Below are 63518 nucleotides of genomic sequence, written 5' to 3'. Positions count from 1 at the left end.
AGGGTGGGGGATAAAGTAATAAAGATTTGACTTCCCAGAGTCCAGTCCTGCTGCTACTCCTGCCAGGCCCTCAGGATGCATGATCGCCAAGACTTGCTCCTCCCATGTTGTTAGTTGTGGGAGAGGAGGTGGGGTCCACTGCCAGTCCTCTGTACAGCTACCTGGTGTCTTGCAACCACGGAACGCATATTCCCCGTAGGTCATTCCACCTCTTCCTGATGTCATCCCTTGTTCTTGGGTGCTGTCCCACAGCATTGACCCTGTCCACGACTCTCTGCCATAGCTCCATCTTCCTTGCAATAGATGTCTGCTGCACCTGTGATCCGAATAGCTGTGGCTCTACCCGGATAATTTCATCCACCATGACCCTTAGCTCCTCCTCAGAGAACCTGGGGTGTCTTTGTGGTGCCATGGGTGTAGTGTGAGTGGTATGTGTGAGTGTGTGTGGGGTGATGTATTGGGATGTGTGCTGTGAGGTGCGTGGATGGTGTATGGGTGATGGTGTTTTGTTGCGCACATTCAGTGGGTCCTCCTGGCTTGACTTTCTCTCACTTGGCAATAGGTTTGGGTCGTAAAGGGTTGTGGGTATTGTGGGTGTGAGTTTTATAGTGTTTTGGGTGTGTGGGTGTGGTGTGTGTATGTGTGTCAGGTGTGTGTAGTTTGAATTGTCCAATGTGGTGCTGTTTTGTTAGTGTGTGTGTATTTTTAGCGCAGCGGTATGTACCGCCAATGGTTTACCGCAGTTGAATGACCGCCACGGTGATTCGTGGGTCATGATGCTGTGGGTGTATTTCTGTTGGCGTAATGGTGTGGGTTTAGGTACCATCAGTTTATCACTGACCCTTGGCCTGGCGGACTTGTGTGGGTGTCTGTATAGTGGCGGATTTCTGTGTGTGGGTCATAATACCCGTAGCAGTATACTGCTGCGGTCACGGTATGTTGGCGGCGTTCAGCATGGCAGGAAGCAGCACTTACCGCCAATGTTGTAATGAGGGCCAATATCTTTAAATTAGTGATTATGCTTCACCTTACCTAATATAACTACTACACGAAGTTGCAATAGTATTTTTGTTGTTTGTTCACTGTCTAACTTTACGTTCGGCATGTTTATTCCTTTTTTTTTGTAATTCTACTATTTAATTTTAACTTCTGCATTCAATTAAAAAAAAACATATCAACATATTTTTACTATACCGTGTTATCAAATGTTTATTTATTGATAGAAACCTTTTTCTACACTTTCTTACAGTTTATGGTATTGTTTTTTTACCTGAGTGTTAAAGGAAGATGACTTCTTAAAATCGGTAATACCCCCTTTAAATTTTAAAATTCTCTGCAAAATATAAGACAATCTTGGTAAATGTATCATTTTAACTTAATAAATACTTGTTTAAGGGATTGCACACTTACAGAAACTAATAAGCGGCAGTGTTTAACTAGTTTTCAAGATTTGTTCCCGGAGTTCTTGGAGTCGCGTGTTCTCACTTCAAATGACTGTGCACCACTGCTGACAAAATGGTGGACGTCACTTTTTTATAGTGTTTCTGGTATGCAGATTATAATTTCAGCAAAAATATGTTGTCAAATCGTTATTTTTTTAAGTGCATTTCCTAACTAAACATATATTTATTTTGATACAGTTCAAATTACTGTTTGACATTCTGGTTAACGTTCAACAGCCATTTTGTTGGGGGAAAACTGCAAAAGTAATTGAAATAGAAAATGGACTGATAATATTATATACTCCACGTAAACACCAAATGAACTCTTTGATCTACCAATATATTTTCTTGTATTTTACTGTATTTCCTTGTATTCACCTGTATTTTACTGTATTTCCTTGTATTTTTGCAATGCGTTTTTGCTGAGTTTCAATTCTTAGGTAAATATTTGTAATCTTTTATGTTTTTTGAAAAATGTTGCAAGTATATACGAATCTATATTAGATTAAACTGTGTCTCTCGTTTCTCAGAAATAAATTCTAATATACTTATAACCTAATACTCAAATGCGTGACAGATGTTTACGTTCTAATGGTGTGCGTGATCACAACATGCATTGTAATGGTTGTTTTAGTTCATGTAAAATCAATGTGTGTTGTTGTTGTATGCGTGGTAGTTACGTCCATGGTAGTGTCTAATACGTGCTTGGGGCTGCGTTAACTCATCTGTGCTAAACGCAGTTGTTGTTCCATCATACAACCAGGGTTGAAAAAGTCTTCCTCGTGGACACCGAACTCCTGTTGATGATACCCACAGTCTTTTCTACCACATTGAAGGAAGCAGAGACTCAAAAACCTCTCTTGCTATCTCCTGCAAAGGTACTTACTACTTCCTGCAGGTATGGTGGCCGGGTAAGATCAGAACATTTGAATGTAGAAAGGCAGGATTTTTTTCAATTATATCAGGGTGCAACTTATTGACTTTCAGTGCTGAGACTTTGAACCCCAATATGTGGAAATGGCACATAGGTCTTGGTTCTGTCCTACTAAACTCTCAACAAAGCATAACCTTTTTTGGTGGGGTGGCTGGCCATCATGGTGAAGAACAGATGAACTAACAGTGGTGAATGAAGGGAATTTACAGTTGTAGTAGCAGAAATTGGCTCGTGTTCACTGCTAACTAGTGATCTTAACCCTGCCACAACGTTGGGCCATTTCTTCCCCTGAAATGGGATCTTCTACTAATACAGGATGGTGCAAGCAAGAGTTGCAGGCACCATGGATATATTACAGTAACAGATGCAGCTATGAAGCAACCCTGTCCCATTCAGCCTAAATCAACTAAAGAAAAGCAATACAAAAAGAAACATCAGGAGCATAATCATATAAAAAACCCCAACACCAAAAGTTTAAATTACAATAAAGAGGATAAGCCATCTAAGATGCAGCAGGACCAATATATTCATCCAGTAAGTAAACCGTGTGTTCAATGAGGATTCAGAAACACTTTATGCTAAAGTTTGCAGCTAAGCTAAAAAATCAATGGGTCCTGATTCACAAAGGCAAACTCAGACCAAAGGCTAGGTTTAGGCCGAAAGCCTTAGTTTAGACCTAAAGTCTAACTTTACTCATAGTAATGTTAACATTTTGGTTCAAGTTTAGACTTTTGGTCTAACTTCAGACCAATATGTAAATTTACACCAACAGCTAACTTTACTCATAGTTAATCTAAGTTTATCTTTGTGAATCGGGTCCAAATTCGGAAAGGAAAGATATGCATGGGTTGAACCTTACAATGCATGAAAGGAGGAAACCTTTTGGCGGGCTGTAAATGTTTGTAATTGACTGCCAACTGGTTGCTCAGTCAACGGATACCCTGCTGTAAGTGGGATAAGGGAGCTGCACGTTTTGAAGGGTGAGTGAACCACCAATTTATAGCACTGAATGCTTTCTATATTGGGTTAACTTACGAATGGCACAGACAGGTCCAGAGTTGCTTAGAATTATGGGAAAGACACATTAACCGCTGGTGATTCCAGCAAAGGCATGACTTTGATGGTATTAGCACTGACCACTCACATATCAGCACCCACTTCTCCTTCCCTAAGTGTCACAGTGCAGAACATACCACACCTGGGGGAATTCCTCACTTGTAAATTACATCTCTGCATAGAAAAACCATCAGATTCTGAATTAGTGAAACAGGAATATGATATGTGAAGCACAGGTTACACACTTTTTGCACAAGTCAGTCTTGTATATGTTTTTAAGAATCTAGAACAACATTTATTAACCAGTTTACATCTTTACCTAACCACATTCATGTATGTTTACACTCCCTAAAATACATGATAAGTATACTAATTGAACACACCTCGTGGGTACGTTTATTTCAATTATTTTGTCTGGCTTAATCTGACAAAATGCATTCCTTTTTTGCGTTGTGTTGTTGTGCTCCCTCATATTTACATTAAATAGCTGCAGAAACAATCAGTCTGTGTGTAGATATGTGCAGTGTGGGCAAATGTAATTATCTACATACAGTAGATAGTTCCTTGTGTGTAGTTGCATAATGACTTTGAAGACTCAGGCAGTTGTTTATTTTAATTAATAGCTGTTTAATATATTAATAGATTCAGAACACAGAAACCTTAGACTGGAACAACAATAGCATGCGGTCGGGAGACACAGTATACAAAGGTTTTGGAACATGCCCAAATTTCATAGCGAAAGCATAATATTTAGAAATTGCTCTGCAAAAAAAGCAGCGAAATCCTTATGAATAACAGGAAATAACAGAGGTTCTAGTGATATTTCGACCCACGATTTAATTCATGGTCCAAAGAGAGTTGACAAATGTAGTTCCCTCTGTTCGACACCCACAAATTCGCAACTTTGCAGTCTCTCTCCAAAATGTTCACCCAACACAGTGAGGATATTCCAGGCATGACAGTTATACAAATGTTTAAACAAGAAGCACTGTTATTATGAAATGAACAATATACTCCATATAGTCTAGCTATTATACTATATATTCAAATTCAGAGCTTTCCCAGCGGCTTCAGTTCAGTATAATAACTTCAGATGCGACTTGTTGGAATTTTTAGTGGACACTGAAAATAAAGCACATGTTCAGTCGTGATGGACCAGCTTGGGCACTCCTAAAACCTTACAGCTTCCATTCCTACTGGACCTAAAATAAAGTAAATGTAAGTCTTAACTTACAATTTGTGCACTAAGTCTGGACAGCTCGTTGAGACATGGTGTACTATAGAGAACCCTTTCTACCCAGCACCAGCCATGTATGTGAGCTTTTAAACTCATTCATAAAAGGTTTTTATCATGTAAGTCCATGTTGGAAATTACATTAATTTCTACGATGAGAGATATGGTAGAGTTGGACTAGAAAGAGAGTTGAGGTCATCATAATATTTAGGTATTTATTTTACAGGGTCTGTCAATCTAATGGGGATGGTAATGGGAGTTACTGGACCCACTTACATGTCCCTTCGGATCAAAGCATATTTTGCATTTCCCCCATACAATTCACCTCTAGAAGCTGGCGAAATGCCTGGTTGAAAACCTACAGGAAAAATGCATAAAAACCTATGGGAATCACCACATTATTTTCTAATCAGCAGTAATCTCCCATCCCGCAGCCTTACAATTGCCATCAGTCAATTTAAAACTTCACATCCAGAATAAAGAGGGACCAGATCAAGAAGTAATTTACCCCCAATCCTACTATTATATCTTTTGAAGATTTCCAAAACAATGTGGCCTTACAAAATGTATAAAACTGCTTCTGGCTTTTAATACACCACTCATATATAGCGGTGTCGTATTTACTCCAATATATAGGTCATTTATTTAAGCATACTGTGCATAGTATAAGTCATAAAATGCCCAGAGTACATTCTAATAAGCAAAACAGGGAGAGGAAGCACTTGGTGTTGTTTATAGCTTCCAGAACGTGAGGGGCTAGTCAAAGGGCAAACCAAACCTTATACCACTAGCATGCTGGGACACTAGAGGTTGATGATGGAGCGCAAGAAACAGAGATATCTGTGATTGGACAGATAAGGGGGATCGATTCTATGCATGAAGTACAGGGTGGCTGAAATTATTTGCTTTTAAAATTCAGTTAAATAGTCCATCCAGGGTTTGATATCACACTACATCTCAAAACATAAACTGACATCAACCGACATACCAACATTCTAGAATGCCTATTGTTGGTGATCGTTAGAGATGAAGAACTGGGGTAAAACCACTGCTTATTCTCTTCTCAGAATAGCCCTTTTAAATGGAATATCTGCCTTACATGGGATTTATGTTTTCTGTAAAGTGTCTTGAAGGTGCATAGTATTAGAGTTAAGCATTTTATTTAGTGTGAGTATAACGTTTTATGTCAAATATAGATTGTCCAAGGTGAACATAAAAAAGTCACTGACTTCAGTAGTGGAATGTTTAGAACTGGTAGCCACATCTATTGGTTTCTGATCCGTTTTTTTTCACGAGTCTCGGGTATCCATTGTAAACATGAAGACATATTTTGCCTTCCTGTCTTTGCCCATGTGCAGAAATCAAAATGTCACCCATAAAACAAATACCTAGAGCGTGTGTCGATGTGTAAGATTATTCGTAAGAGGGTGGGGAAAATGTAGTAAGATAATTGCAAACATATAACTTCCTAATAAAGACTAAGATGAATGAATATATACATGGCTTCTAAATTGTTGGTAAAACTGCTAAAAAGGCGGTCAGAAAAAACATATGGCCTCATTACGAGTTGGCCGGTCATGAGACTGCCAAACTCGTGATGGCGGTCGGCCCATTACGGCTTTGGTGGTCCAACTGCAAAATGACATCTTAGGCGGTAGGACCGCCAGAGGACCTCGTCCCCACTGGGAACATGGTTTCCGACGGCATGACGGCAGTCGGGTTTGCAACCAGCCATAGCAGCGCTGAACTCAGCTCCACCTGGCTGATTACATCCCCTCTTTCCGCCAGGTTTTTCATGGGGAGGGGAGCCCGCCATTATAAGGCTGGAGGAAAGGAAGTACTTGGGGCAACAGGGGGGCCATTGCACTGCCCACAACATTGTCATGGACAGTGCAGGACCCCCTCCCCCCCTGCCCAGCACCTCTTTGCAGACAGTGCGTATTCCAGAGTGGCTGAAGTGTTAGGATATTGGCATCAGCAGAGAGGGAGCCCAGGCCAATATCCTAACGCTGTTCCCCCAGTCAGCCGAGTGGGAACACGTTACAATGTTCCCGCCAGTCAGCCCGGCGGGAACATTGTAATAGGCTTGGGGGGAACGTCAATGCTATGTCGGTGGCGTCCTCCCCATGAGTTTAGTGTTCCTGTGGTGGGACCGCCAAACTCGTAATGAGGCTAATAGTTCTGAATAGTAAGTTAAAAACTGATGCTGGGGAAAAAAGGAAGCAAATAAGCTTTTCTGGCTTTTAATACCCCCTGGTCTTTATTTTTTGTTTGCAGTATGAGATCAAAGCTGGATGATAGCGAATCGAAAACAGCCACCAGGAAAGTGTTGTGCTTATGTAAAAAATATCTTATGGCTGTCGTAAAAGAGTATATATAAATTAACTAGAGAGCCCATTTCCCTTTCTCAAGTTCAACATTGTTTGTATTTTAGGGACGGTCTCAACTACAGTTATTTATTTATTTTTTCAGCAGTTGCTTCTTACTTCCTATGTCATATTTTATATTGTATACATATTGCATAAACTGCATCACAAAATCATCATAAACTTTTAAAATGGTACAGTGTTATACATAGGAACTGAAATTTCTTTCCATGACTACTTTAGGTATCTCGAACATAAAAATACAGTTACAGAGGACAGAAACGTTTACAGTGCATGGGAAGTAACAGCGCAGGCACAGTCGTGCTGACATCATCTTTGCCTAGTTTCATTTTTTCTTGACCTCAAATTCTTCAACCTCGCTGGATTCGTCAATAACCTTCCCATCAACAAGGGTTTGTGTAACAACTTTTACAATCTTCTTGGTTTTGGATTCGGGTTCTGAAATGGTAGGAAACAACAAGATAGATATAAATCGATCTTACTAGGGTGCATCATCTTAATTTAATTTGCGATTTTAAACACTTTATCAAATATTTACATACAACCTCTTATATAGCATGTCATACTACACGGTTGATATTCAGGAGTGGCTCTTCCGCTATGGTGGAGGAGTGTTGCACCCCCGCCAGCAGCAGGAGCTGCAAACCTTTGAAAATAAAACGATAATAAACAATGCTTATTTTTAAAGGGGCAGGGCCATAGAGGTGACGAGCATCAAGGGGACTGCACAGAGCACTCTCCTCAGTGAGCATGTATGTTTGCCCGACTGTCTCGGGCCGGCGAAACACACATGTGCACAGGGCTCTCTCCAACCTGGCACTGTGTTGACGAGTTGGCGAAAGCAAGCCAAGCCAGGGTAAATCATGAGCAGCGTCATGATTTACTACAGGGCAAGCTCGGAGTCTGTGCCTGGAGTGCGGTGGAGATCGGCAGTGTGGCAACGAGGTTCAGGTAAGTTTTTTTTTCTTTAATTTTAAAAAATAAATTATTATTGCCCCCACCCCGCCACTTTGCCCAGTCGCCAGCTGCAACTGCTGATGTTTCTAAGCACCTGAAGTTCTAGGAGTTACAGTAGTCTGACTTTTTGATATTTATTTATGCCTCATTGTATATACATAGCAACAAGCTTTGTAGTATGCAGCTTACACGTAAACAATTTGATAGATAACATAGAGGATGGTATGATTGTAGATGGTAAGTGAGTGGCAATGCAAACAATATGTATATTTACACAGAGACAGGTTTGACAAGGGTATATATTTGATAATTCTTTGTACTATTAATATTATTGGAATATTTATTTCACCAACCTTGGAAGGATGGAAGCCTCAGTCAACATGTCAGGATTCAAACTCCTGACCTTTAGATCACTGCATTCCTGAGTGGTAAGCAGCCAATTCATGGAGCCATATTGCATACTTAGGTATGTACGTGTTTTTTTTCTCTACTTTTTAGACAAATAAGGTAAAATTTTGAACTTTATCCAAACATCATTTACAGTTACGACAGAGTGTGTGCAGTCAAACCTTTAAGGTTGCGATGGAATGTAAGTGCTTCCAGAGGGAAGGGATCAAGAGTGGCCAATGGGAATGCAGCAAACTCCACAAAGTGGTAACTTTGTAGGAGTTCACCAAAATCCTCAATAGTTTCTCACTCTTAGCGTGAGCACGTACATACAGTGGTAAAAATGCTGCATGAGTGCGTAAATTGGGTGAGACCAAATCAGAACAGGGCTGTAGCAAAAAAATGGTGCCTTTTCACCTTATCCATAAATACTACGTAGTTGAAACCCACCAGTACAGGGTTAGACGTGTGCACAGAAATCGATGATTACTATAGATTTCGGTACGTAGTCTTTATGATTCTTGTGAGTATTCACTTTTTGACTTCTGTAGGCATTAGCTTTGAATCGTAAAGTTACTACCTACTTTGTGTGTATTTTGCATTCTCTCCTCCTGCTCAACACTTCCTCCTAACACAACTGAAGCAAGGCTTAGAGCCAATCCTAAAAACCGTCTTTATTTGCAAAGCCTGACTACATTGTTCTTTTCTGCTCTCCCCTACTGAAAAGCATCGTATTTTGTCAGAAAAATATTGAAAAAAGAAAATCATTGTTTTCTGCCAATTGCTGATGTCAGGCCTTTTCTTTTCCATCAATTGATCTTCAGTCCTCCTTAAGCTGTAATTTAGTTTTATCTGATGACGACTTCAAACCTGTAAAGGGCGACGATGGATGCTAACACATCTGCATTAATCGAATTAAATGCAGACATCTTTTCTGTTTGAGTGATTGAAATTAATAGATCACTCCCTCATTGGTTTCATGACAATTACTAAGAAAAAAAAACATGGAGTCTTCTGATTTGTCCAGAATGGGCGAGAAACTAGAGAAAATGTGAAACTTTGTTTGATGGTCTATTCCACAAAACCCATTGAAAGAGCCATCAATCACCAGTTCAGGAAGTTTAGGGAAGAATCTGCATAGCGCCAGCCTAGTTAGCTAACAACAAAGCATCATAGCTCTAGTAGGGATTTGCCCATTTGTATGTCACAAATTTACAATTGCAGCAGATTTCAAAAATATCACCATTTTTAGACCCAGTTAGATGGATCTATTTGACCAGAGACACACAATGTCCAGCCAAGTGCCTGAGCCGTAATTAGCACACTGGTCTCCCATTTTCGTAGCTTGCCGTCCTGTTGATATTGTGGTGGTAAAGCTGGGTTTGCTATAAAAGGAAGTCCAGGGGCAGTGCAATGTTTTGTGGAGTGCAGTACCAAAAGAAAGCTTGTCATTTGAACCCTCCACCAGAAAGAAGGCTCTATTTGAGACCTTTTGTTGCAATCTGATGTCCTCCTCTGGTCGCTTATGGTAATGTGGTAAGTCAGCTGTCATCAGTGACCTTGCAGTAGCACTTGCGCTGGGGAGGGTGGTCTGGGCAAGGCAAGTGAGAGTATAATTCCATCAATAGATTTAAATACCAGAATTTAGAACCAGTGGAGGAGATGTTGTATGCTGTGTGTCAGCTTGCCTGTTGACTGCTGGTTCTATGAAGGTGACTCATGGGAGCTGAAAGAGGACTAAAATAGCCAGGTTTAGAACCTCTTGAAGTGACTGGAAGCAGTTACGGAGGAGGTTTAAGAGGAGAGGATTTGGGTGGAAGGATCAATTTTTTTATCATAGTCGAATGTTGCAGAATCAGTACAGATTCCAACTCATGGATGGGGTCTGACAAGTTCTCGGTGCTATCTCTTTTCAGCAGTGCTGCCATGAAGTTGGTAGGACGGGACACTCCCCAGAATGAAACAAAGCATGTGAAACAGCGAAGCTACCAGTTGGAAATTTAAAGCACCCTTTCAGTCTGTTACAATACGTGAAGTCACCAGATGGGGAGTAATAAAAAACTTTAATGGTCTCATGCAAAACGGAGTGAGGAAGTCCTGAGATTGCCACCAATCAATCGGATGCTTGGGGTTCCAACTCACTGATAAGATGAAAAATGCACTCTTGAATGGAACCATCACCCGGCAGCATTTGGCTTCAGCGCATCCTATTGGTTTTTGCCGAAATCAGATTGGACCTTCTGCCCTGTGGGATTTATGTTACTAGCCTAACTTCCTGCACTGTTCATAATATATGAAGCGAACGCATGAACAGGTGCTATCCAGTATTGCTCAGTATATGTTGAAATTGTTTGATTTTGTTTTCTGTACGCAGGTATTATAACATGGAGAAATTGTTTGATTTTGTTCTCTGCATACTGGCATTGTAAACAGGTTTTTTCTGCTGCTAAAAGGTATTCATCCGCCAATTAACACGCTGCTGTGTTTTCAATTAAGTTATTCTTGACTTTAAATGGTATTTTACTGTATGATGATAGAGCAGATGCTTAAAGAATGATACACCTCTTGTCTATCTTCATGCAGTGTGTGTGTGTAAATAACTTTATGATTACAAGCATGCTGGAGACACCTACCTTTGGGTGGAGGCTTGATTTCCCTGTAAAAAGAAGTGGGAAAATAAGAGTTAAATACAGGAAAACATATACGATGAGTTGATTATTGTACACTTCACTTTAATAGGAACTATTTATAACAATGTGTAGTTCTCTGGGACCCTGTGCAAAGGAATTTTACTTTTTGTTTTTTAGGTGCCCAAATGGTATTATCTAACAAATATGGGTCACCCACGCCTAATGTCCAGCAGATTTTTATTTGTGACCAAGGGGCTGATTTATATCTTGGCGGTATATATACTCCATCGCAAGGGCGACGCAGAATACATACCATCAAGATAAAAGTCCGCCTGCCTGGTTTTGATGTGGACAGACCTTAAGCTTAGCTATTGAGGTGACTACTCCATCACTACCATAGCCAAACTTTTCCATTGTCCCAAAAGAGTACAGGCCATTGGAGAAACAGCTATATAAATCCGCCTGCCCAATCAGGATGGGCCGACTTGTAGCCATTTTGTACTGTCCATCACCTCCAGGCCAATCTTGGCAGTGAGGGTCAGTTAAATGGTAATAACGCTCCCTTTGCCATGGGAGTTTGTTTTTGAAAATTAAAAAAGGCACCTGTTTGGTGCAGGGCTCCGTTCTGCTGACGAAGCCTTGTACCAAACTGAAAAGCATTAATATACATCAATGTGACAGCAGTTCCCGTCAATGCTTTATAAATGACCACCAGCTTAGCAGTCATTTACAAAACGAGAGGGTGGTTACTCCACCAGGAGGATGTAATAGTCTACTCTGTCCCCCTGGTGGAACAACAGACCATCAGCCAACTTCTAAATCAGGCCCGAAGAACCTACATTTAGACCTTGCTTGGTCTCCCTTCAGCCTGCCAGGTCAGTGGAGACTGTGGACTCCACTCCCCTGGCAGCGGACTCCTGACATATTTACGCATCCTTTTGCTTGTCAGGTATCTCTATTTTCAAAGTACATTTTTATTAGCTTTGGCTATAAATTTAAACAAACTGAGATCTCGTCTACTTACTGTTCAGAAGTACAATACCTGTGAATGAGAGATACAATCTGAACAGTTCATATACCCATCACTGTCAGGATACAGAACTATTTGCATTTGTAAAATCACAGGTACTTTCCATTCCCAATAGAAACCACTGAGAGTTATGTCTATCAACACTGTTCCAATACAGTTGCAAGAAAGGATATACCCAACAGTTTCACCAAGTCAACCCAAATGCATTTGAGTCAATTTTGTAGAAGTATATTCAGCCTTTTCTTACTTTGATCTGTGCACATGTCCCAATCTATCAGATCATATCCTGGGTCACAGAAAGTTTGGTACCCCCTCCCACTCTGTAGTGCATAATCCTTGGACAAATGCAAAATGCGCCATCTGGTCATTACGTTTATAGATTACGTGTTCACATTTAATCAACCTCTCAAGTTTTGTTAGTCATTCTTCATGTGATGGCACAGAGGGGAATCTCCATTGTCATAGAATGCTTGCTTTATAACCAGCTATAGAGATGGCTATCCTACATTTATGATTTGTGTAAAGTGAACTTTTATGCTTATCATGTAGGAAGGCTGAGTGCCAAGATGGTAAAGGAGTGGTGGAGAGTGTGGTCAAGACTTATGACTAGATTTGTTGGAGCACTATGCAGTCCCACAACACATGGATGAGGTTGTGGTCGGCATTGTGCAAACGATAAGGGGTCCAAGACCAATTATGAAATAATTATATATAGGAGAATGCAAGTCTTAATTCTGTTAACAATCTACCATGCATTTTCTAAAAAATATTTTTATTCATCGTCTGGGTGTTTGGATTGGACCGCAGTTTGCCATATGATCTTGGACACCAGCATGGCTAGGGTGGTGTAAACCTGATCTATCAGCATACTGTGTGTTCTCGAGATAACTCCCTTGTAGCCTCCCAATTTGTATTGCCAAATTGGGGATACTGAGATAATGGAGACCTCTGGGAACCCATTTCATCTGGAAATTAGTCAGACAGGCAGGTGCACAATGCACAGTGAGGTGTCTACAAGTCAACAATGTGCTAAGAGTAAACTGGAACACTAGTTCGGACTCTAACTTTAGTCGCTGGGCATCGCTACCCAGCTACCTGACTGTGAGGAGGATCCTGGCCAATTCGAAAGTATGAGCTGTGTGGGAGAAACACATACCAGGAAACTGGGGAGACATTGAGGCCGATCTCTTCCCTGGAGAGTGTTGTTGAAGTCCCAAATTGTATTTAGCGAGAGATAGATGATGGCACAGAACCCAAGAGAGGGAATAGTTCAGAATATATTGATTAAAGATGATTTTATGGATCACTTAACTACTTGGAGTGAGACAGATTTAGCACCCCTTTATTATAAAATAGACAAGTAAACAAGGCAAAACTCAAGGATGCAAGAACACTTTGATCATGTTGATAATCTGTCTGTCAGGGGAGAGAAGGGCTTATACCATTCTGGAAACAATGAGTCCACAAACAGGTTAAGGCTATCCTGGTATGATTGTGAGATCCACAGGATGTGGGAGTTGCTCCCAAGGAAACACATGTTCTGCAGTATGAGTGGCCTGTGTGTTTCAACCTGGAGGGTATCTCTGTGATAAAAGTGAATCCACTGGTGTGCCAAGTGCACTTAGCTAATGCTAAGCGGGCCATCGTGTGTTTTTTGGCTCACTCATTTGTTTTTATTTTTCAGGAATAACCGCCTTCCATCAATGCTTTGGTTTGTTTCTGAAAAAGAAAATTCAATCACCTTGAGTGTCGGGCCATTGATTGGCTCTTTGCCTATGAGCACTGTGCCTTTTGTGTCTGTCCAGGCAAGAGAAATCCAGTGAAGATTGCCCAGACCAAAATAGGCCAAGGTGACACTATGACCAGGTGTTCCAGAGGCAGATGTGCCACTGGAGCAAGAGTTTCTAACAATACAGCCAGCCGAGGCTCTACTGTCTGAAACCTTGCAGGCATCCCACCTCTAAATGAGCAGGGAGTCAGCAAGGTGGCAGATGGGTTATCTATCGTTTCAGGTGACTGCCCAACACCTGTCAACCTCTAAATTGAGCCAATAACGAAAGCTGAATCTCTAAAAGGATCGCCTGCCATTTTCATAATATGTTTCTTATTAAACAAGGTTCGCAGGGAAAATGCATGAATGTCACTACAGAATTGAAGGGACTGGGGAATGTCACGTTTTTCGATTCACAAATTCAAGGCAGAGCTACAAATGAGGCAGTGCAAAAGATGTGCATGCTTTAATTGCCTAATAAGCAAATAAAGCGAAACATGGCTGTGGTTGTAAATAATTTTTTAGAAGTCCCTTTCTTGAGCGGACAATGGTATGTTGTAAGTGCCCCAATACTGTGGTGTTTTTCTGCGTTTCTCTTTTCAGTCTCCAAGCCTATATAATCATCATTTGAGCAGTGCAAAATAGTAATCACAAAGTTTGCCATTATGCCTTGATTGTGGAGTGAAATCTCTTGATAAAGGGCTACATGGCAAGAGATTTATCTGCTCCATCTGATTCCAGAGATGGCTATTTTCTCATTGTTTATCGTCGACATTTCCTTCATGTGAGCTAAGACTGACCTGCATGTGGTAGTCCCCTTTCTGCAAAGACACACAGGTTAAAAACAATAAAATGGAGGAACACCCACCAAGATTTCCACTTAGGAAGACATAGTGGTCCAAGTAGTTCCATCCATCAGTATTTTGTTTTCTCAATGAATGTCCTCAAGTGGGTGGGCTTAAGTTCGCAGCACGCCCCGTGCTGATGAATCACAATGAAGTCTAAACGTCTCAGAGGTTGCTTCTGTTCCTGTGCAGTGTGGATGTGACCTAGTAGTTTTGGCTGAACTGCTGTTGCTGCCAAAATCAAACCTGATTTGCATATGACGAGTTGCGTTCAGTAATGGTTTTGAAGAGATAAAACAGTGGGATAGAATGAAATAGAACATTCCCAATGATTGAATCGGTGGTTCAGGCATGTTCCCCCATTGGTATTTTGCTGACCCAGTGACTTTGCCTTTTTGAAGCTCAGTCACTGTGCCCAAGAACTCAAACTGTGCCTTATCTACAAGATGAAATAAGGTCAACGGGCTGCTTGATTTCCAGTGAAGAGGGGATGTAGCTTAGCAGGTTGTATCGGGCTGGAATTCTCTAATGGGTGTGGTGCAGAGTTATTTGTATATCGGTGGGTGCCCTGCTGTGACCCAGACAAGGTAATTAGCAATAGAATTAAACTTAATCTGAGGAATTCCCAACAATTATGAAACGTCGACTCAAACATTCCTAATAATCACAGTTCAGAAATATCCTTCACTGTTTGATAAGTTCATTTCAAGACTGAAATGTAATGTCAGTGACTCTCGGCCTACCTACATCATCCAAGAGACTTGATTACTTACTCCTCTCCGCCCAGGAGGCGTCTGTAGACGGCAATCTCATTCTCTAGCGTCTCCTTGACCCTCAGCAGAGCTTCGTACTCCAGCTTTTCATTCTGCATGTTCTTCTGAATCTCCAGGAGTTCGGCTTCTATTCTTGATATGGATTCCTGCAGTCTGTCCATTTCACTCCTGTACCTCAGGTCAGTTTCCTCTAGGTCACCCTTCAAGGCATTGACCTGTAGGAATAATGGTTGCCATAAGAATTGTTGACCATTACCATTACAGAAGGGATATACAAGTTGGAATGATTCATGATACCCCACCACTGAAATATTTCGATAGGTCTGCCGTTGCCAAGTTTTGGTCATGAGTAGACCATTGAAATATATTCAGTAATTCAATGCCTTTATAATGGGAAAAGCAAAACCAAACAAACCAAAGTGCAAAGAGGAAACCAAAATCCCTTATAGATTTGTAGTTTGTACGCCCGGTCATACATTTAGAGTGTGCCAACATAAGAACTACCTCTATTACCTTGGCAGCCTATGTTCCGTCTTACAGCAATATACTGTGGTGAAATATCCTCACATCGCTGGTAGCCTGGGATCTGAGCTAATATCGGTCAGGAAGCAGCAAAAACAGGAAGCAACAGGGACGTACAAACATCCATTTGCCATTTATCTGCAAACAGTGAAAACGTCTTTCCAGCCTAGGTACTTGGAAACGTAGCTTATGTGTTTTTTTAAACAGACTAAAATTTAAATTCTTACTCGCACAAGAACTCACACATAGCACATTGATAGGACTTTCCAAAGTAAAAATTTTAAATTAACTGTCCACACCGTAACACATGGTAACATACTTTTTGCTCTATTTATGCAGTATTTTACTTCCAAAGGGCAAAACAAATGTTTTAATAACAATAAAAAAAAATCATCCTGGTCGTATTACAGACAGAGCGGACTGAATCTTGACCAAAGCCTGTACTTAGAAAATACCACCAGATGAATGACACATCTCGTTACAGAATATGGAAATACCACCGTATTCCCATCAAGTGTGTGATCGCCACTGGTGAACACACCACGCATTGCTACTGTGAGTATCACAATTTGAGGGAAAATGCTGTTTAAGAATGGTAAAAATTACCAAGAAAGATAAAGTGGTAGATACTGCAGAATCATATTTTCTGCAATTGATATATTGTATATCTGACTGTATTTTATACCACTGTTTGCAAATTTTAAATGTAGTACATAATTGCATTGAAAAGCAAAATAATAGAAACCCGTTTCTGAGAAATTAACTGATAGAAAATAAAATGTATGAAAATGCAGTTCTGTCAATATTCGTACAAAAAAAACATTTAAAAATCTTACCTCACTAAAAACCCATAAACATTCTCTGTTTGAACGAAAACAATATATATCTCTTAGCAAATCCCAGTTAGGAAACACTGATTTAGCAATAAAGTAGATAAAAAGTAAGAAGCCAAAGGTAGAGGGATACAGGGTAGGGAAGGAATTAAGAAGAGGAATGAATGTATTGAAAGGTACCCTCTCAAAAAGTGTGAAAAAAGGAGAAAAATCTGAAAGATAAAAAATATACTGATTTTGGAAGATGGATGAATGTGTAGGGTTAAGAGTTTGCCCTCCTCTAAAAAAATAAACAAAGTGGGAAAGGAGGAGGCGGAAGCAAAACAGAATGTGGCAAGGAGAAAAAAAGCATTGGAAAAGGGAACAGTTATGTGGTGCGGGCGGGGATAATTACCAGATCTGCAATTTAAAAATTTATAAAACATCACCCAGTAGCAGAACCTAGGGAGGATGAGGGGTGAAGGAAAAAAATTATCTATACGTGGCATGTCGAAAAATCAACAGGGAGATCACATTTTCAATATAATTGTCATTTACACCATCATAATGCAAGTAGAAGGTAATTGTTAAAATAACATTATCTGAATTGGCCTCAATTAAACGGCGCTGCTTCTTCCTCCCAGAGGTCTGGTTACAACTGGACCTCATTTTAAGCAGCTCTGGTTATTCCCAAGATCGGGGCCGGAAGTGGGTCCTTGTGGGCCAGTAACTTTAGACTAATATGCAATCATGTTTTTCTAGTCAATATCATTGAATTCTTCAAATAGTTTGGTTTGCTAATTATATTAGTTACTTTGTATTTAATGCTATTGGCTGCAACAGTATAATTTATATTGTAGCTGACAAGTGTTCTGAAACACTACTGTCCCATGTGTAATTACGGCTAAAAGGTAAATAAACAAACCCACATGTGCCAAGGAGATATCCTAAATTTAGAAATGTATTGGGACAGTCCTTTTCAATCTGCACATGCAAATTAAGCATGAGCCAGACTAGAGAGATTTTGTAATGATTTATTTCTAAATACTATTATGAAGACTATATACTGCTTTTTTTTTATTCTGCCTTTACTATTAAGTATGTGCCAGTGCACTTTGCAGTAACAAAAATGAAGCCCCCGAGGCTTTACTTATAATAACATTATAAAAGCAGAAATTTAGAAATAACAACAGAATCAGTAACATAAGACAAGTTAAATAGTATTAACTACAGTCGTGGGATAAGCAGGGATATGGTTAAGTATTTAATCACTGGAATATCTACAAGATTGAGAACTGTGGCACCAAAGTAAATCAGAGCAGACAGAAGGCCAAGAAGTGACTTCACATCACGGTATAGGTAAAGATAGCTGGATGCAAAATTACTAAAGCAATGGAGTAAGAAAGGAGGAGGAGAGAGAAATAGAGAAGACAACTTGAGATGCTGGAAGATGAATTTCAGATAATGGCAGAGACTTGGGTGATGCAGTGAAAACAGAGACAAAATCCTACATAAACAAGGGCAGGGAGGCGTAGAAGCAAAATATGAATAAAAACAAGACCGGCCCAGATAATTGCAGATGTCTTCAGTGATTATGATGAACTGTTTCTATCAGATATGCACCCACATCCAAGTGACAAAGGCTTACACCATGCTGCAGTACAATACTGTGGTGGTCATTGAGCCTTGCGCGTGCTATTGTTTGCAAGAAGACATCAATTTTTCAGCAAACTTGGGATGACCCTAGCTAAAAAAAATGAAATATGAAAAAACAAACAGTATTAATGACTTGAACATCCAGTGTACCTGATTCTTTAGGGATTGAAGCTCAATTTCCAGTCCTTGCAGAATGCGACGTTTTTGAGTCATTTCTTCCTTGGCATTCTCCAAAGCCTTAGTGTCGTGCTCCACTTGCTGCATGAGAGAATTCACCTAAGAGGTATGTGAAAGATGGAGAGGTTTGAATTTATTGCCAGTGCTTATAGTCTTGCTATTTTCTTCCAAAGGTTAGTTGGTGAATGACCGCAGTGCATGTTGGTTCAGTATATTTTGGGATAACTTATAATTGACACAATTTCAAAATTGATGGGATGCCGGGTGATCGATGGTGCAGCTGTGATGATGCACCATAACCATCCATCAGACCCTTACATTAAGAGGGGCATCCGACCATCACTGCTTCCACTTATATCCCTTCTTCAGTCCGCATATCGGTTAAGAGCCTCACAGTGAAGGACACTAGGTCAACCTTACCTAATGGTCAGCCCCTTCCCTCAGTGGAGAAAATGAATCTGTTAAAATTAGGTACAAGAAGAACTGTATAGTTGTTGATTAGTCGTAAGACTCCTCAGCTTACCATATCTCATATGCTGAGCTCATATGAACAAGACATTCTAACATTTCAGCAGTTTACAGTCAATCGTTATGTTTAAAACCTCATAAATGCAGCTAATGCACGAATACAACAAATAACGTCTAAAAGGATTAAAAAGGAAAGCACGTAGCACATGAGTGAGACACTTGAGCAAGAACAGAAGCTGGGAAGGTTTTTTCATTGCAACACTGAGCCCAAATTAGTTTGGAATACACCTAAAATTGTAAATGTTTATAAGCCCAAATTAGATTGGAACACCATCTGTGATCAACCGGAAAGGTTTTTGTCAGTTCTCACTCATTCTCGTGGGGTCCAATCATCTGACTTTATTTATATCCAGTATACCAACGACTTCTGTCCAGGATGTCTATCCTTTCAGATGAATTATACTCAGCATCTTCAAAACACTTTATCTATGTTTCTAACAAAGGCTTCCTACCACGTTATCAACTACCCTAAGCTGGAAGCACTTCACTGGCTCCCAGTGCAGAAAAACATATTGTATAGGGTTTCATTTTCCTCAACATTTCATTTTTGTTTCATTTTTGTGTGTATTCTGATTTTTGTTTTTCAATGCTTTTCCAATTGGTGGAATTATGCTTTCCTCTGTGTCTACACATGTGTAAGCACAACATTGACGGGGCAGAATTTTTTTTCATTGTTTGAAATTAATTTTATACCAAAATGTACAGAAATAGTGTATTCAAATGAGTACTGAATCTAAAAAAACATAATACCTGATGTCCTTTCATCTCCCTTGTCCCTATTCCTAATGATAGACCTCCTGTTTGCAAACCCAAAGTCCCAAGAAAGGATCTGTTCCTGGCATCCCACCATCTTGCAACCCCCACATCTAGAACCAAATGTGGTACCCTCCTGTCTCTGTTACCAACCACCAATCAAATCAAATCTGTATTTCTGGTGACATACCAACCCTCCACCCCTCACATAAAGCTCTGCACCTGGTAATCCGCCACTCCCTTACTCTTAAATGACGTCATATCTGCTGTCTGTACAGACACCCTAAAAAAGTCTCATCCCTGAAGCTGTGCCACCCTCTAACATAGTCACATGCTTAGTATTGTGCCACCCTTCAAACATAGTCCCTTACCATATACTCGCACATCCCAACCAGCCCCACAGCTTGCGCCACCTGCGCCTTAGGTTTATTCTGACTGGAAGGAAGGGCGAGTATATCACAATACTACGGAAAAATATGTTTCAGGTCGAGGTGACAAGAGGCTGCGAGGGAGGATGCCCAAGACATATCACTTGTGGCGAAGATCAGGAGGAGGGGCAGGCTGCCCTTTGGTGACCATGCCCAAAATTACCCCTGCCGCTGGTTATGTGGCAATGGGGGAACCGAAAATCCCCCAACTTCTGAAGGAAAACCTGAACATGGGGTTAAATCCACCAATTTAATTTTCTCTTCAGTAATTTCATAATAATAGAGGAAATTCAGTTGCTGAATTGCACGATGTGTTTAGTTTATTCTAGAAATTGGAGGATCTGATTTTCAATTTCCGCCAAACTCATTCAGAGTTGTGGACAAAGTGAAAAAACCATGCAAAAAAGATTTGCACCATGATAGGTTCAAGCCCAGATTTGTGAAATGTTGGGGCTCACCTTAGTCTTGAAAAGAGCGTCTGCTTCTTCCTTATTCTTCTTCACAATCGCTTCGTACTGTGAGCGGACATCAGCCAAGATGCTGGCGAGGTCGGGGCCTTGAACTGCATCGACTTCCACGTCTACCTTTGAACTTGCGATAGAGGCTTTCAGTGCATCCGTTTCCTGTAGAATGACAATTGTTTTTGTTAATTACTATATATATTCAACAGTGTTTGTATAACAGGGAACATGAGGCAAGACCCCCCCTTATCAGAATATTTCATGACATCGTGACCTTGTACAGTGGTGTAAACTTCTCTTCCGTTTCACCTGTCTCCTAGTGCTGTGAAGCATCCTAAGGGGGGCGTAACGCACTATGCAAATAATCAACCTAGGGTACCATAAGATACGCAACAGTTTCTACCAGTAATGACTGACGTTGTGCAGCTACCACAGACTGGGTTACTGAAATCAGACTTCCTTATCTGAGGATCTGTGTTTGGCTCTCAAGTGTTAGGAAAATTGAAAATTGCAAATTTTTTTGCGTAACGACCTCTCCTATTTAGGGGCTGTTCTTGGAGAGTTGAAGCCTCACCTGGCAGAGAGAGCGCTTGCCAATAGCACCTCCTCTGATGAAATCTGACCTCTAGAGTGGGTTATATCTGCGGTTGGAAATCTTCATTACAATTACCTACTTGATATATGAAACACCTATAGGGCAACTAAGAGACATATATTGACAGAAGGACACCACTAAACCAGCCGTAGAGATAATGGGTGCCTGACAAGGCCAGCTACTTTAATTGTTGGCTAGGATAACACCGAGGGCCACCATACCATACAATCATTGACTCCTTGAACATTAACCCTTTTGGGTTTCCTTGATTTCTAAACTAGGCACAGAAAAGTTCTACCAACCTTAATGCAGTTATGGGAAATTTCCTAAGTAGATGTTTATCACTTTTCTTTTACTAAGCGTCATGCCTCCAGTATTTTTATTTTTTATGCAAAAATAACTTGGGTGGAGAGAATGGATGTGATCAACTTTAAAAGCCTAACATGGTGAAGGTGTCTCATTCATTGCAAGGTTGTAGTTTGGGCTGAACCTGTACAATTGAGGTCAAAAGTAGGTCACCAGGTCAGTAACTGTTTCATGTCAGCCCAGGATCTTTTGGTGATGTCCCATGATAAGAAGACCACGGGTGTGTCTCAAGGAAGTTAAAAGGCTGCTTATGTTTTGCCCCGAGCGTCAGTGTGGGGGAAAAGTCACCTCTTTGATACCTGTTTGGCATTGGTGCTGAAACTTGTGTAAACAGTTGTTGCTGCTCCTGATTGCATTATAGAGATCTGCCTTGGCAAAGTAGACCAGGACTCCAGATTAATGATAAAATTGTACGATTAGAAACAAAGTGATTGAGATGTTAGTCAGAAGCAGATGTCAGCTATGCCTCTTTGGACTATTCTTTTGAAATCTGGACGTTCTTGTATACTATCAGGCTTGTCTCTGTCAAAACATGTGGGATTGGTCAGGACTTAACGCAGGCCTCCACAGCCCCTGCACTACAGAGGTGGGCCACCACCACTGCAGGACCTACCATTCAGTCTCAGGACTATGAATATCTGTGGCATATAGGAGTTTCAGTAGCCCCACAACACATTGTATAAGGTGGCCTCATGACTTTGCATTACCCCACTGGTATTACCACACATGTTGTAGATGAGCAGAAACTGCATTATTTCAGGAATTAATGTGAACAGTTTCATTTGGTAAAATGCTGCAATTAAGGAAACACAAATGAATGTAGTAATGGAAACTATACCCCATTTACTTGCACAAACTGTATCTTGTAATGCTGAGCCTTACTGTTGTTAACACTTTGTGGTATTTCGTCCAGACTATGCACAACAGCCTATGGAAAGACCTCTGGTCAAACCTTCTCAGTCCAACCAGCCAGAACCTGGAATAAAATCCCCATCAGAAGTGGTCCTACCATTCTGCAACTCAGGCAAAATGTGAAAACACACCTCTTCACAGAATAATATTATCTAAAAGTATAGGTAGACTCCTCATTGCCTCTCAGCGTGTACCCAGGCTCTCGTCCCACTGATCAGCCCTCTGTTGCTTCTCAACAAGGTTCGCTCCGTAAGTCCCCTTACATACATACATACAAATGAATGCTGATTAGCTATCAATTGAAGGATTGGATAAGGGCTTAAGGTAGAAAGATTCCTGAATCAAACTTTATGTGCTTCTACCACCTTTTCTACCAATTCTCCATACCTTCAACCTGTATCTACAACCCCTTGAGACAAACACTTTATCCTCTCACAGCTGAAGGCAGACAGAGCTGCCTTAAGAAAATTACCTAGTTTGGTTTTGTATAGCTCTTGCTGACCTAGTCCATGGTAATACATCCTTGAAACTCCATTTAGTGACCACAGAAGGATACATAACTGAGTTGACCATGCTAGAAATCCTGCATCTCATGCAATGATTTCATTAGGAAGCATTTATCTCTCTGAGACGTCTCAATATAGTCCACCTTAGTACCTACCTCGCTAGTTATAGCAATATAACACAGATTTGGCACTTGGTCCCAGCAGTAACAGGAGTGTAAGCCAAGTATCCAAGGTTACCACATGCACAGATGCACATTTACAGAACTCCTTGTATAATGAATACAAAATACTTTTGGGGGATGGGTTGAGGCTAGTAAAGACTCACCAGAGAGGTGCGTGGAAAAGGTGAGAGTCTATCACAGATGCGGAAATATGGTAAAGATAGAGGGCCACGAACGAAGGAAAACGGACAAGCAGCCTTTGACATCTACAGCTTTGAAAGTGTCCCAAGTTGGAAGTAAAAGTGGTGCATTTCGATTGTTGCAAGGAAAGAGTGTTGTATTGAAACGATGATTCATCCTACAATAACTTTCATAAAAGACTAAACCATTCAACGAATTAAATCTTCATAGAGAACACATACACATCATTAGACATTACTTTGCTGATTATAAAATGATATAAAATGTGAAAATGAAAAGTCAAAATGAGTGCAGTGGAAAGGTGCTGCGCACCCAGTTAGGCTAACACTAAATCAAGAATATTTAGGCGATGGGACACAAGAACAAATAAGTCGCACTGAGGTCAATCAGGCCAAAGACTTCAATATATATGTGGTTAAAAGTGCAAAAGTCACTTCATGGTCACTCAATAAATGTTGGCGTTTTGACCTCTGTCATCATCAGGGCCCTAAAACATTTAAGAAGCATCTGAGATTGTAATTTTCATAGCAATCAAAAAGACCTGGGTAGTCAGAATGATATAACGTGAGGGGAAGACTACAGAAAAAGCAGTTCTCTGAGATAGTTTGGAATCAGATGAAGGGAAAGGGCGGGCTGACAGCAACCACAAGAGCTATTTGTGGGGAGGATCCCGCTCACCTTCACACTTTCACACAAACTCACACCAACATGGACCAAAACATTATCCCAGTGGAGGCACCTCTTAGTATGAGTGCTCATGACAGTTTCTCTTGGGATACCAGGTTTGCCTATATTTGTACTCAGGCTATACTGAAGTCATTATTGTTGGTTAGGATAGAACGTTGTGTTTTGCAGGATGTTGTGGGTTCCCTTAAATAAGACTCAATAAATCACAATCTTGGGGTAAAGTTTCTTTATTTTGGCAGACCTGAATAAGAGATCTATTAACTTTAAGCCATCAACATTTTCACAACATGTTCACTGCACTCCTGACACTGAGCCAGTGGATGGCCCTCTATGTTAACACATTTCGATTAGACAATGCCCTTCAGAATAGCCTTAACTTTACGCGTGAACTCCAATTCACTTGGAAAACAGATACTCAAATTCTCAACTTTTCCCAATGTGAGCATATTAGCTATAATGTACAATCACAACTAGTAAAGTTCTAGATTTAATTCAAAACACCCACTTTCGCTTTAAAGAATTCTGCGTCTTACATCTAAGATATTTGACAAATCAGTCAACCGTCAAGAGTTTGAGCTCTGTAGTCTGGATTTATCTAATTTCTAACTTTGACTTATGATATAGAACACTTGTTCCAAATGCATCCAAGCTTCATGCTTACAGCCAGGTGCCTAAAATCATATTTCCTCACATGGCAGTGCACGAGCAGCACTTTGTATCCCAAAAATATTTGATGGTTGCCAATAAAAGTTGTTCACTGATTTTGTTTGACTAATATATTAATCGATTCCTCAATTTCTCTGATATTTTTTGCAAAAAACATCAGTTGCTATATCCAGCCCATAGAGAACCGAGGATAGATCAGGAAATCACAGACACAGTCCAAGGTACTCCATCTGTACATCATCAGCAGCACATGAAGGTTGATTTAAAATGAACAAAGGGGTACAAGACAAGGGACATACCTGTTCCTAGTCCCTTCCCCAGTACAATCACGATGCACGTGTAACAGCATCACATTTCTCCATCACCATCAGCAAACTGGAGGCTACAAGTTTTTCTGGTGGCAACATAATTCCACATTACCAGATGCAAAATCATAAGCATGCAGGGTTATTTCAAATACCTCTTTGTGATTTTGCTTCAAGAAGTGGAGCTCGTCTTCTAGACTTTCCAACTGGGCCCTCAGACTGCCAAGAAGGCCTTCGTGCTGTCCTTTCACACTCTTGAGGGAGGCAATATCTCTTTCCACCAACTGGTAGATGGCCATTTCTGTTTCCCATCTAGAAAAGTGTCAGAATATTAGATATCCAATAATATTACAAGCTCTGATTAGTGAAGGTCAAAGCTTAAACCAAGATGCGGTCTGAGTGTGATGTGTAAGATGTGTAGGAGGAGACTAGAAAGGCAGGAGTGTGTGGAGTTTGTGTGTGCAGTCAGGAAACAGGAGCCAGAACAGGGGAGGGGGTTTGTGTGTGTGATGCATATGCAAGGCCTGGGTAGGGGGCGGAGTCTGTGCGTGACGTGAAAGGAAGAGAACAGGTAGCCAGATAGGTGTGGGATATGAGTGTGATGTGTAGGAAGGCAATAAGGAGGCAGGAAGGGTTTGAGGCCTGTGTATGATGTGTAGGCACGTCCTATACAAAACACACATGCCACCAACAGACTTTAATACTGGGTGGATATCGGCGTGCTTGTAGGTGGGGTTTGCAGGCTGACAGAAGCAGGTGAATGTCTGCTGTGGACATGAAGAGGACACAAAGGCTGGGCAGCTTGCCACATGGGCCATCTTTGAGTTACTGGAGGGCCCACCCTATATGTACCTTGCAGTGGCGTAATAAAACTTGAGCCTCCCCCCCCCCTCCCCCCACAAAGTACCACGAGGGGTCCCTATCCCCCTGGACCCAGTCATGGGACTGCCACCTGTGCACTGTGCTGAGGGGAGGCCCCCGCACCGCAGGGGCTGTGGGGGCCTTTGTTAAGCCACTGGTACCTTGTTGGGGTAACAATGTGCATCTTTGCCACTGTCATTCCACTGGTTGCACTTTCGGAGCTATTATTTTCTGTGAGTTGCAGTAATCCATCAGAGCTCATGCACATTGTCTCAAGCATTTATTGTAAAAACCTAAACCCCTTGCACCTGCCTTGCTTTAAACTAAAGTGGGCAGTTCTACTGAAAACCACAGAGAGCCTCATGATCGGAGCACAAATTTGCCAAGTATGCACTGACGGTGAAACAAACTTCTCTTCTGCCCCTGACTCCCTGTGCGAGGTTGCCCCAACAGTGAGAAAGGTAGTGTTGCACCCAAGAGAATAGTGATTCTCCCCCACTGAGGGTGGGTCCAGCCCGGACCACCACCTGCTGTAGCAGCCCCTTGATGGCATCGGATGAGAAGACCACGGATGAGGACTGGAGGGGGACTTGCTTTTTTCTGCCCTAAGGCAGGCAGCAGGGACTCCCATAGGGACAGGAGCTCTTCGCCTTGTAGCCCTCTCACCTGCCCAGATAAGTGACTGTGACCTCTGCTCCTAAAGGCTTCTTTGTGGCCTTGAGTCGGATGATAGTCTCTATACCGCCTGCTTTCTGCCTGAGCCTCTCCATGTGTACTTTTCTGCATGTGTCCCCTTCCGTCCCTGTACCTGCCTACCTGTTCCCTTTGCACCTCATTTCTGCACCGGTCTCTTTGCCCCCTTCCTGTGCGTGTCTCAGTTGATGTGCCTCTGCTTAACTGCCTGTAAGTCCTTCTGTGCCCCCTCTTTCTCTGGTGCTCACTTAAAGTCTGAACCTCTCATAGTCAATTTCTGCCCCACCCGCTCACTGCCCCAGTTTTGCCCTGACCCCTCATTCCCTTTCTGCCTGAACTAGTCACTGTCCTTTTTCTGCTGGACCTGTCATTGTCCCCTTTCTGCCTGAACCTCTCACTGTTTCATTACACAACACTGCCTGCATCCTCATAACTCTCACTGCCTCACCTCATAAGTGCTTAGAGGTGTCTTTTTCCTCGCGCCCATCCCTGGATGTGCCTCTGCCTGACCCCTCCATGTACTCACAATTGTTTCTATGCCTCTGGCGCCCACTGCCTCACTGTGCCGTCCTGTGTGTGTGACCCCCATACCCGCATGCCCACTGTCCCCACCGCATCTATCCCTCACTGTGCACACGGTCTGCAGTGCCCACATGCCCACTGATCCTCACTTCTTGTACCTCCCTCCCGGCTTAACGGTCACTCAACAGCAGCAGACAAAGAACAAGCATTGGCAAAGCAAATAGGCCTCCCCTCTGAGGGAGCTATTGGCTTTGCCAATTTTTTTGGTCATGTTGCACATCGGCGTGGCTGTTGTGGACAATGACCGGACATTAAATAAAGCGCTATGATGCGCCCATTCATGGTGCACAGTTGCCGCTACTGTGCCACACAACTAAAAAACATTGAGAAACCCAATAGCTCTCTTGTAAAGAGTAAACTATGCCCTCATGAGTCTGTGCAGCTCTCAAACACGTTATGCATTGAGTCAGAAGTGCCTCTGATTCTTCAGTGGTTCTCTGTCACACTTTGGGACTTGAGGCTTTATTTGCACAAATATTGTGAAATGTGAGTTATTGCCTTAGTGTAGCTGTAACTCCCTAACCAAGTTTCCTTACACTTGCTAGCCATGGTGAAAGGAAGAGCCTGTCTGTGGCGTTTAGTCCTCTTTCACAAGACGAGAAAGTGAAGATATGCTTGCTCAGTTGAAAAAGTTTACATTCGTGTTACTATCTGAAAGCGGTCTTCTTTCTCATTATCTCAAACTCAGGCTCTTGCCTGCTCTCTGTGTCTGAATAAATCACCTCCCCGTTACCTTTCTTCACAGAGCTAGCTCTCCCAGGCTTTCCAGGAGTACCATGGTCCCCCAGATCTGGGATTCACAAACATTTGTTTAAGAAGCCTTTTCATGCTTTGATTGGCGTGTGCCTAGTTTTTTTTAACAAAAAGAAACTTCTAAACGCAATACATGGATACATTGAGCTAGAGTGTTGGCCCTTGTAGTACTCAGGTAGTCATACTTTTCAACTGCTCAGAGTTTAACTTAAACACGTGTAGTTATGAAATGTGCAGCATTCGTTGTTGGTGCATTCTTAGTAACTGAACGTGAAGTGTACAACACATTGCATGCTTTGTGTTGGAACATGCAGACTTTAGCATGTGCACACATTCAGGACTGGACACAGCAGTCTTTCACCTGGCAATGCGCTGGGTACTGATGCACACGGGCTAGGGTTAGTCACCTGTGCATTTTTTAAATGTGCAGCATGCTTAGTTCCAGAGTGTGGAGTGTACAGCACAAGTGCGTGCTTTGTACTGGACAGTGCAGACTGCAGCATTATCCTATGTTCGGTACTGGAATGTACTGTGATTAGCATTGCTGCATGCACAGTAATGTTAAGAATTATTTTCAGCAAAGGTACGTACATATTATTGCCAAGCTCGGAGTCCAGAATAAAAACACGTTTAGTAGTAGAAGTGGGTTGGGGGGGGGAGGGGGAGGGGGGAAGGATGGGGCAACCCATACGGGCACTTTCGGTTGTTGAAGTTGCACAGTTCAGCCCTGTGGCATGCTTAATAACGGAATGTGTGTTGCCCTCCACCCATACATGTTTAGCAAATGAACATGCGATGTTTAGCTTACTGACATACGCTGAGCCATGTGGCGAGATAATCTTACTTTGAAAACATGCACTGCCCACATGCTTTCTAAAATTTGAACTTGCAGCCGTAAGAACTGGCTCATGATTAGGACTAGAATACACAGTTTAGTTTAATCTACGTGAAGTTGCTGGTGCTTACCTTAGAAAACAATATGACTGTAATGTGGCTAGACGCTGGATAAAGGCTGCTACCTCCCAAACAAAACATACCTTCAGAAAACGTAAGGTTGCAGCTCGTGGTGAGACCAAGAGAGAAAATGAAGGCAGAGGCCCACTCCACAATCACAGGTTTCTGGGTAATTTCTTCATATTGAATTATTTCATTTTATGCAGGCAACATATGCTAGCCCAGAGCCATGGTGGCAGGGTTGGTAGCCTGGAGTGATTTCTGATTGCGAGATGGAAAAGGGTGAACAAAGGATCTTGGGCTCACTTGGAGAAATAGCTGTAGGGATGAGAAACCATTGAAGACAAGATTGGGCATGTGGATTTTCTTTGTGGCACCACAGCTCTGCCAAAGGTGGAGACAGAACCTCTTGTCGAGCTATGACACTGAATATCATTGACAGCTCGCGGAGGAAAGGGAATACAGTCAGAAGAAACCTACGGAAGCAGGGTGTAGGAACCATGGCAGGGCGAAAGGAGTCAGGATCCAGAGGGAAGCAAATTGGAAATGCTGAAAATCTGCACCAGAAGAAGGCTCCTGGTAGTACTTATGACTGTCTATCAAAAAAGACAAGTGGAACCTGGCGAAAGAGTGTCTCTGATTGGATTTTTATAAATTAGAAAAGCCCATTGAACCATGGCATTATTATCCAAATGTTGCAAAGTTCAGTTCAATTGCCAATTTACTGCCATGCTATTCATATATCTGTCAGGCAATATCTATTCAATGCACATCCCTATATCGTTTTTATTACTTGTGGTATTAAATACAAAATGCGCTTTAAAGGCAAACAGAGTTGCCATCATATTAACAGGGACGAGTGTATAAAAGCAGACTTGTGACTTGCTTTGTTCGAAAGATGATTTTTTACTGCTCTCATCTCAATGGACCTCTCATTCTCCATCCTTACGGTGCTAAGAGATATCCTGGGTCTAAACTGGAGGAGCCACTCCTCCACTCCCCGGGCAGCACGTTCTTAGCCATCACCTGCAATCTTATTCAAAACAGTGACTATGGTTAGGATAAACTGAACGTTCAACATGTTTTTTTGCAGTTCCTGATTTGAAACTCGCATCTAACTGCCTGCGCACCTACAGAATAAGACCAGCCTCTAGGTATTCCAGAGAGTCAAAGTGTGTAAGGATTCACAAACAACTCTACCAGCTTCTGGAAAGAGGGTTTAAGAGAAGGCCTCAACAAGAGTGGTGGGACACCGCCCCACTCCCCTCCACCTAGGGGTTACACTTCCATCTAGTGGTCTGATCAAGCTCTCTGCTGAAATGAGTATTAAATAGGGCAAACTATTTTACCATTCGTATAGAAGGAGATAGTTTGCTGCAAGTATGGTACCACAAAACTGTAACCAAAATGTCGGCTTACATGATTAATGCGTCCTAAATTTTGGCTTAAAATATTGCCTGGCTAGAGTTAATAGAAAACCTACATCAACTAGGACAATACTTAGGACACAATATTTATGTTAGATGAAATTATTGCTGACTATAGTTTGACATACAACCTCTGTGATCCCTCTCCACTTGGATTTACTGTCTGCGTGGAGTGAAATACCACATGCGCTGGAGGTTAGGGTTTCCACCAGGAACAGGATTTTTTAGGCCAATGGGTACGTAAAAATGCATTATTGTGGTTTTGTTTGTGTCTTTGCCACATTTAGATGCTTTTAGGCTGAATGCTTTTTGTTTTAGAGCTGCTGAATGTTGTTGTGGTTTGGAAATTATTAGGCAACCCTTGAAAGACCTGTATAGTAGAAAGTACATTAGATTTACTCACTTCATTCTGAAGTCTCCCGCAGCCAGTTTGGCATTATCAATGGCGAGCAACAGCCTGGCATTTTCCTGGGTAATATTAGCAATCTAAAATAGAGACAAAAACATTTGATTTATTCAAAGACTGCATATTTATTGAGTACAGATTCAAATTCAAATTCTCTACCTGTTTTGGAAAATATTAAAGGCTACCCATTAGTGTTGAGAACTGAAGTTGCTCAGTCCTCTATGCTAAAGCTCAAGATAGTTTGGGACCCTGTTTGGGAGCTCTGTTTCTCCTAAAGTGTAATATATTAGTAATCTTTTGGGGCCTATTCCCAAAGCTAAATTAATATGTTTATATTTAATCACATATAAATCTACAACTGCACCTATGTTAAATATTGACTTTTTTGCTATTCACCATTTCTGAATGTAGATTTGCACCTTAATGTAGACCGACTTGTCTCCACACCCTGATGGAGCCACTTAAAACCGGGTTTCCGAGTGTAAAGTTGCTATTCATAGCTCTTCACACATAGATAGAGTGGAATGGGTTATCACCCTATGGGAAAGTATAGGCCAAATAATTAGTATTTCCTAATCAATAAAAAAATAATGTAGTATAAATACAAGCGTACAATAATTTTTGATATTTATTATAAACCTAAAACTACTAAAATAACAAGTTACAGCGCAGTAACTTATTAAATTAAAGGTTTAATAATAAATTAATACATTGAAGTATATTTGTTTAACTTTATACAAATATTTCTTAAAGCATTTAAGAATTCCCATTCCAGTAACATTTTTATTTAATACACATACATTTTCTTTAACATTATGTGTAGAGTTAATTTAAATTATCTTAATTTTTTAACAAACTTTTAAAGGTTTAATTTAGTTTTACTTTTCATGTAAATCTAAAATAAAGATAAACAAATTATTAGATATATATTTTAGAACATTTATATTAGTATTTATAGTCGAAATCATTTAATCATGGTATTTATTTAATATTATTACTTTCTAAGAAGTGTTTTTTAAGTCCACTTCCATTATTTTCTATGTAAGTGTTTTGCGATACCTGTGAGTAGTCATTTGTGGTGACTGACATTCCCCATGAATGGGTTGAAGTACATTTACTAATATTTTATTACCTTTAGAGATGTAGTAACTTTACAAATGTGGTTTACACCTCACATCACTTATTAGTAGGTATACTCATTTTTCAGCCACTCTGCTATATTCCTCTCACATTTACTAATAAAGTAAAATCTTACCATTGCAGAGACGGGTACTACAAAAAGCAGTGTGTAAGTAGACTCCATTGTAATTCAGTATGTCTGTTTTTTTATTTCTTTAATAATTTTTTGTTTCCTTTCTCAAATGTAGGTTGATTTATAGAATCTTGAATGTATTGCATAACTATCACTGTGATTTGCAAATAATCAAGAAGCACATATATTTTGTGTTGATTTTAAAAATGATCTTGTTCATCACTCGTACAATGTGGTGAGAGAGATAAATTTTAAAAAAATGTGATTATGATTCAGAGCCATATAACAGAAAAATTACACTGGTGTAAGAAAAAGGGCAACCTATTTTTGACTGCTTTACTGCTTGCGTCATGGGTAGCGAATCAAACACATTTTCCTCTTATATATTACAGAAATATATTAGCACCACGTCAATGAGAGGTGGAATTGGACTGTGGACCCATGGCTAAAGGTATATAACATATGTGTAGTTACACTGTGCGTTTTATTTGTAGTAGAGAATTTAACAAAGAAATCCTAGTACATCAATAACCTGTTTTAACTCAAATTATGTAAACGGCTTTTGTCACTAACTGTTATACTTAGGTAATTAAAAGGAGAGCACCGAGTTTGCCTCAAGAATGGCCCTATCTTTCTCTTTAAAAAAGACATTGTGTTTTCTTTTTATGTAAACACGGCTGTAATTGTGTGAATTGGTTTTCGCTTTATCTTGTTTTGAAAAAAAGGGGACTTTGGGCAAGCAGCAAAGGGGGTGTTAGCTAATATGCCCCTTTTTGGGCCACTTCAAAAGGTTGCAGCATGACCCAGGATTTACAAACAACCCACAAATATTGTTAAAATAGGTTAACACAACTTTCATAAATAAGATTAAGATCGAGATGCACAAATAACTAATTAGCTGGCTAAGCAGAACTTGCCTCACCTCTTGCACAAGAGTGTTTGCCTGGGCAAACATTGGTCCATGGTCCCTGACTACTGGGGCATTTGCTATCATCTTTTCTTGAATTTTTATCTCCAGCTCTTGGTTTGTCTTCTCCAGGTAGCGCACTTTCTCCAAGTACTTTGCCAGCCGGTCGTTTAGGCATTTCATTGTCTCCTTGTCATTCATGTGCATGGCCGCGTTTATCACCTCCTCGGAGCTGAAGCCATTTTTGGTGGGGGAGGTAGCAGTTAGTTTCATGGTAGTCACAGAGGCCCTGGACTTTGGGAGGGCTCTTCCAGCAACAGAGTAACTGCTAAAGGCTGGTCTCTGGCCAAAGGACTGGCTTCTGACAGATAGTGTAGCTGCCATGATACCTGCTGGAGTACAACACAAATATGTTTGATATTTACTCAGTGCAATGCAGAACAACATACAGGACTTATTACAACAGATGAATAACAAACAACTATCATTTTTATATTTGGGGTTTCTAAAAGACAGACTATTTCAGAAGGAAATGATGACTCCTACTTGTAATATGCATTTTGATGTGTAGAGGAAGAGTAGTGCTACCACTGGGCTGTGTGCTGCAGTACGGTTTCAAGAAGAAGGAGTGTGAGACACGGAAGTGACGCACAGCATCCCCTCAATCTTTTGTCGCCACCTCCTGTCCTCCTGCAGAAGAGCAATCCTCTGCTGCCTATGTATGCCTGCTGGCTATTGATGCAAACATGGCATACTTCATGGAGAACCATGTCCCTTTTAAAGACTATGCAGATAGCTAACAGCAATATAAAGGTATGAAACGTTTTCAGCTGAGAATGTTAGACAATGACATTTACGAATACCTGGATGACATACATGTGCCAGTAAACTAATCAAATGTTGGAAATGAGAGAGTATTATTTTAGGCTTACATTAGTTACCAGCAGACACGTCATCAAGTCAACTACAACCAGTTCAGTGTTTATCCACCAGCAATCTGCAGGCCATGACATAGGCTCATAGCTATAGTGGGAACATGAACCTACAAGTCCCAGCTTTTGACTAGTTAAAGGTGACAGGGTGTTGTGTGCTTACACATTGTTTGCCCACCACTCACAAGTAGCTTGATGCTTCTGAATTTTCTTGATTTTTCTGAATTATTTTTGTGCAAGATACTAATAACAATGTATTTCTCATTTAACATGCCATGAAAATGTGCTTAACGCTCATATGTTCATACATTGATGTATGGGATAGTATTTAGCTTAGGTCTAGTGTTTTGTAATACACATATTCACATGTATGACTGTAAGAATGCCCATTAGATTCTTCACACACTGCTTCAGGTATCACGTGTTGACTGTAAACCAGAGCCCTCAAGTGTCACACTGAAGAATTGAAGTCACATGTAAAGAAACACAACAAAAATTTGACAATGGGCTTTGTAAACCCATAATGCACTAAAATTGATAAAACGATGTATCGCGGACTCTACAATTCAACTATTGTAATTTTCTCTACTGTTCGAAGAGTCAATACGTTAAAGACTAGGCAGACTGAATTAACCATATTGGAAATCTGTTTGACATACACTCTAGGCATCTGAATGAAGCTATATTGTTTGGAAACAGAAAAGATCCCATATCCATTATATAAAATATAGCCACACTACAATTATATAGCACATGAGCCAAATAAAACTTATAGTAACAGGAACATAAGGCGATAATCTTATATAACATGTTGTTAAAGACCAGTAATACTCAAAGTACGACCAGGGGCCGCTTGTGGCCCTCTTGACCTTTACATGCACCCCGCTGATGAACAGCAGTACAGGCTGCTGTTTACTTGTTGAGCACTAATATTCAGGAAAAAAATGCTAAGTAAACGGGCAAGCAGTTATTTGCAGGTTAACTGACGTTTTGACCTAACTAAGGTGGTGTTCTGCAACACTTAACTTTAGGAACACCTTTGTTTTTAAAAACATCTTGCAACAAATGTGTAAAGTCGGATTACGTATTTTAAAAAAAAGTATGTTTCATTAACATGAGAGTTTTACCCTACCACTACATTGAGAGGTATATTTTAAGTGCCAGTTTTCAGACATAAATTTAGAAACATTCATGCTTCCCCACTCCACCCTGACATGCCAATAGTGCACTAATAGAAAATCTAGTTGTCATGTGCACCCTTTGGGTGGCCAAGGCTGCTAATATATGTGGACAGCATTATACTCAAACACAACAGAAGGTTCTGTACAATGTACATTCTGAACTTATGTATTTCGAGGTCCTCTTATATGACATAATAAGAAAAAGGAGGCAACGTGAACAAAAATACCTGGCTAGAATCACCCAGTTTGGTCAAGGGAAAAGCCAAGACTGAGCCCAGGTTTTTCGGTTTCAGATTGTGCAGTTCAGCCAATAGATGTACTTGCTTTGCTTCCCCTCCCACCACCTTACACTATCCCTGACCTATCGGGACCCCATACTCCCACCCCTCTGGCATCAGCGCGGCCCTCTGTTACACTGCAGACCATACATTGTGGCCCCGGGGCAAATGTTTGCGAATGCCCATGTTATACACCTTCATCAACCCATAATGCTATATCTTCATCTTTATCAAAGCAAACTACCTATTGCCAAATGCATTTCTAAAAAAATACAGGGGTACGTAACTGGTAATGTAATGAGCACAAATGGGAAATAAATGCCTGCTCATACACGAAACAACCAAACATTATTTGTAGATAAAATAGGTGTGGGACATGTAATTTATCCTCAATTGAGTTGTCATCCTCTGAAGTTTGAGATGGGACCTTTCAGAAGGAGCAAAGGGATGGTCTAAGGTAATGGGATGGAGGTCATCGTGCTCGTACACCAGGCCACAGGGATCATACAGCAGCAGAGGACCACCTTCTGAAGGTTGACAAAATTATGCAGCAATAAAAGACAAATTATGGGGCACAATAGGACTCAAACTTTATCAGTAATATTCAGTTATTTTGTCATTGTAAGTGTCTGAGCAAAGTTGCACCTGATTAGTATTAATTTAACACCAGAGTCCAGCAATCAGCAATTGGAAGGCGGGGTGTTTACATTTGCAAAGGATCTAACACTGCAAAACTGTGCGTGGCACCTTTTGTTCAGCATCTTTTTATCCATTTGAGCTGGAAACTTATTTATATGCAGTAGATGATGGATTTTGTGGCCAAATCATGATTTTTCAGAAACCGCCACACAATTGAATAACCCCACTGACCCTGACATACACAGAGTGGACGAAATGTCTTGGATGACCCAATCCTGCTTTGCGCTGCTCCTTTCAGCTATACAAGAGCACTTCATCGGGGGAGGTATATTTTTTAAAACGCACCCCTTTCTTATTATGGATTGAATCCTCTGCTTGGGTTGGGCCCTTTCGGGCCCCTCTTCTGCCCTGCGCTCACATGACCACGTGGGCATAATGTGCGGAGACCGCTACAGTAGGTAGGCCGCAACCCCTTTACTCACGTGGGTGATAGCAGCAAATGAATGACGAGATATTGGGCGCGTGCCTGACAGGGAGGGCGGGTGGGGCTTGGCGCTTGTGCTCACTGGTCAGCCTCCCTGTGGCATGCCCACTTACAAAGACAAACACCACAGGCTGTTCGCCGCTTCACATTTTTGTGTGAATTAATTGAACTAATGACTTAAGGATTCAGACACAGAAGTGATTGCCTCACTCGCTATCTAGCTCCAATTACACAAGTGTGCACGTGCTCAGAGTTTCGGTGCGTGCACGGGAAAGGGAAACACACTCAAGCGCTCTTTTCCTACTTGGCTAACAGAACTTATTTTTCACTTACGCACGCAATCCGAGTAAAAAAAACAAAAACGCATTTTGTGAGTCAGGCCCGAGGGTCCAACTCAACTCAGAACATGAATAACCAACGTTAGCTGCGCGTATATTGAAAACATTGACTCCATATGGTTTTAGGTGATGCCAAGCACTCATTTGTTGAAAGTGGTAAACAAATGTTTGGCCTGGGAATTGGAAAAAGTCCCAAGGCAATGGGAAATCCAGCACCTTTTGGAAAGAATGCAAAACACAAAGATGAGCTTCTTTGAGACTACACGGAAGTTTACTCACTGAGGATAACGGAAAGAGCACGGAGGTGTATTGTTACTGGCTTAATCTTTCAATCACACGCAACCCATCCTCTGACCTTAAGTTTCCCCATCACCAAACACAGCCAACTCTTTGGAAGCTGAGAAATGCTCTTTTTTCCATGGAATGTTGTTCTCTTTCTGTTTGCCAATGTATGTGTCTTCTAGCTGTTTGCTGACTTTACTGACAGTACATTATTACTGAAAGCTCGAAGCAACGTAGCCCAATGGTTGCCAACCTGTGATCTGGGGATCTCCAGAGCTTCCTCAGGAGGTCCGCTATTGCTTAAAAAATTTAATAATAACAGATTAATAAAGTATATACAAATAAAGTTGCTAAATGTAAAACTGAATGTTTTTAAATGTACTGTAAATGGCAAGTAATTTTAAATTGGAGGCTAAAATTAAATTAGTATCCGTAGATTCATATGTCGGAGCAGTGAAGGAGCATCAAACAGAATATAGTATGGGCGATGTGTGGCTTCCATTGAATTTAGAAAAGCTCCAACCTTCCTATTGAATTGAACTTGTTTCTCTTTTTATTTATATTTGTTTGAAAATCAAATACAATGTATAATTTGTGTATGTGCTTGATGAATGCTTGTTTCTGTATTTTTTGTGTGTATTGTTCTGTGGTTCAAATAATGGACAACATTTAGGCCGGTGTCCCTAGCTTTCAGTAATGAGTGGGGGATACCTGGATTCCAATAATGATTTAGTGGGGGGTCCAGGGTTCCAGTAATGATAAAGTGGGGGTGCATAGAAGTCAAAAAGTTGAGCACCACTGGCCTAGCCTACTTTCAAACTCTACAAATGTTTCAGGCTTGATTTACCTAGTTACTCAGATCTTTCTCTGGTTCATCAGTATTTTCACCCATTCACTGACACATTCATCGATCTGTTCCTTCCAAGCCACCCAATCATTCACATTTTCAGCTCCACCTATTATCTATCCGCTCTCCAGCCATCCACCCAACATTGACCAATTTGTTGTTTTAGCTATCAATGTCATGCTATGTGTAACTTGCTACAGCTACCAATTTATTATATCCATATTGATTTAAAATCACCCCACGCACTTCTTGATTTAATGCAGTTCTATACATTGCAAACATGACCCAACAGAGTATCTGAGAGCTTTACATAAGAACTGGTAATACTGCATACTAGCAGTTTACAAAAGAAGAACAACACAGATTTTACTGTACAAAAACAGTTTACACAGTAACATTAATTTAGAAAGACATTCTGCAAAAAAGTATAATCCTACAGGGAAAGGTAATTTAAATAGGAGTGATTTTGTTTTCAAAAGGAGAATAACAAAGGTAGAACATAACTAAAGGTTATTTATTACATTGCATGTCTGGTTCATTTATTGTTTGCATGACAATAAAGTGTTAGAGACCCAAAACTGGTGCCAAATCAGTTCTTAGGATATACAAGGCATTGAGCTGTCTAGCTTTTTCGCTAGAAGTCCACACCAACAATATGATTGTCTTCTCAAATACTACAGAGTAAAGTTAATGAATTGTGCCAGCTCACAGCTGTGTGCCTGCCCCGTGCTGTTGCAACAGTTTGTCCTCGCGATGCTCCCAGCGTAGCACTTCACACCACTCCTCAAGTGTGAATCTGAGAGTCTACACTTCACTGGAAGCTTGGCTCAGAGCTAAGATCACAAAACTTGTGGAGAGAAGAAGGCTCCTAGAAATGTTGCCCTGGTGGCCTTTAAATATACATTGAGTACCTTACACATGCTGCCCAATAGTGCTTAATGGTAGCCCACTTGTCGCACAGGTGTCTATGTACTATGGAAGCCCAGGTTGCCCAGGGAGCTCCATGAACCTCACTTTTCCCAAAGCACTCTATGAAGTACACCTTCCCAGAAGCCCTCTATAGTTTCACAACTTCCCCTAAGTCCTGTATGGCTGCATACTATCATCAAAGCCTTCTTTGGAAGTACACCTTTCCCGAAGCCCTCCATTGTAGCACACCTTCCCTAAAGTCCTCTATGGTAGCCCACCTTCCTCAAAGCTCTGTATTGTAGTACACCCTCTCCAAGACCCTTTGTGGAAGCACACCTTCAACAACGCCCTCTATAGAAGGCAATTAATCTAAAACATTGTATGGCTGGACACCTATATGAAAGCCCTCCATGCTAGAACACCTTCCAAAAAGCCCACTATTGCTGGGCACCATCCCCAAAGCTCTCTGTGGTAGCACACATTTTCCACAAGGTGTCTATGGTGGGACACCTTCCCTAAAGCTCTCTATGTCTTCTACTTACCTTCCACAAAGTCTACTGTGCTAATACTCCTTCCCCAAAGCCGTCTGTGGCAGCACATCTTGACAGGATGTTTATGGCTGGACATCTTCCATAAAGCCCCTTAGGTCTACACACCTTCAACAAAAGTTCATCTCTCCCAAAGGCCTCTATGGCTGGACAATTCACCCAAAGCCTGCTATGGCAGCACACCTTTTGGTGCTATGTATACAGGAACAGGCTCTTGCAGCCCCCTGAGGCACGCAGGGGCCCCAACCCTTCAGGGGCCCCAGTCATTCTGGGTGCCCCGATTTAGCACAATGTCAATGAATGTCTCATATGGGAATCTTTGGGGTCCACTCATCACATTCTGCAGGGGGCCCCTTCATTTTGCATTATGCCACTCTATACATAGTGACACAAGTATAAACAAATTCTCAGAATAAACACAACGCTGGAAGGTGTAGCAGAGGTGAAAGTACAGACTTTACAATGTCCATATCAGCACAAGCGCAGCATGATAGAGCATGAATTGAGCTTGAGATGAAGAATGACATTGCAAGGATCACTATGCAAGGTTGCGCCCCTAGCAAGGTGACTCAATTCTGGGTTGGCCTAGCCCTTGTGTCCTGGAGGTCACAGACAGATGGTGCAGCATTCATTGACAGGGCAAGGGGGTGTAATACCAATTGTACACCGTACTCACTCCCTTTTAAGCAACTTGTTGGATCATAAAGATTCACTGGTAAATTAAGCAGCAGCACTGCTTATTCGGGGTTTAAAAAAACAGGGGAAAGCGGGTCGATGTGGGAGGCACAGGTGGTAGCCACGCTTTAAACTACAACAAGCAGGCTACGGGCAAAAGGGAAGAAAAGGGGAGAGCAGAAAAGAGATGTCAAGTGAAACAAGAAGGATAAGCCAGTGAAGGGAACCCAAAGCGGGTTATATTTCCATTGTAGAAGCAATTTTATGGCATGCAGAGTGGGATAGAAAGCCCCCTCATTTAGGCTATGAACAAGAATACTCCCTCGCAGCATCACATTCCTGTCGCAGTTTGGTTCACATCTAAGACTCAGTGACAGATTTAGCAAGACGTTGTACCGGTGCAAAGTCATGCAAAGTGATGCAAATCGTTCAAAATCCTAATAAAGTACTTCTGTTCCATCGCAAAACTTTTTTTTGCGCTGGAATATTGCCCTAAAAGTAATCTAAATAGTGCTTTGCAATATTTTGTGTTAAGGGGGCAACCCATAGGTGGTATATGGGGGCTTCCACACTTTCAACCCTCGTTTTTGATGCAATACTCTATATACTATAATTAATAGACAGGCTCTCTGTCAAAATAATGGTGTGTCCTTGAAGCAGGAGTTAAAAGTAGAAATGTTTTCATTTCTTATGACTTTTCACTTATTGCATGTGTGCTGTACAGTACAGCACAAATCAACTGTATACAAAGTATTAAAGTTAGCTTAAGTGTAGTATTTTGTACTCTCAGCCTGTTTGTAAGCCAGAATTGAGGAACAGATACCAATGCCACATTTTAGTCCATGTGTCTTTGCGATACTGTCTTGCAATGTTCAAGTTTGCTTGTTGCACTGCATTGAGCTAAAATGTAATAATTCTGCCCCTGAGATCTTATTTGTTGCAAAACAGTGCCCCAAAAATTGCTACAAAAGTCTATACCATTGTTGCATTGGAGGGTGCAGGCGTATCATAGTGTCATGCACCCACTCCGTTGCATGAGTTTTGGGTTACATTAAATACATCCGTGTGCGTAAAACTAACGCACATACAAGATGCACCACGACTGTGTCACTCACTACTCAGTCACCACCACCAGGGCCAAGTGAGACTGAAGGAGAAGACGGACTCTCATTACATAACTTCTAACGCAAGTGTTCTGAAGTGACTGAAAGGTAGCATGTAGTGCCTAATGAAGGAAGAATTAACACGTGTCCAGAGATAGAGGAGTGAATATGTGGCACAACAAGGAAGCAACGGTAGTGGATAAAAAAACAATAAACGCGTTATATAAAGATTAGTGCAGCAAAAGGGAATTTTAGGTATCATAAGATGTGCAAGGCTGGAGACCCTGCAACTTCTGTGAGTATTGTAAAGGGCAGACAGGAAAAGGACGACAATAAGTGGACCTGACTACTAAATTGTTTCTCTGGCTAAAATAATCTCAGACTTTGGCATACTTATAAATTAGACACTTTGGGGTAGATTTAAGAGTCCCTACCGCCATTTTAGCGCCACCATGGCATAATTTTTTCGACGCTAAGGCGGCACTAAAATGCCATTTTCCCTGCGCCATATTTACAAAGTGGCGCAACGCATGCATTGCACGACTTTATAAACTCTTGCGCCACATTATGCCTGCGACTGGCATAATGTATGCAAGGGGGAGTTGCCCTGTTAGGGGGGCCGAAAAAATGGTGCAAGGAAATCTAAGAGATTTCCTTGCGTCATTTTTTTTCAGCACTTTTAGCGCCTGCTCAGAGCAGGCGTTACAAGGGGGCTTCCATTATTTATAATGGGCTCCTATGTACTCTGTAGGAGTAGCACCAACATTCTGGTGCTACTCCTACAGAGTACATCAATAGCATTAAAAAATTGTGTGATTGACCCCCACCCTGCGCTATGGTGCGCCGTGTTTCAAATATGGCGCACACGTGGTGGGGGCACAAGGAAAGTGGCTCTGCACTGGGTGCAACGCACTTTTCTTAAATCTGCCCCTCTGTTTCTGATACCAGGGGCAGTGGTAAGGTCGTGAGGGTGAACACACGGCCCTACTCTTAAAGAAGTTGTGAATATCCAGGTGATGTATGACTCTCCAAGGATGAGGGTTACAACTCCCTCCACTCTCAGGCGTATGTTCTGCTCTTTACTCAGTTTTACAACTTACATGCCTGAATTCATGCTTTTCCCTTTTCTAGCATATTCCCGTTTCCCCTAACCTTAACTGGGTGCATTGACAAAATGCCGAGTGTCTGCACGCAAGGGGATCGAGATTGTGAGAATTTTATTTTTCATGAAAAATGTTTTTCCATTAAAAAATCTTTTCATGTCTCACACTGCTGGCAAAATGGGAGAAATATGCTACAGGCCTTTTATTTGGTCCATTGGGCAGTAAGTTAACATTTGAATGAAGCGTGAGAAAGGAAGTTCTAATGTTTGTGAACCCGGTAATCATTAAGCTGGGTGGGAGTTCACCATCTGTGTGTTGTGTATCCTCAGCAGCGGCCGACATTTTTTATAATGCTCAGATCTAGAATCTATCCAGGTAATCAATAGTTTGTGAATATTCTTATATAGAGCCAAACAGTTAAGTAAACTGAGTCCAGGTGCCTTTGATAATATATGCATTTCCCTTTGGGGAAATAGAGAGTCAGAACTATTATTTTAAAAACAAAATGTGAATGAATGTCTAGTTGAGCAGGGTTTGGGTATTCACACATCACTGTCTTTCAGAAGCGTAGACTTCATGCCTAATTCAAAGGCGTAAGGAGAGACAAACCACCGGTTGCAGATTCATTTACGCAGAGCAGAAACTTCCCAAGGAAGGAAACAAAGAGACCTGTAGCATCATCATAAAATGAGTCAAAGATGAAGGTACCTTGTGACCTGCAAGCCAAAAATAGACGTAGGGAGTTAGCTAAACCCACTGAGCAACCTTGCCATCAAGAATGCAAGAATGGATGAGCAGCTTGGCCTGTACGAGTGTTAGGTCTCAAATGAGCTGCTTTTTATGCGTGGATGGATTGTCGACATTTAGTACAGCACAAGCCTAGCTCCTAGAAGCAGCAGAGCACTTTACAAAGGACACTGCAATTGCAGCAGAAATTCCAAAAATGATGGGCTGTGGGTAGAAAAGTACTGTGTGATGAGGCTCTGGAATAAGAGAAACAGGGTGCAATGACGTCACCAAGTGGGGTGTTTTGAAAATATAATTAGGACAGTACCGGGCACGATAATTGCTTATTACATCACATAGATTTTACATATAGCAGTTAATCTTGCATTGCACATAGTTACAGTGTATCGGTCAAGTGCGAAGACAGAATTGGCATCCTAGTGTCCTAGGCAGAACCGGCGCAAGTAAACCACAAGACCAAGGGACAGATCTTTTTTTTTTACCAGAACTGAGTACAAAGCTGCTCAACACTGCCGCAATGTTTGGGCTGCAGCTCCACATATCCTCTAGGTTATCTCGTGCCCTAAACTATTACATTCCCTGGGGCAGATTGATCAAAAGTTTGCAGCGCTGCAAACGCACAGAAAGTGACACAAAGCAGCACAGTCTTCAAAGGGTATTTACAAAGGTGCCCTTTTTCCAGCACAAATGGCGTTTTGCGCCACTCTGTGTCGAAGAGGTGTTACGTGGGTGGTACTTTGGTACCCCAGTGGAAGACCCATGTTTTTTAAGTGAAGCCATGTCTACTACGCTAATCAGAACAGAGCACGTTTTGTGTAAAAAACATAACAGCTCATTGGGACAAGCACACATTTAAGTAATATATTCATTTCTGCAAAATGTTCACACATTGCATGTGTACTGCACTGAAGGGCGCAAATCCAGTGTGTGAAGGATTTTGTACTAGAAGGATATATTGACCTGTACTAAACATCACAGACACACAACTCCTTCGCACCAGGGTGCAAAGATGTGCGCATGTCTCTAGAGAGTCAGTTTGTGTACCAGCTTAATGAAATAGAGCAGCAGCCCATATTTAGTAAATATGACCCTGTACTGCCCTCTCCCCTCCACCCCCCAGTACAACACAGCACAGCAACTTTGGGTGCTACACTGCGATGTGTTAAAATCTAGTAGATCTGCCCATCTGCATTTTTGATTTCCTGTTGTCCCAAAGAGTGCTAAGCAACCAAGAGACATGTGTCGAATAATCCCCACATACTGAACACCAATACATTAAAACTTTTCCCTTGGCATATTCTTTGAGACTTCTTGGACATGTGTGTGTTAAGGTTGCATGTAAGATAGCTCAGCGAGTTGATGCGCAAACTGTCGGTACCTGTGTGGAATCTACAGACTACTAGTACCATGTCCAAGTCTATAAAAAAACAGAATTGGCGAGGGTAATGGTGCACTTTTTTGTGCAGTGCTGAGAAGGTGCAAAGTTCCGGAAGGAAGCGCTGTATACTGGAGAAAGGTGCACCATAATAAAATGTTTCATCAGTCTCATTCGCCTGTTTTATCTTTCTTGGCAAAGTGTCTCAATAGTAAGAAACCTGGCTGGTCCTGCACATACTGCTGAGCTCTTGATGCAACCTGTAAATTGTAGGTTCTATTCCTGGCTAGGGTGGCCAGATTTTGAGGAGAAAAAAACAGGGACAGGTCATACATAAAAAAGGACTAAGGACTTTACACTCACTTTTATATCTGGCATGTCCCATTTTTTCGAGTAGCTTTGTGAATGTGTGCCTATACGTGTGTGTTTACACACATATATATATATATATATATATATATATATATATATATATATATATATACACACATATATATATATATATATACACACACACATTTACAAGACTACACATATAAAAATAACTATGGCTTGACCTCCCACCCTGCACCACCAATCCACCCCCACCCACCTCTCTCTGCTCCCCACTCTGTCCCTCTGCCAGGAGCAGACAGGGAACTGTGTTGCCTGACAGTAGCAGATAACTTACTTTAATTATTTCATACTTTATAGGGCTCTTTCATTTATGCTTCCCCCAGTTGATCAAACCTTTGTCCCAAAATCCGGGACATTTATTTAATAATCTGACCTTTGTCCCAAAAACCGGGACATTTGTTTAAAATTAAGAGAAGCGACGGGGCACCTGGACAGTCCTCTAAAAACCGGGACTGTCCGGGAAAATCCGGGACGTCTGGGCACCCTGTTCCTGGCACCGTGGACTCACCCTTCAGCCCTAACAATTTCACTACGGTTATCTTTGAGTATAGATGGATAACAAAACATACTATGTACAGAGCTCCGACCCTAGATGCATTTGGGTAGTAAGTGAAATACAATTCTACCCTGGTGTTTGTGTGCCCAAGAATGTCTGCTCTGTGATGTCTGCGCTGCAGGTGACCCTTACAATAACAGAAGTAGGTTTGGACAGGGACACTTACTGTCTGTGCTGGGCTGGGCAGATGCTCTCCGATGGCGTCCTTGCAGATAGTGTGTCGCCTCACACGAGGATGAGCTCCGGAGGTGTTTATATTCCCAGGAGAGGCAGGTAAGCTGATCTGCTTGAGCAGACGTGGGAGGGACAGAAGGCTACGTCAAGGAGCGGGGTAGGTTGAAGACACTAATTAACAGACGAGGCCTTGGAGTCGGGTAATTTACAGCGACTGCAACCTGAGACTCACCCAGAGCAGTTCAGAAGCTCCGATGCCCTCGCACTGACAGAGGCAGGAGGGCACCGCACCACCCTGCCCAGGAAGCTGCCTTTGTTAGACATGAAAAGGCGTGGGTGACAGGTGATATACTCCAAGGGGCTGAATGACTAGAAACAAGAAAAAAAGACGTGAAAAGAGTAAATGAAATGAGAATATGTGAAAATGGGCTTTCCCAAGAACGTGTCGGAAGTGAAAATGCTTGAAGCCCCACAGTTTTTACTGGTGCATCTTTGCTAAGTCCCCAGAGCCTGGGCTCATTGTATAATCTGTCGCCGTATGTCCACAGCTCGCAGCTTCGTGCTACAGTTTGTATGGACAGCAGGGCACCTTTTCACTCAGGTAATTGACGGTCAAATGTGTAGTAGTGTTTTTTAAAAAATCTAACCTAATAATTTTAAGAGGGCATTCAGTGTAGAAAAAACACATTTCTCTTTATCCAGTCCTGAGTCTTCAACAATCACCATCATTAGACATTCCAGAATGTTCCTTTTTGAGACCTATTGTAGCCTCGTTCAGTGGATGGCCCCTTTAAGAGACCCTGGATCTCCTTCCGGTCCCTGTACCTTGTGGCTTCCTTTCTGCACCAGAAAGTCATACTCTGACCATTTTGTGACTCTCTATAACCAAGACCCATTGGCTGCCCGCTATCTATTTGTGAGACCGAGTGACACCCTATTTGTTTTTCATCGCAGGAGGCTCGTATTCAAGACTTACAGGCTGTCCACATTACGACTCCTTAGCTATATAGTCAAGAGTTGTGAGCTTTATCCAGCCCCAGGGCTCATGCTCCATCCACCCAGTGGCTCCGTCCGTACATCAGACCAATGGGCTGTTCACACTGTGACGACCCTGTCAATACTCGAGGCTCTAGGATCCGTAGCTCCTATCCGTAGCCAGGGCTCATAAGCTGTACAGGTTTTTACTCTCCAGTTACGGATGAGACTCAAAGAGCATCTATGTTGTAACTACCTGCTTACACCTGAGAGACTACACCATCCATCGTGTGACCTTCTGTTATTTCAGGTACTCTTGGGTGGACCTCCCTGTAATCCCCTACCCATTACAGAGACTCTTTAGGGATTTACTATGTGTCTTCCTCGCTATACCCCAAAACTCAAGGAACATTTATGCATGACTGCCTATCCACCCCAAGGCTCGTGGGCCGTCTGCCTGGTGAGATCCTGTCTATACTTGACACACATGGGATGTCCACCTGACGACTCCCTATCTCTATATGAGACTCAATGGTCATCCACCCTGTGAATCCCTATTTAAACCCATGACTTATGGCATCTATCTATGCACGAGACACATGAACTGCTTCCTATCTATATCCGAGGTTCATGTTCCTTCTGCCTGAAACATCATAGCTGTGCGAGAGATGCAAATTCATGCCACCACATGACTTGGCAAACCATACCCTACACCTATACACCATCCATCCTGTGACTTCCTGTATATGGCCAGTGCCCATAGAATGTCCACCTTGTGACTCGTGATTCTCTATGACTCGAAGTTCAGGGTGACCACCTTGTGTCTCTCTCTGAGATTCTTGGGCCACTCCCATATCGAGGACTTATGGGCCTTGTGGCTCTCTATCTAAGGAATAAACACATGAACCACATTATTGAGAATCTCTGATAGTACCCAGATTTCACAGTCTGTCCAGCCTGTGACTCAATAGCTAAACCGGGGGCTCATGATTTTTCAACCAGTGACTCCCTATCTATCCCTGAGAGTTGTAGTCCCTTCATCCTCACAATCTCTATCAGCACCTGAGACTCATGGTACCTCCACCCACATATTCCCTATCTACACCCGAATCTAATGTGCCATTTGTCCTGTGACCTTATTTTGACAAATCTCTCTGTACATGTTTTAGCCCCTTGAACTTCCTTTTTTGGACTACAAACCATCCACGACCTGTAGATTACAAGGCTATCTCTGTAGTAGGTATAACAACCTTTTGGACATGTTCAGTGACCTGTAGATTACAGATCTCTGACTCACGTTCTAACCAGAAATATGGAGATCCAGTCACTTTCATACCCAAAAACTGTGCCACCCCTCTATCGCGTTCGCTCTTTATGTGTACACCTGTCCTCTTCTGTGTGTGAACAGGGAGCAGCTTCCACTCTATAACAGTCAAAATAATGGGTTTTGTGGGCATTTGTTTAGAATATCTTTAGTGATTTGTGATATGCTTGCTGCAACGCAGAAACAAGAAAATAAAAATTCTGAAGCAGGCGAAATGAACAACTTTGGAGTTGCAGCCAAGGGCATTACGCCAGACAGCAGTGGAGATGCTCTTTTTATGATACTTGGGCTGAAAGATGGGTTTCTGAAGCCTCATTCATGGATCAAAATGTCCTCTTTTTTCGTTGGCCCGAGCAGCAGGATCCAAGGGAGACATGTGTCTATTCCCAGTACACGCGGGGGAAGGGGTGGGGCGCAAGGCTCGTTAGCATTGGGGATGTAGTCTCCGGGGTCTAAAGAGACTTGGGAAGGAGGAACTCCTCCCCTTTCTTTGGATATCAGCCTCAGGGATAGGGTCCTTGTGGCACCCTAGAGGATCATCCCTCCCATAAATAAGGTTTTTCGCTGCCTCCTTTGCTCTTCTTCTCTCTGATGGGTGTTTCTTGTAGTAGCGCAGGAGAATATACTTGTTTTTTAAAATGTTGCCACAGATTAACGAATCCTCCATAAACTTGCAATAAAATAATAAAAAAAATGTTTGGTCCCCAGCTGGGTCCCACTGGAACCCCACCCCCAGACCAGGTTGTGGGGGGACAGGCAGGGTATCCCTTCACTGCCCCTTATGTCTTGTTTTAGTCTTTTTGTTTCCAGGACATGGGACTGATTCCCAAGTCCTAAGATGACTGCCGCCACATCCATGTTGATGTGGTAGCAGCCAATCAGATCTCAGCATAAGATCTGCCGGGTCTGCGTTTCCTTAATGGCATGACCAATTCAACGTTTTTGACCAATAATTGCTCAAAAACCATTGAAGGGATTCTGCCAAATTTGGTCTAAATCTATTTAGTGGTTTTTAGGGTCAAGCCTGGGATAACATGCGCTAGCGCATGTATATCACTCGTGAGGTGCTGTTGTATTTAGAAAAGGGCTTGGACCCCACCCGTTGCTTATCATTTGTTGGATTGCATAGCACTCTTCTTTACAGCCTTGTAATTGGTCACAGCTGGTATATCATCATTTTCATTCCTGTCCATGGAGCAGGGTCCAACTTATTGATTCAACATAACCAGTGCCGTCTGTTGCTCCTGATTTGAGTAAGGTACTATTTTTTTTTTTACCTTCAGAGCCCTGCAAACTGAAGGCGCATGACTGGCAAAAACTTGCCCAGCAGGACAGACAAAAATTCCAAGTTGTATTTTCTATTGTTAACTTTTTATGTTTTGTTTTGTTTTTGCTCATGAGTGCTGTTCTCAGAAGATGGCCATTATCTTGTTCTAAATATTGCAAAGCAACATTGTTTCTTTCTTATGTGAATTTTTTTTAATTATGCTTTAACACCAATCATGCAGTACGTCCCAGTCCACCCCACAGCAATCCGATCCGCTCCACTCCAATGTAAATTTTCATGATTTTCTGTGATTTATTCATAAAATATTCTGGATTATGGAAAAATATGGAAGAAAAAACACAGACTCATTTATAAACTAATTCATTCGCTCATACATGCATTCCGAGGCTCAGGCGCCCACTCACACACCCACTCAGACACTCATGCACACACTTAGACCCACTCATAGATTCACACACCCACTTTCAGGCCCACTCAGACACTCACGCACCCATCCACACATCCACTGACAGCGACAGGCCCCGTGGTCAACCTGCGCTAAGCACAGCCAAAGGCCATGCGTGGCCGGGGTTGGGTGGATATAAGGGCTTGGCAGTAAGGCTTGGCTGCAAGGTCAGGCCTTGCGACCAACTCCCGCCGTGCGTGGGGGGGGGTTGGAATAACATATAGTAATTCAAACTACTTTACATTAAAAAAATATAGAAGTTCACTGAAAGCACCAAAGGTTACAGGAACTTTATAGTTATGTTCTGAATTTACTTGTGAAAAACTATTGAAATTCATCAGTTATAGTTAGAGTTCTTTCAAGTAACTATAGCTCGCGCCCTAAAGTAACTGCAACTCGCGCCTTCACCATGCACAGCTAATTACTCCACATATTATGTCATTGATGAGATCTTGTATGGCATGTTTGATATCACTGCAACGTTTGCAATAACAATATTGATAAGAAAACTGTGCATGGCAAGGGTGCAAGTTATAGTTACCTTTGGGTGTGAGTTATAGTTATTTGAAAGAACTCTAACAATAACTGCTGAATTCCTATGGTTTTGTACGAGTAAATTCAGAACATCACTGTAAACTTATTTTTTTTCAATGAATATTAATATGTCTAGATATTACCTAGTGGTGGTTGCCACTAGGTAGTTATACTTAGGACCTTTGTTTTGCTAATAACTTTGGCACTTTTTGTTGAATCTTCGTGTTATTTTCCAAGAAAATACGAAAAAAAGAGGGAGTCCCAAAATGCTTTTTCCCCAATCATTTTTTCATAGAGATTTTGAACAGTGATAGAACCCGAACGACTGGATGGAATTACACCATATTTGGTAGAAAAGTAGCTCTTGGTCCAGAAAGCACCTTTATTGTGATTTGGTGTAAATCCAGTCAGCAGTTTAAGAGAAATTAAAGAAAATCAAAATTTGTATACATAGGGATGCGAAGGATTCACGACCCCTCCCGATCTCGTGCTGAGACCTGATTGGCTTCCAACACTTCAACTAGGAAGTGTTGGCAGTAAAAAAAGTAAAATTTAAGAAAAGGGCAAGGGGGACGGGCTCCCTGACCTTTTATCTCTGGTGGTGGGAGCCGAGAGGGACACCACCCGGTCTAAAAAGCACTTAAAAAAAAAATTCTGTTGCAAATTTGCGACGGGGTCACAAATCCGGGCCAATATTAAAAAAAAAAAAAAAAAAACCCTTTGTCATTCTTAAGCCCCGGGTGGATCAAGTCCTGGGGGCATTAATATTTGTAATGAGTTGGGGCCATCCAGCCACCCCGCAGCCCCAGGGATGCCACCTCCTGGGGCTTAAGTCAAATTTTATGCGGGGGGTGCACAGCAATGCACTGCTAATTACCGCACAAATTACAGCACTCATATCATCTTTGATAACATTATTGATTTGTCACTGTAACACCTGCACTACAATTATTGATCAGATAACTGCATGGCTGGGGTGTGCATTGTGGTTATCTTAGGGCATGAGTTATAGTTACTTGGGATAACTCTAACTGGTGAATTTCTATGGTTTGGTACATTTAAACTGTGAGCCTAACTGTAATGTCCCAGTAACCTTTGATTTTTTAAGTGAATATATATATATATATACATATATATATGCTTTTTGTGAATTGGTGCAAACCTATTAAACCCGTCAAAACCGCCAGCGGGTAGTTATAATTAGGATCGTGCTTCCATCAGAAATGCCATTTTGTGTTGCTAATAATTCAGCCCTGTTTGAGGAATCTCCATGAAACATTCCAAAAAAGTGCTATGATTTGACTATTTTGCACATTTAAAGTTTCGGGGTGATCCGTCAAGCATGACCCAAGGAAAAAGAATGGTCCCAAAACACCATTTCCCCATCAATTTTTCCATAGGACCTTAGTTCAAAATGAGTGTTTTTTTAGTTTTGATATAAATCTGTTCAATAGGTTTGGAGAAATGAAGGTGAAAAGAAATTGTATATATAATGCAGCCGAAGCGACAGATCTCAAACTGAGGTCTGATTGGCTGCCACCACCTCTGCCAGGAAGTGGTGGCAGCCATATTAGGACTTGGACTCAGTCCTGAGTTCTAGAAAAAATGTAAGCAAAGACTTAAGGGGGCAGGGTGAGGGATACCCTGATGCCATAGGTCCAAACATGTATTTTTTTTATTTTTGCCGTGAGTTCACTGAAGAGCCACAAATCCATTGCAAATAAAAAAAAAAGTGCAGGGTCCTGTGCTTCTTTTTTAAAGCCCCTCTGGGTGGGCCAGGGGGATGTCACATCTTTACTTTTATTGGGGAGGGGGCATATGGCCCTCCTTCCTAAGCTGGTTTTAACCATGGGGACCCCATTCCCCGGGGCCCAAAATATTTTGTAATGGGAGGCGGCGCTTGCCCTACCCCCAGGCTGTTTTCTGCCATGGGAAACAAGTTTTCCAGGGCCTGAAGTATAATTAAGGGTAGGGAGCATGGAACCCCCCCTCCCCAGGCCAGCTTGACCCTGGAGACCTTGCAGCTTCCCTCCCTGAGCCTTCAAAAGGCTTTGGGGGTCCCATCCACTAGGCCTGCCACTATTACAAAAAGGGAGGGCCTTTTGGGTGATACCCTGAAATCAGTCCCAGGGTGCTTAAATGCTGCCCAGGGAGGCCCTGGCTTGGCAGTTCAGGCTTGACTGCTCCCAGAGGAAGCAGGGTCAAGACTGATTTGCATATAGCTGGGTCCGAACTGGGTGAGGTGACAAGCAAAATAACAATGGATTAAACCAAGATCTGTGACTGGGGTGAGTGTTTGAAAAGTTTTACCATTCCGTCCATCATTTTATTTGTGATATTGCCTTGTGCTCCCTAAGTGGCTAGTGTATGCCCAGACGTGGGTCCCTTGCTTGCTGCACCACTGGATTCAAGCTAGCCTGGCTGATGAATGGTGATACCCTGAAACCGGTCCCAGGATGCTTGAATCCTGTCCAGGGAGGATCTGGCTTGGCAGTTTGGGTCAGACTGCTCCCACAGGAAGCAGGGTCAAGACTGATTTGCATATAGCTGGGTCCGAACTTGGATGACGTGGCAAGCAAAATAACGATTCATTAAACCCAGATCTGTGACTGGGGTGTGTGTTTGAAAAGTTTCAACTCTCAGTCCATCATTTTATTTTGTGATGTCACCTTGTGTTTTGCTCCTGCCTGGCAGGAGCATTTGCAAATCTCCCCTAAATGGGAGAAAGCAGTATGTCTGATGTCAGCCAGCAGGAGCTTTAAAAAAGCTCCCACTGCCTGGCAGCAGACTTGAGATATGTTTCACTGCCTGCATTGATGCAAGCAGAGAAACAAATGAAGATATTGCTGGTGCCCAGAAGGAGCAGCATAAATAACTGTTCCCTCTGGGCTGGAGCAATGCCAGCTCTCCCCGCATGTGGATAGCTGACTAGGGCTGTGGGGCCCTGGGGCTCCACTCGCTGCCCCCAGCATTCTGCATGGTGGGTGCCCTGGGTGGGCATACAGCCCCTGCCCTTTAAATAAATAATATGGGTCTGATGGATGGGATCCCCAAGGTCTAATAATGCTTGGGGAAGGGTGGTCACATGCCCTCCCTTTAAAGTACATAAGGAACTGGGTGATGGGGTCCCCTGGTCCTATGAGGCTCTGAGGGAAGGGACACATGGCCCTCCTCCACTTAAAAAAAGGCCCTGGGGATGGGGTTCCGGAACCTAATTAGGCTTAGGATAGGGGTGCATGACTTCCCTCCTCCTTGTTATTGCATTTGACCCCAGGGAATGGGATCCACAGGCCCAAGAAGACTTGAGGAGGGGGGTTGCATGCCCTGCTCCCCTGTTTAATTGTATTTGGCCCTGGCGGATGGGGTCCCCGGGGTCCAAAGGCGAATCCTATGCTGCTTAGCAAAGGTTCACCCACAGTACGGACAGCCGAAGGCCGTGCACTGCATTGGGTGTGCTGCCTTGAGGGCAGTTAGCTGCAGGCTCTGTAGCCAAAAGCCCTGCGCATTGTGGGATGGGCTGCCTTTGGAGGGGGGAGTTGGCTGCAGGTGGGGGGTTGGCCACAGGCCAGGCCTTGTGAAAAACTCAACCATCACACATGACCAAGGGCCCTGTGGAGCGTGGCGTTGTCTGCCTTTGGCCAACCCCTCACCATGCAAGACCGAAGGCCCTGTGGAACGTGGGGTTGGGTGCCTTTAAGGGGGTTCCACCCACCGTGCACTGCCAAAGGCCTTGCGCACCATGGGCTGACTACATGCAGGGGGTTGGCTGCAGGTGCTACACCCCCTGCCTTGCATGGCCAAAGGGTGTGCATGGCTGGGATGTTGGATTTACGTATAGTAAGAAAATACTATTTGCTGTCAAAAAATACCTGAGAAATTCACAGAAAAAACAAGGTTAGAGTAACATTGTAGTTAGGTGAAATGTTCAGTAACAACGTAATGTTTTAAACTTCAAAAACCACAGAAATTGAACAGTTATAGTTATCTCTAGCAACTATAACTTGTGCCCTAAGGTAAATATAACATGGCCTTGCCGTGCACTGTAAAATAACTCACATATTACATTAATCATGACATCTTCTATGACATCATTGATAATATCACTGCAACATTTGCAATGAAATTATTGATGAGAAATTTGTGCATGGCGAGGTTGCAATTTATAGTTACTTTAAGGCCCAAAGTATAGTTGCTTTTTTGTGTCCTCATCCCACCATTGCTTCTGCAAACTCAGACTATCTATCACTTGTTATCTGACCCTCAGCCTGCTGCATTTGGTTAGGCCCCGCCGCGCCGACTGAGCCAGGAGACACATCACCCATAGCGGTGCCAGGTGTATTCATAGGACCATTTGTTCAGCAAATTCCGGCACCTACACACCACTCCACCTGAGAAAATTGGCCCATACCTTATTGGGTCCACCAGCCTTTCCCCCAAGCCCAAATGGCAGGTCTGATGTACTGCTTTGAGTACATCTGTAGTAATAGGAGGGGATGGGTCTGTCTCGTGCTTGCAGATCTATTTCCTGGCTAAAAGAACATGATAGAACAGAAAACCTCTCTGTGCTCTGCTCAGGAGGCTACGTGAAACTGAATCTACCCCTAAAAGAACCAGCTCAAGACTTAGGGCCTGATTATAACTTTGGCAGAGGGGTTAATCCGTCCCAAATGTGATATTTATCCCACCCACCGTATTACGAGTTCCATAGGATATAATGGATTCGTAATGCGGCGGGCAGGATAGCCGTCACATTTGGGATGGACTAACCCCCTCCGCCAAAGTTGTAACTAGGCCCTTAATGTGATATTAACCCCCAGGATGTCCTTAACAATGATCTTCACATCCTCCAAAAAACCTCTAACACCAGAACAGGTGAAAAATAGATGTTCAGCATTAGCTTTTAGAAGACCACACCTTCAACACCTTGGGTTGGGCCTGCACAAACTTTGCAATCTTTTGAGGGGTCTAGTATAGCCAATTGATAGTAAAGAAATGGTTCTGCTTCAAATTTGCTGTCATAACCACTGAATACAACAGCTTCAAAGATGCTTGCCACAGAAAATGTAAGTCATCCCCTTCATGGTACCTTCCCAGACTGACTGCGGTGCTGCCATTTTCATCGGCTTCCAAAAATTCCAATACGAGGTGGCAGCCTCCTTACACTTAGGCCTCACATCCTGTAGTAATAACTTATCCTCCCAGGGATCCCCCTACTTCTGAGTGACACTGCCGAGCCAGGAAGGCAGCTGCAAATATTTACAACTCAATAGGGATCCCCCAGGCTTAGTTTTCAGTACTTCCCAAAGTAAGATCTCCTGAACTGAGAACAACTCCCCCAGTTATCAATGACGGCTTTCCTTCATGGGGGGCTCAACTTGCCTCACAGGAACTCTGGAGTGCCTGGGGAGTCTCAAATGGGTACAAAATCTGAATATTAGGTAATGCTCAAAATCTTCCTAACTCTGATCCACAAGCTCAGTGTGGCCTTTAGGACTTTTAACCATATTTTATTAAACCAATTTGGGACACTAAACTTTTATAAAAACCTGATGGGTCTTATATCCCTGTCCTTCTCCGCTAGGCTCACCCCCCATGTTGAGCTATCTGGAGTACCCAGAAGCATCCTGCTGTTTTTAAACTGAAAAGTACAGGTTTAAGTCCGGCAGGGAGTGCCCCCCCCCAACAAGATTATACCTCAGCTTTATCCAAGCTAACCTTACCCACCAGAGGTCAATGTAAAGTTTGTTATTTTCCCTGAATCTTATCAATAACTAATCTTGGAAATGTAAGCCGGATGCATTTAAAAAAGATTAGTCAGCAAGGGAATCTCTCGGGTGATGGCCAAGTCAATAGAGCCAATCAACTGCTGAGTAAGCTCATGTATCTGCTGCTTTGGCACAACACCCTTCTGATCTGAATGAATCAGTTCTGGTGCAAGCTTGGACAGCCTTCCAGCCAAAATACTCACAACGACCTTATAGTCTGCATTTAATAAGGATATTGGTTGATAAGAGTCGGCCATCCTAGAGTCCTTAGCAGGCTTTAAAATCAAAGTGATCGTGGCTTCCTTCCATGAATCAGGAACCTGGACCTTGCCATGATATCTCAAACTGAAGAGGGCCTCCCACACTGGCAGCACCTCTTCTTTTAGGAGCTTATATAGCTCAGAGGGGATAGCTTCAGGGCCTGCCACCTTACCATTTTTAATACGAGTCAGATGCTCCCTAATTTCCTCCTGGGTAATATGCACTTTCATGCTTTCCCTGCCCTCCACCGTAAGCCCAGATAGTTCCAGAACCCTCAACCAATCCCTAAGTTTATCCAGCTCTGGGAACACCTCTTTGTTATATATTGTGGAAAACGGCTAGATCATGCACCCCTGAATGTCCTCAACTTTATTTGAAACATCTTCCTGGGGGTTAACTACCAGCTCCTTAATGATATTCCTAGATCTCTTGATCCTCCTTTTCCTTGCCAGAAATGCGCCAGCTTGCTCCCAATACTCAAACTGCTTAAAACACCCAGTTTGCCACCTTTCTTTACATATTGTATCTAGCTGAATTGTAAAATGTAGCTGCGCCTCCTCCAACTGCTTCAGGACCCTGCTTCTTTCTGCCACCACATTTTGAGCATGTAATTCAGCCTCCCAATCCCCCATTTCTTGATTGAGTCTGGACAATTCTGCCTTTTCTGATTTGCTTTTAAAGTTCTCCTGACTCCTCAATACCCCCTGAATAAAGGCTTTTGAAGGTATCCCAAATGATTGCAAGCGGGGCTGTCAAGGTAGAAATTAACGCTGGGTTTTTTAAAGGCGGCTGCCACACCGTCGTCTAGAAGGATGGCAGGTTTTAAAATCCACCTTGAATTCTGCCTACATTCTGGTCACTGAAGTAGTATCATGACTGCAGAATGGTCCCAGGCGTGCCCAAGAAGATGATTAATCACCTTTATTGTAACCACAAGGTCTCTATCTGCAAAAAAGTAATCCTGTCTGGAATAGTGGCCACACTTTTCACTATGCAAGGTGTAGCCTCCAGTTGAGCCCTTTTGTGTCTCCATACATCCACCAACCCTAAATCCTGCAACATTTTTCTAAGGGCCTGCCTGGAAAGTGGTGTTTGGGCACTGTCCCTCCGGGTCAGAATATCTAGTGTGGCATCCATAGGGTATTGAAATCCCCATGAAGGATCACCGGGGTTGTTAACGCCACCAAATTCCACTCCAGATTGACTATACAGAGAGGGTCATCTGAGTTTGGCCCTTAGAACTCCACACACAAACTCAAAACTGCCACATCTCATGCCTGCCAAAACACACCAACCTGAACTGTCTGTTTTTGAAAATATGATCTCTACTCTGGCGCCTTTCCTTATTAGACTCACAACCCTTTGCAAAGCTCTTATTGATCAGAGACCATATAGCCCTCCAACCATCTAACCCTGGAGAAGAAGGCTCTACTCTCATATGCAGTCAGGTGAGTTTTCTGTAAAATTAAAATATGGGTCAAACTTTCTTCAAGGTACCTGATCACCAACCTCTGCCTACCCCAACTTCTTAGACTATTGACGTTCCAAGTCAAGAATCGTAACTTCCTTCAACAAGGTCCAGCCCTCCCCCCAACAGTTTGGCTGGGGTCTACTCACAAAGATCCATAGCTTGGTGAGACTGAGGACATTTTTACATTTTTTCCCACTGGTCCCCATCCAGTGCCCTTCCCCCCATTCCACCGCTGTGCCCCACCCCGGGGAACCCTCCCAATGCTTATGGGCATTTCAAATGCCTAAGAGCTTCCTGGGGAGATACTAACACAACACTCTTCCACAGGAAGATAAAAGCTAATCATGATGTGCCCCTCCCACCTCCCCATCCCACAAACCTGGTATTCAAAAGCTTCTGGGGAGTCAAGGATTTACTTCCTTCCCCTTCCACCAATACTCCTGCCGGGTGGCTTTATAGGTTTTCCCAGTTTTATAGCTGAAGCACCTGCGACACCACCCAGCATGTGCCTTGGAGCCTTCATAATATCTTTATAAGTTGTAGGAGGGAGTTCCAGCAAAGGACTTACCCTAGTAGCCACTACAGCACAAATGTGTAGCGTTTATATCCTGAGGGCTTACCACTAGCCTTTTCAGTAGTTTGAACTTGCCGATCCATGTCAGGGGGATTCTGAGCCCTCTTGTTTCCTTCAATGGCCTCCCAGTCCTCCACCACTGTCTGCAACTTCCCCAGAGTCAAGCACTGCTTGTAGATCACACCGAAAATACAAGTTGTCATTTGTGCTAAAGAGAGTGCATGGGAGTGTATTTTTCCTGGGAACTGGGTCAAGAAGATTACTTTCAAGAGGAACCATGGAAAGTAAAAAAAACATGTTAAAATATAAAAAGGACATTTAAAATGTAAACACATTTACTAGGTAGGTACCTGAAAGGTGTCCTAATTAACATGAAGTCAAAACATTATCAGTGTAATGGAGGGAAGTAACTGAAGTCATTTATGATTCCCGTCTTGCTTACACATCAGGTGCGTCCAACTAAATTATATTATGTTTTTGTCTTTTAACATGTTTTTAATTTCTAAATTACCTACACGGAAGGACTTTTGTTCTTTCTAAGCAAACAGCAGACTCACCCCTACCCTGAATCACATATGTCAGGTTTCTTTTGTTGTGAAATGGAAGCAAACCAAGAATAGAAAGAGCTACTGTCAAGAAGTGTCCCAATGGATTAAGAGGGATACACTCAAAGAGCCAATAGGAAGATGGCGTGACTAAAGTACTCCTGTGGGCTGATCCACTGTCTCAAGCTAGTGGCTGATGGATCTGAGCAAAAAAAGCGAGGAAATAAAAAGAGGAAATCTGTGACAAGAAGGAACGAGGCAGCCCCTGCAAGAATGAGATAAATAAACAGGAAGTGTAGGGTAATGGAGCCAGGAGTAGGAAACCTTGGTGTTCGGCAACCTGACATTCGTCAGATCCTCTCAATAAAGACCAAGATTCCATGCTCTTTTTTTGTTCAGAAATTAAGCAGTCCTGTTTTCTTGTTCTTTTCATCATTCTGCTTCATTACTTTCTCTCTCTTGCTCTGTTTCAGAGTCTACTGATGAAAAATAAGTTCTGGTCAGTTGCCCATAAATGGCTCCAACACACAGGGGCATAGGCTTGGTCTGGAATATTGGGGGTTTTGGGGTGTGTGCTAACAATCTCGCTGGCATATAATGTAAAAAAATACATTTTACTTGGGCAGGTAGCATGACAGGATCTTAAGGGGTGGTAGAAAGAGAGAGGAATGCAGATTGGTAGCGTTACTAAGTGAGGAGAAACATAGTATTGTATACACTCACCAACGTTTTCCAAGACTTTCAAAGCAGAGAAAGAAAGATGGTGTTTGTGTGCGTTTATGTCTGTGTGTATGTAAAAATTCCTGGTGAAATCCAATAGGCACCTTTCCATACCTGCCTGAAAGCACCTGTATCCAACTATTTACCAGAAAATAAATGTATTAGAGGGTGTAAAACCCCAAACACCCCCTCCGAAGCTAGGTCTCTGCCAATACATGAAATAGGATCTCTAATGAACATTCTTAAACCACAGGGCAACCATAAGAAGTCTCAGTGGAGCAAGAAAAAATGAGATTGTGAGTTTGGTTACACTCAGTACCTTTTCTATGACTGATCTTGATTACAATTTTTTTTTTTTTACCAGATAACATTCCATCAAACGACATTGTGTCAATGATCTCAGGCTTGCCAACAATGAACTGAAGACACCAGGAAACAATTATTCTGCTGGATTATTTTGTCACAGTATGGTTACATAGTTGATTGTGTCAGTCATCATTTCTAAATTGACTTTTAATCAGTGAAATCAATCTCCTGCCAGTAATTTCATGCACATATTCCACTTTTTCCCTCTAGGGCAAGATAACCTTTAGGCACTGACACTCAAGCACCACTGGTTTGTGGGAGGGCATAAGGATGAGACGGGAGAGTTATCTGAGAGTGATGGTATAAGCCTGGGTCTCAATATTTTTGTACTCCCAGCACCTTCCTCTAATGAGCAGCAAAGGTGCATTCTTCATCACTTTGTTGTTTTTACTACTGAGTATCGAGGCAATGAATATAAAGGTATAAAAATATCATGGACAAAATATTGAAGACCAAATTATTAAAAGATAAGTGGATATGGAAGAAGTGTGGATGTGCTATTCCTATCTCTACATCTACGTACCTTCAGAATATATATATCTCGTCAAGGTACATATATGTCGAGTTAGGTACAGAAAATCTATACTTGACTTACCTTTTGATATTTTGGTTTTGATATTTTATCCTCGATATATGGCTCCCTCGATATACTGACCTCAATATTCAGGGTGCATCCATGAGCGACCGCCGCAAATCTCAAGGTGGGTGGGGGTTGCGGGGCAATCATAAAATAAAAAAAGAACATACCTGCCCTGTTGCTGCCAGCAGTCTCATTCCTCTTCTCGCTCCTGATGGTGTCCCAGCAGGCCCTCCCCAACACAATCCTGGTGCTGCTCTCATGCTATATGTAGCATGAGAGCAGTGCCAGGATTGGTATGAGCGACTCAGTCTGCCGCTTAGACAGTGCAACATGTCAGTTTGGCCATCCTAAGATGGCCAGCAAAACTAACATGCACACTTAAGTGCACTCCACTCACTGCTCCTCCCCCTCCCATGGCCCAGCCCGCCCCTCCCTGCACACGCTGGATGAGCCAGCAGCTGAAAAATAAAACTATAATAAAATATAATTTTATTTTGCAGTTGCTGGCTCTTATTCAGTGGGGCGAAACTCCGCTGAGGAGCCACCGCTGCACACCATTTTGTTTATGCTGTTATTTAGGAGACTGGAATTTGACAGGACCTCAACATGTGATAACTAGTAGGTATAATAATTCCATATTAGTTCTCTTCTGTGTGTTATCATCAGGGGTGTAGCTTGGTTAGTAGATTTTCCAACAATCAGGCTGGCATATAATGTTTAAATACTTTATATGACAAGCTGGATGCGTGAGAGAGGCTTTTGGGGCAGTGGAGAGGGAGAGGATGCTGATTGCAAGGAGCACTAAGAGAGAAAATACTATACTTTGTGAAATAGCTTATATTTTTGAAGACTTTCCAAACAGAGAGGGAGAGTGTGTGTGTGTGTGTTTTTGTATGTGTGCCATTCCTGGAGAAACCCCACGAACATCTCACTGTACCCAACTGAGAGCATATGTACCTAACCATTCATTAGAATATAAATTTGTTAGGGGGGTGTAACACCCCATACACCCCCCTGAATTACGTCCCTGGTTATCATGAATGCTTGTGAATATGAGGTTTCTCTGTTTAATAGATCACTACCATTATTTGTTCCATGATCGAGTGACTCCTTGCAGGGCCGGCTTTTGGGCAGTGCGAGCGGTGCAGCTGCACCGGGTGCTGACCTGCATTGGGGGGCGCTGACCTCAGTGGGGCGCTGTGTTTAGCAATAACTTATGAAACTTGCGATTTAAAAGCACCTGCTAAAAAGTTGCTTGTGCTTCTAGTCTTCAGGAAGCAATTCAAATGTCAAGATACCTCTTGTGATTAAAGTTCCTGCTAGGGAGAGAGATTTGTGTTTTGTCTACCAGCAGCTTTGACTCGCCATAAAGTAGTGTAGTAGGTTAAAAGGCCTGTTGCAAAGAACAGAACTATATTTTATGTGGATAGTGAGTGTATTAGTAAAGCCAGCCTTTACAAGTGCTTTAAAACAAATGAATGTATGTGAAAGGGGGGCTATGGAGAGATGAGGGACACATTTGCCGGGTGGTAGTGAGTGAATCCGAGGAGGTGGTCATGCGGTGGGGGGGTGCCAAAAAACACTGTCGCACAGGGCGCCACCAGCGCTAAAGCCGACCCTGACTCCTTGTTTGTTCTTATAAGTGGGCATCAGTCAGGGTCTAAGCTACCCACTGCAGGCACATTTGAGGCACACACTGCAGGGGGGATTAACTCCGGGGTGAGAACAGAAAACATGTGGTTTTAGCATTTCACGCTGATGTCCATCGATAGCTTACGAATGCCCATCGATAGCTTACGCATGCCCACTGAACTAAGAACACTTTGGACCAGAATTACAAGGCCCTAGCGTCTCCTTGCGCCACATTAGTGTCATTTGTTTATGCTAATGTGGATCAACGAGGCAAACATTTCTGCGCAATATTTGTAAAGTAACGCAATGCATGCATTGTGCCACTTTGCGACCCCTTGCTCCACATTATGCCTGCATCAGGTATAATATATGCATGGGGGCATTCTGGCACTAGGAGGCCCCCAAAAATGGCGCACTGAAATAAACAGGATTTCATTGCACCATTTTTGGCGTCATTTTTAACGCTTGCTCAAAGCAGGCGTTAAAAGAACGCACCCATTGAAATCAATGAAATCAATTAGGCTCCTTGAACTTTGCTCCACTAGCGTCAACATTTTTTAAACTAGTGTAGAAAAGCGCCACAATAGCATAACATTTTTTGACAGTATTGCCCTAACGTGTGCCAAGGTGCGCTATATTGTAAATATAACGTGCCCATGGTGTCGTTAGATGGTGGCGGGGGTGCAAGAAATCTGCTGCATCCTTAGTGATGCACCAGATTCTTGTAAATTTGTGCCTTTGACTGGAAATATAAGTTTATCTTTTTCGCCTGTTTTGAGTCATTTAAAGTCCGGTTCAAGATTCTTGAGGTTTAAACAATTTTATAATTAGGTGTTTTTAGAGCCCTATTTTTACATTGACACTAACACGGAACATAACCGGTGCAAATGGAAATTATACTGTTGTTGTGCGTGCTATTTCAGCACGAGTTCCAGGTCTACCTGACCTTGTCCGACCTTTATTTTTCCAAGTCGATGTTAATTTTAAGAGTTGGTTAAGGCACTAGCAACAATGAAAAAACATGTTAAGCATCAAATCACATGGACAATCCCACATTTCTTGTCCCCGCGAACTGACCTCCCAGGCTCAAAACAGCTGGGCAAAGTGCCATAGACTCCTTTCCTGAGGTTTCACTTCAGTGCTTGGTTTAAGTAGATACCTGTGTCTGCGAAATTTACAAGGGTGCTTTAGGAGGTTATAAAGGCTGGAGGTTATCTTATCCCGTCAATTGTTAAGTACACAGTCCCTAGCGTTGCGTCTTTCAAAGCGTCACATTAACACAAAAGATATGTTGTGGATCCAGGCAGCTCCTGGGGAGTGGCTTTTAACTAACCTTTCCAACGTGGTTTCTTGGACTTTTGACAATATTTGGTCCATACATAGCTCAGTCAGGTAATAGGAATGATTCATTTTGCCGTTGCGCTCAATTAATATGTAGCACTGGAAATGTATTA

At 42.3% G+C, this 63518-nt stretch overlaps 1 protein-coding gene across 2 annotated transcripts; it reads right to left on the bottom strand.

Annotated features, from left to right (window-relative positions):
* Positions 1–4030: 4030 nt before the first annotated feature.
* LOC138301259 (keratin, type I cytoskeletal 18-like) lies at positions 4031–45662 on the bottom strand. 2 transcript variants are annotated; one of them, XM_069241539.1, is made up of 9 exons: positions 45577–45662; positions 33033–33409; positions 30856–30938; positions 25338–25494; positions 20781–20945; positions 18587–18712; positions 15447–15661; positions 11031–11053; positions 4031–7491 (listed from the first exon to the last, which is right to left on the bottom strand). In XM_069241539.1, exons 2-9 carry the CDS (start codon positions 33399–33401, stop codon positions 7379–7381), a joined length of 1251 nt encoding a protein of 416 aa, XP_069097640.1. In that variant the 5' UTR covers positions 33402–33409; positions 45577–45662; the 3' UTR covers positions 4031–7378. The 2 variants fall into 2 exon arrangements, with proteins under 2 accessions (XP_069097640.1, XP_069097641.1); XM_069241540.1 differs by having other exon boundaries at positions 33033–33406; positions 45577–45629.
* Between the last annotated feature and the right edge of the window lie 17856 nt (positions 45663–63518).

Source organism: Pleurodeles waltl, chromosome 6 (assembly GCF_031143425.1).
Source record: "Pleurodeles waltl isolate 20211129_DDA chromosome 6, aPleWal1.hap1.20221129, whole genome shotgun sequence".
NCBI lineage: Eukaryota > Metazoa > Chordata > Amphibia > Caudata > Salamandridae > Pleurodeles > Pleurodeles waltl.
Note: the sequence above shows the minus strand (reverse complement) of the source record. Positions and strands in the feature narration are given on the sequence as shown.

Coding starts and splice junctions, on each gene's coding strand:
- LOC138301259 (XM_069241539.1), bottom strand. CDS start 33,401: ATGGCAGCTACACTATCTGTCAGAAGCCAGTCCTTTGGCCAGAGACCA. Junction 20,946..25,337: donor TGAAGCAAAATCACAAAGAG/GTATTTGAAATA, acceptor GTCATTCTACAG/GAAACGGATGCACTGAAAGC. Junction 15,662..18,586: donor TTCAATCCCTAAAGAATCAG/GTACACTGGATG, acceptor TTATTCCTACAG/GTCAATGCCTTGAAGGGTGA.